This window comes from Bufo gargarizans, unplaced genomic scaffold (assembly GCF_014858855.1).
Source record: "Bufo gargarizans isolate SCDJY-AF-19 unplaced genomic scaffold, ASM1485885v1 original_scaffold_1921_pilon, whole genome shotgun sequence".
In the NCBI taxonomy this organism is placed as follows: Eukaryota; Metazoa; Chordata; class Amphibia; order Anura; family Bufonidae; genus Bufo; species Bufo gargarizans.
In genome coordinates this window covers 103,600-175,688 of record NW_025334570.1, presented here as the reverse complement: position 1 = coordinate 175,688, position 72,089 = coordinate 103,600, and positions in this window count along the sequence as shown.

The window sequence follows — 72,089 nt, the reverse complement described above, 5'->3', positions numbered from 1 at the left end:
CATTTCATGGATCAAACTCCTGTTGTGAATTTTGCTGTTAAGCTCCTTGTTGGAGAACAGCAAGTTGTGCAAAACGTACTGAAACAGTGAACAGTTGGACATGTGCATTCAGAAGTTTAGAGAAGGTCACATTAAGTTCACCTGTAAAGGTTAGAGGGCATTTTAGGTCCAACCTGAAATTTCACCCACAAGCCAAATATCCCTAACATTTTGTGAGTAATGTATACAGGGGCTTATATACAAGATATATACATATGGGCTTTAGATAAAAGGGCTTATAGACATGGCTTTTTTACAGGGGCTTATATACAAGACATATATCAGTGTTTATATACAAGGGCCTCTATACAGATGCATTTATACAGGGATGAAGCACCATAAAAAGAGAACACCAGTGTTAATGAATGGCTGTTATGTTTACATTCCCACTCCAAAGAAAATTACATTTTCTGAATACCTCTCACGGTTGAAGGTTTGTTTCAGTGTTTTCAGTCTAGAGAATCTTCTGTGAACTAAATAGCCTGGACTCCAGTCTGATACATTGTAACAGCAGGGCGGGAGAGAGATTTGGGCTGCCACTATGGAATGGCTCACAGAGGATTGGCTATAAAGGATACAACTGTAGTAAATAGTATTTGGTCTGTAAGGGGTTTTCCACTTCTGGGTGAGAACATGAAGGTTTCCTTTCACTAACAGGAAGCAGAGATCTATACAACTGTAAGGAATGAGAACAATGAGGACAGGGCAACAGACTGGAGATCAATGTAATATGAGGCCATCCTATAGGGAGGCAGGTGAAATCCCTGACCAATGGTAGCAGGGGGTTTGTTACAGTTGTATCCACTAAAGAGGTAAACAGTTTAGACTGCAGACTGATACATTGTAACAAGAGATGAGCAAATTTCATGTTATGGAATTCGTTCACGCTTCGTTTGGTGGTAAAAGCAGAATTGCGTTATGGATTCCGTTACCATGGACCATAACGCAAATCTATGATGGCATGCCTTTAGAGGCATTCCGTTATTAATTCGGTCATAATAGAAGTCTATCGGCTGCAAAACGGATCCGTCCCATTTCCGTTATGCAGGGGAGTCCTCTCCTGCATAACGGAAACAAGACGGATCCGTTATGCAGGCCATAGACTTCTATTATGACGGAATTAATAACGGAATGCCTCTAAAGGCATGCCATCATAGATTTGCGTTATGGTCCATGGTAACGGAATCCATAACGCAATTCTGCTTTTACCACCAAACGAAGCGTGAACGAATTTCAAAATATGAAATTCACTCATCTCTATTTGTAACCTTCATATAGTATCACCAGTCTTTCCCATCCACCTCCCCATAGATTTTGCTTTTCTCGAGCCCAGACTACTAGCACCAATTTTTTGCATTGCCTGCTCCATGCTCCTCTTAATAAATAGGGTGCATCTTACTCCAGTGCACTTTGGACGCCTGGCTTAATAAATTCCACCCACCTACGTGTATATAATGGGGACACTATGTAAATGGAGCTCCATTTAGGCAACGTGAGCCCACCTACCCCAACGCCACTGTATATATATATATATATATATATATATATATAATTTTATTTTATTTTCCCCTGCAGCTTTGGTACTTACTAAGTTTTACTGTGTCATAAACCTTGCATTTTCATTTCCTTCCAAAACCTACAGATTCTAAAGCCCTGGCAGCTTTATCACAAGCTAATAAACTGTAACAACACCTCAGATGGGAGGACACGCTCACATCCATCCATAACCTGCAGAACTTCTCCAGAAGCCTCCTGCAGGGGAGGGGGGGAACTAGATCCCCTGATGTTCTGTTGATAGGATCACTGCAATGCTACCTTCCTGCTGGCATCCTCTACCCCCAGGGGTGAGCCACGGCCCTAAAGTGGGTCTATCAGACTCTTCAACCTTTTTCTGTGAATATGATATTTGGAGACAGTTTTCTCAGATGTGCCTAAGGAGGTTGTGAGCAGCACATGTGTATTTACTGTAGGCTGCAAACACAACTCTGAACAGCAGGGGGCAGCATTGAACTTAATGGGAATTTTTAAGGAGAAAAATTGGTTTATTTTGTCCTTTGAAATTCAGCAAAAAAAATAAAAATCCAACATAATTTTTCACTTTTGGACTGTGAATGTGGAAATGAGAGATAAAATATAACAGGTTTAATATCCTTTTAAATGAGTGGCAGCTACTTGTGACTGTACATATTACTGGAGCGCATTATACCTGCACATATCTGATCCGGGATTTATAAATAAATCAGGAATTATTCTTAATCATTTATTCATGTCAGAAGCGTCCTCTGCCAAAAATCCTTCCATTCCATAGTAGCCTTCGGCTCTCACAGTCGTAGTTGCTGCAGCACCACTAGGAATCACAGGCAGACAAACTGCATCCGGTCTGCATCACCCACATGTAGTTGTCAGCCAGGCTACATGTCCTTACACATTGACGCAGACCCAGTAATCAGCTGCTTTCCGGGATCTCAATATAGAAACCCCTCATGTTAAAAAACTGATGATGAAATATGCCACTGCCACCGTGCATGGATGCCAGCAAGGTGACCACTGTGCACCGCTGTGGGTAAAATGCCCTGTATGTATTGTGGCCTTGCCGGGGACATATCGTTGTGATGTCACAGGTCGCCTGACAGTCTTCTGACACCTTTATAGAATCCTATACCTTGGGCCGAGTGTTGAGCATTGATTATGTAATGTGTATTGCACTGTGATTTCTGAATCATTAGTGGCATTAAAGAGTTCAGCATGAGGGTCCCACTGGCAGAATCCCCATTCAAGCTAGCACATTCCCTAGAGGTGATAATTGGAAATACGAGCACATTGTCATGAAGAATTGCAGGAGAGAGACATGGCATTAATCTGATCTGGGAGATTCTTCAGGTTCCTGTGTGTTGTTAGCTAGAAGTGGAGGTAAATGGCACTAGCCATAAAGGTGTGCCAGCTGAGGGCCAAGTTAGAGCTAGTTCACAGCTGAGCACCACAGGAGAGTTGAGGCTGGAGATAGGAGAAGCAAGAAGCTGCATAGCCTGTGATAGCAGACGAGATCTGTATAGGAAACAGGCCTGTGACCAGGACCAGCCAGCCTGCCACCAAATACACATACAGAGGAATCTGTAAGCAATACTGAGTGTCATAAAGAGAAGGAAACCGCGACTGTGGAGAGTCAGTGCGGAGTGTGCACAGGAGCCATGCATACAACTCAAGGGCCAAAAAGATCCTCTCTATAAGGCCTCATGCACACGGCCGTGTTCTACGTCCGAGAGCGGTCCATGGTAACCCGGCCGGGATTCCTGCTGACAGCAGGAGCGCACGGCGTCATTGGTTGCTATGACGCTGTGTGCTTCATGCCGCCGCTGCACTACAGTAATACACTCGTGTGATCTATGCAAGTGTATTACTGTAGTGCAGCGGCGGCATGAAGCACACAGCGTCATAGCAACCAATGACGCCGTGCGCTCCTGCTGTCAGCAGGAATCCCGGCCGGGTTACCACGGACCGCTCTCGGCTGTGGAACACGGCCGTGTGCATGAGGCCTAAGGTCTGACCCTCTTAAATACAGAGCTAGAGGTGCCTTTTATAAAGGCTTTCAACAGATTAAAACCCTAACACGGCATGAAATGGGGTTAGCCACATGAGAAAAAAGAATTGTCTTCTATAAAGTATATATAAGGTTCTGCGACATTCTAGTACACTTTGTGCATCAGTTCACCATTTTTTAAATCTCTGCTTGCTGTCAGTGAATTTGAATGCTGCTTCTACACCCATAGGGCCAGATTTATCATTAGCTCAGGTCAGAATAATAGAGTGAAAAAGTCCCAAAAAAAGTCCCAAACGCTAAAACTGCGCACAAATTTGCACTTTTTTCTGCTCTGCACTATGCTCACCAGTTTTCTGAAAGTGGGCGTGTTTTCTTATGTAAATTAATCTCTAGACAGATTTACTATTGGGACTATTTAAAAAGTCGCAAAAAAGTCGCAATTTCACTCCAGTGAGGACCATGCTTATCTTATGAGAACATGCGACTTTTTCATAAAAACGTGAGACTTTTTCGTAGAGATGTGCGATTTTTGTAAAGCTGCTTACTGACGGATAAACTGCTACCGTCAAAGCACATTTATTACAGTCTTAAAGGGCCGATCATAAATCTGACTTGGCTAAAACTGACTTTAGCCATATGTGAAAGTTGAGTCAGCTGTCAGAGTCATGATAAATCTGGCCCATAGTCTCTATATCAGTCCCCAACCTTCAGCACTCCAGCTGCTGTGAAACTATAAGGCCTCTTTCAGACGGGCGTTGCGGGAACATGCACGATTTTTCCGCGCAAGTGCAAAACATTGTAATGCGTTTTGCACGCGCGTGAGAAAAATCGGCATGTTTGGTACCCGAACTTCTTCACAGAAGTTCAGGCTTGGGATCGGTGTTCTGTAGATTGTATTATTTCCCCTTATAACATGGTTATAAGGGAAAATAATAGCATTCTGAATACAGAATGCATAGTACAATAGGGCTTGAGGGGTTAAAAAATAATAAAAAATAATGAAACTCACCTTAATCCACTTGATTGCGAGCCCGGCTTCTCTTCTGTCTTCTTTTTGCTGTGTGCAGGAAAAGGACCTGTGGTGACGTCACTCCGGTCATCACATGATCCATCACCATGGTAAAAGATCATGTGACGGACCATGTGATGACTGGAGTGACATCACCACAGGTCCTTTTCCTGCACACAGCAAAAAAGAAGACAGAAGAGAAGCCGGGCTGCGCGATCAAGTGGATTAAGGTGAGTTTTTTTTTTTTGTTTTTTTTTTTTGTTTTTTTTTTACCCCTCCAGCCCTATTGTACTATGCAGTCTGTATTCAGAATGCTATTATTTTCCCTTATAACCATGTTATAATGGAAAATAATAATGATCGGGTCTCCATCCCGATCGTCTCCTAGCAACCGTGCGTGAAAATCGCACCGCATCCGCACTTGCTTGCGGATGCTTGCGATTTTCACGCAGCCCCATTCACTTCTATGGGGCCTGCCTTGCTTGAAAAATGCAGAATATAGAACATGCTGCGATTTTCACGCAACGCACAAGTGATGCGTGAAAATCACCGCTCATGTTAACAGCCCCATAGAAATGAATGGGTCAGGATTCAGTGCGGGTGCAATGCGTTCACATCACGTATCGCATCCGCGCGGAATACTCGCCCGTGTGAAAGGGGCTTAACTCCCAGCATGCTAAATATGCTTGGCTGTTCTAACTCCCACCGAAGTGGGAGCATTCTGGGAGTTGTAGTATCTAAACAGCCGGAGGTTACTGATCCCTAGACAATCCTTTGTGAGATAAACATGCAGGACTCCAGTCTGATACACTTTACCTGCACTGATACATTGTAACAAACTATCAGCACAGGAGTAGGTTTAGTTCCTGCCGCGGGGTCCTCTGAGAATCACTTCTTACTGGGGAAACTGCAAACTGAACAAGTACATGAAAATAATGGGTTAATATAGGAAGACCATAGGGAGGCCGTGATATTGGGTCAGGCATATAGCGCCAGGATAGCGGAGCAGGTTCTTCTTCCTGTATTGTCTGTTACATGACCCAGTTACAGGTGATGGGGTTGGTGTTCTGATAACTAATCAGCTCTGCTACATTCCGTGTTTGTCATCACTTGGGTCTTTCCTCTCTTGTAGAAAGCCTACGGCCAGACCCCGGGATCACAATGATGAGCTCTCCGGGGGAACTCGTGCTATTTCTATCAGGATATTTCCAGGGAAATGATCTGTTACTGGGAAAGTTGGGTGACAGCAGATATGGCCACCACCACTGCCCTCATCTTGTTTTACCCAGACTCCTGAATGCTGACGTGCAGCATCTAGCATTAGTATGGCCTCTGTACTTCTAGAGGTTGTCACCCAGCTTTCCAAGGGTCCTGAATAGCACTTGGACTTTGCACAGATTTGCAGTGACGCATCCCCTGTCCATATCACTTCAGAGCAATGGTCTCCAGCCTGTGGCTCTCCAGCTACAGCTATCATGGCATGATGGGAGTTGTAGTTTTGCAACGGCTGGGAAGCATTGCTCTATGGCTAGACATATTTGCTATTCAGGGAAAGCTGGGTGAGCTTTAGTATCGTACATATTGATGGCCACCCAGCTTTCCTAGACCCCTAAATGACTAGTGTGCCTGTTTATATATGGTGACGCCTATTGTATTCCATAGCTGTACCTGTCTTACATTCAGGAGTATAAAAAAAAGCTGGGTGACAACCATGTTAATGTACTTATGGAGGCCACATTGGTTGTCACCCAGCTTTCCCCAGAAGCAGATGTACAGTTGTGTTCAAAATAATAGCAGTGTTTTAAAAAAGGGAATAAAGCTCAAAATCCTTCTAATAGCTTTTATTTCCATATACACAAATGCATTGGAAACACTACACATTCTATTCCAAATCAAAACATGAAGAAAAATATATCAAATTTGTGTTGTTCCTCCAATTTTTTTTAAGAAAAGTGAATATTAGACTGTTCAAAAAAATAGCAGTGTTTGTATTCTTCTTTACAAACTCAAACATTCACAATATAAACTGAGAAATGTTTGAAGATTTTGCTTTCCTTTGAAACACTAAGGCCCCTTTCACACGGGCGAGTATTCCGCGCGGGTGCAATGCGTGATGTGAACGCATTGCACCCGCACTGAATCCGGACCCATTCATTTCTATGGGGCTGTGCACATGAGCTATGATTTTCACGCATCACTTCTGCGTTGCTTGAAAATCGCAGCATGCTCTTTGTGCGTTTTTCACGCGACGCAGGCACCATAGAAGTGAATGGGGCTGCGTGAAAATTGCAAGCAAGTGCGGATGCGGTGCGATTTTCACGCATGGTTGCTAGGTGACTATCGGGATGGGGACCCCATCTGTATTATTTTCCCTTATAACATGGTTATAAGGGAAAATAATAGCATTCTGAATACAGAATGCAAAGTAAAATAGTGAAAATAGTGAAAATTAACTCACCGAGTCCACTTGATTGCGTAGTTGCGGATCTCTGTCTTCTTCTGTAATGTTGAGCTGCCGGCTAAGGACCTGTGGTGACGTCACATCACATGGTCCAATCATATGGTCCCTTTCATGACTTTTGGGTCTGTTGGATTTCCATTACTCTACTACACCTGCTAGTAAATTATTTGCCATGTAGAAATATAATTTCTACCAAAAACAGTGATTGATCAGGTTAGTGATGTCTGTAACAGAAAACCAGAGGAGCAGAATTCTTAGCACTCATCTTTTTTTAGATGCAGTCATGCAGTCCCCTGTATGAATAAATAATGGCCATCGTCTGCCCTGAATGCGTCCTAACAGGTCCGGATCAGGAGATACTATTCTCCGCACAGTGAAACTTTCCTCGTCTTTGACTCTGATACTTTTTTTCTTCTATTTGGGAGTAAGGGAAGTGCAGATTGCCAGCAGCGGTGTCTGACGCTGATGAATATTTAACCACGCCGCTAGACTGGCATCACGATGGCCGAGACTGAGATGTGCGCTGTAAAATATTAGTGTGGATCTCTGCAAACTTTACTATATCAACTTCTTATAAAAGTTTCTAGGACAGAAGACTCTGGGGACGAGGTGACCCAGATGAAGGAGGAAGACGAAATCATCCAGGGAGAAAAGAAAAACCGCAGGCAAACGGACATCGGGGAGAAACCTATCTCTTATCATATAGAGCCACGGCAGAAAACAACCCGAGGCACCTCCTGGTAGATGTACAGCTGGTAGAATATAAGCATTTACTTGTATATGCTGGTATAACCTGGGTATCTCCTGTATATAATTATATATGTACAGCTGGTATAGGTTATATATCTTCTTGTATATAGTGATATGGACCGTGCTGGTATAACCTGGGTATCTCCTGTATATAATTATATATGTATAGCTGGTATAAGTTATACATCTTCTTGTATATAGTGATATGGACCACGCTGGTATAACCTGGGCATCTCTTGTATATAATTATATACAGTCATGTGAAAAAATTAGGACACCCTTTGAAAGCATGTGTTTTTTTGTAACATTTTTAATAAAAGGTTATTTCATCTCCGTTTCAACAATACAGAGAGATTAAAGTAATCCGACTAAACAAAGAAAACTGAAGAAAAGTCTTTTCAAGATCTTCTGTAAATGTCATTCTACAAAAATGCCTATTCTAACTGAGGAAAAAGATAGGACACCCTTGCCCCTAATAGCGAGTGTTACCTCCTTTGGCTGAAATAACTGCAGTGAGACGGTTCTTGTAGCCATCTACCAGTCTTCGACATCGGTCTGAGGAAATTTTACCCCACTCCTCAATGCAGAACTTTTTCAGCTGTGAGATGTTTGAGGGGTTTCTTGCACGTACAGCCCTTTTCAAGTCACCCCACAGCATCTCAATGGGATTCAAATCTGGACTTTGACTTGGCCATTCCAGGACTCTCCATTTCTTCTTTTTCAGCCAATCTTTGGTTGATTTACTAGTATGTTTTGGGTCATTGTCATGTTGCATGGTCCAGTTCCGCTTCAGCTTTAATTTTCTAACTGATGGTCTCACATGTTCTTCAAGCACCTTCTGATACACAGTAGAATTCATCGTGGATTCTATGATGGTGAGCTGACCAGGTCCTGCTGCAGCAAAGCAGCCCCAAACCATGACACTTCCACCTCCATGCTTCACAGTTGGTATGAGGTTCTTTTCTTGGAATGCTGTGTTTGGTTTACGCCAAACATGTCCTCTGCTGTTGTGTCCAAATAATTCAATTTTGGACTCATCTGTCCAAAGAACATTATTCCAGAAGTCCTGGTCTTTGTCAACTTTATCTTTGGCAAATGTCAGTCTGGCCTCGATGTTTCTCTTGGAAAGCAAAGGTTTCCTCCTTGCACACCTCCCATGCAAGTTAAACTTGTACAGTCTCTTTCTGATTGTAGAGGCATGTACTTCTACATCAACAGTAGCCAGAGCCTGCTGTAGTTCTCGAGATGACACTTTAGGGTTTTTGGAGACCTCTTTTAGCATCTTGCGGTCTGCTCTTGGGGTGAACTTGCTGGGGCGACCAGTCCTGGGCATGTTGGCAGTTGTTTTGAAAGCCCTCCACTTGTAGACTATCTTCCGGACAGTGGAATGGCTGATTTCAAAATCTTTTGAGATCTTTTTAAATCCCTTCCCAGACTCATAGGCTGCTACAATCTTTTTTCTGAAGTCCTCTGACAGCTCTTTTGCTCTCACCATGGTGCTCACTCTCACTTCAACAGTCAGGAGCACACCAAACTAAATGTCTAAGGTTTAAATAGGGCAAGCCTCATTCAACATGCAGAGTAACGATCTACTAATTCTGTGCACCTGGTGTGATATACCTGTGTGAGATCTGAGCCAATTTAAGAGGGAATACATGTGAGGGTGTCCTATCTTTTTCCTCAGTTAGAATAGGCATTTTTGTAGAATGACATTTACAGAAGATCTTGAAAAGACTTTTCTTCAGTTTTCTTTGTTTAGTTGGATTACTTTAATCTCTCTGTATTGTTGAAACGGAGATGAAATAACCTTTTATTAAAAATGTTACAAAAAACCACATGCTTTCAAAGGGTGTCCTAATTTTTTCACATGACTGTATGTACAGCTGGTGTAAGTTATACATCTTCTTGTATATAGTGATATGGAGCGTGCTGGTATAACCTGGGCATCTCCTGTATATAATTATATATGTACAGCTGGTATAAGTTATACATCTTATTGTATATAGTGATATGAAGCATGCTGGTATAACCTGGGCATCTCTTGTATATAATTATATATGTACAGCTGGTGTAAGTTATACATCTTCTTGTATATAGTGATATGGAGCGTGCTGGTATAACCTGGGCATCTCCTGTATATAATTATATATGTACAGCTGGTATAAGTTATACATCTTATTGTATATAGTGATATGAAGCATGCTGGTATAACCTGGGCATCTCTTGTATATAATTATATATGTACAGCTGGTGTAAGTTATACATCTTCTTGTATATAGTGATATGGAACATGCTGGTATAACCTGGGCATCTCCTGTATATAATTATATATGTATAGCTGGTGTAAGTTATACATCTTCTTGTATATAGTGATATGGAGCATGCTGGTATAACCTGGGCATCTCCTGTATATAATTATATATGTATAGCTGGTATAAGTTATACATCTTCTTGTATATAGTGATATGGACCATGCTGGTATAACCTGGGCATCTCCTGTATATAATTATATATGTATAGCTGGTATAAGTTATACATCTTCTTGTATATAGTGATATGGACCATGCTGGTATAACCTGGGCATCTCCTGTATATAATTATATATGTATAGCTGGTATAAGTTATACATCTTCTTGTATATAGTGATATGGACCACGCTGGTATAACCTGGGCATCTCTTGTATATAATTATATATGTACAGCTATATAAGTTATACATCTTGTATATAGTGATATGGAGCATGCTGGTATAACCTGGGCATCTCCTGTATATAATTATATATACGGCTGGTATAAGTTATACATCTTCTTGTATATAGTGATATGGACCACGCTGGTATAACCTGGGCATCTCTTGTATATAATTATATATGTACAGCTGGTGTAAGTTATACATCTTCTTGTATATAGTGATATGGACCACGCTGGTATAACCTGGGCATCTCCTGTATATAATTATACACTCACCTAAATAATTATTAGGAACACCTGTTCTATTTCTCATTAATGCGATTATCTAGTCAACCAATCACATGGCAGTTGCCTCAATGCATGTAGGGTTGTGGTTCTGGTCAAGACAATCTCCTGAACTCCAAACTGAATGTCAGAATGGGAAAGAAAGGTGGGCTACAACAGCAGAAGACCCCACCGGGCACCACTCATCTCCACTACAAATAGGAAAAAGAGGCTACAATTTGCACGAGCTCACCAAAATTGGACTGTTGAAGACTGGAAAAATGTTGCCTGGTCTCATGAGTCTCGATTTCTGTTGAGACATTCAAATGGTAGAGTCCGAATTTGGCGTAAACAGAATGAGAACATGTATCCATCATGCCTTGTTACCACTGTGCAGGCTGGTGGTGGTGGTGTAATGATGTGGGAGATGTTTTCTGGGCACACTTTAGGCCCCTTAGTGCCAATTGGCCATCGTTTAAATGCCACGGGCTACCTGAGCATTGTTTCTGACCATGTCCATCCCTTCATGACCACCATGTACCCATCCTCTGATGGCTACTTCCAGCAGGATAATGCACCATGTCACAAAGCTCCAATCATTTCAAATTGGTTTCTTGAACATGACAATGAGTTCACTGTACTAAAATGGCCCCACGGTCACCAGATCGCAACCCAATAGAGCATCTTTGGGATGTGGTGGAACGGGAGCTTCGTGCCCTGGATGTGCATCCCTCAAATCTCCATCAACTGCAAGATGCTATCCTATCAATATGGGCCAACATTTCTAAAGAATGCTATCAGCACCTTGTGGAATCAATGCCACGTAGAATTAAGGCAGTTCTGAAGGCAAAAGGGGGTCCAACCGTATTAGTATGGTGTTCCTAATAATTCTTCAGGTGAGTGTATATGTACAGCTGCGATCAACTAATCATTGGTGTCCCCTTTAAACAAAGAGGGGGTTTGCCCAAATTGGACTGTCCCTCTAATGTGTCAGTGTACAATGTTCTCCCCTAGGATTCCGTTACTATTGACTCCCTGTAACTTGTGATAATGCACGGCTCAGAGATGAGGGATGAAGCTGCAGATCCTGTGATACAATAATTAATCTTTCTTTGTAAAGGGAATTAAAAGTAGAAAGAAAGAAACAATTTCTTTCTATTGAACAGTCACCGGTGGCAACACGAGGAGTAAATGTATTTATTGCAGGCGCTGGTGAAGGTATTACAAAAGTGAATCATGTTTAAATGTCACTCTGCCTCCACGAGTACTTGCCAGTAATACTGGGTCTTGTCACCATCCGTCTCCATCCTCAATCAGCCCGGCGCGCTGCGACAATGGCTCCTCGTAATGGTTTCACTGATGGGAATGAGGGAGTGATGTGGACTATTGATTTCAGGCAATGGGCTGATTTCTTTGTTGGATTAGATGCGCCTCTTTCACACTCCACTATTGTGAGTTAATCTGACAGGCAGAATTGCCACCTTTGCCCAGCGAGCTGTAGGTGCGTGCCCCAATCCTTCGCCCTGTCGGTGTGTGTCCTGAAATGGTTTGCTATAAATAGAGGTATACACTGGGGATCCTGCAGATCTGAGAGGCAGAGCGTCTGTCCTCATTTGGATTCCTGCCCTATACGTGTAGTTTGCTCTGTAATTTTGCCGAGCTGCTCCTGACATAGCGTTAGTGCATAGGCTGGGTAATTGAAAAGCTGCCACAAGATATCTACCTAGCCCGGAGTGAGCAGCTTAAGGGCAGGATGAATATTCATGAGGAGCTGCCAACAGGACGGTGTACCTTTAAGAGCAGTGCTACATTGTATCAGTGTGTATCACTGGAGCAATGTTTCCAACCCAGGACTCCTGGATACCCAAGGGCTCCCCAGAAGAGGTAGGAGCCTGTATGGTTGTAGGGACTCTCATCTATGAAGGGGTAAAGTTGCTGAATAATTTTAAGAAAGTGAGGAGGTGGGTGGGGGGGGGGGGGGGGGTAAAGAATTTGCTGTGGGGCCCAGTCAGTTCTAGCTACTGCTCTGGTCTGGGAACTAGATACAATTGCAACAAATACTCAGCTGTGAGAAGTATTAGGTCTGTACAGATTGTAGATGTTAAGGCCTCTTTCACATGGGCGTTGCAGGAAAATGTGCGGGTGCGTTGCGGGAACACGCGCGATTTTTCCGCGCGAGTGCAAAACATTGTAATGCGTTTTGCACTCGCGTAAGAAAAATCGCGCATGTTTGGTACCCAAACCCGAACTTCTTCACAGAAGTTCAGGCTTGGGATCGGTGTTCTGTAGATTGTATTATTTTCCCTTATAACATGGTTATAAGGGAAAATAATAGAATTCTGAATACAGAATGCACAGTACAATAGCGCTGGAGGGGTTAAAAAAATAAAAAATAATTTAACTCCCCTTAATCCACTTGTTCGCGCAGCCGGCATCTCCTTCTGTCTTCATCTGTGAGGAAAAGGACCTTTAATGACGTCACTGCGATCATCACATGGTCCGTCACATGATCCATCACCATGGTAAAAGATCATGTGATGGACCATGTGATGAGCGCAGTGACGACATCAAAGGTCCTATTCCTCAAAGAAGAAGACAGAAGAGATGCCGGAAGTGGATTAAGGTGAGTTATACTATTATTTTTTTTAACCCCTCCAGCCCTATTGTACTATGCATTCTGTATCAAGAATGCTATTATTTTCCCTTATAACCATATTATAAGGGGAAATAATACAATCTACAGAACCTTGAACCCAAACCTGAACTTCTGTAAAGAAGTTCGGGTCTGGGTACCACATTCAGTTTTTTATCACGCGCGTGCAAAACGCATTGCACCCGTGCGATAAAAACTGAACAACGGAACGCAATCGCAGTCAAAACTGACTGCAATTGGGTACCTACTCCCGCGGGTTTGCCGCAACGCATCCGGACCTTATCCGGACACGCTCGTGTGAAAGAGGCCTTAAGAAAATCCTGAAGAACAGTCAATTAGGAGACGGCTCTACAGAACATTTCTCCTCCAGCTGCTTTTCAACCATTAATAGGGTAAAATTCCTGAGACCTTCCGGAAGAGCATGTCTGCCAAATACCAAGTAACATCTCATCATCTTCATCATTAACATCGGCCGCAGCCTCTCTGGTGATTCTCAGCACGGACATCGCCCTCAGTAATCGTCATTGCAGTCTGTGCTGTATTGGACATGGGGTAACTTGGACTCCATCAGAGGGGTGATTCTGGGCGCCGACTTCACTCATAGCGCACCCATAACTATTAATGAGCAGCGAATTACCCAAAAAAGTGAGTAGACCTCAGAGCCAAGTGATCGCATCCACAGATGAGGGTTTGTTACTGCTCAGGGCAGCAGTCCTTGGTGAGTTAAGAGCATTAGTAGCCCAAATCTCTCTCCTGTCCTGATCAGTGCAGGTAATGTGTCTACGTCTGGAGTCCAGGCTATTTAGCTTGTCTAGACTGAATACAACTGTAACAAACCCTCAGCTGTGAGAAGTATTAGGTCTCTGGGGAGGGTACTACATAACGATTGCCCCTTTAGATGCAGTAGTCAATAATGACCGCAGCCTCTAAAGTCCTTGAGAAGAAGGAGGGGGTGATGCTTGCCATGACAGCTGAGGGCCTAACAATGACCGCCATGTTTGCTATCAGTGTCTGCCTATTAGGTTATGCCAAATGTGTGGCTTAAAGAGAGTCAGTCACCAAAATGTTACCTTCTGCGCCGCTTACATAACGCTGCAGCACAAATAAACACGATTTAAATGATAATTTTTTTCTTTTCTGCCGATGTTCATAAGCAGCAAAAACGCGGTTTTAATGATATGCAAATGAGGGCTCGCAAGTGCCCAGGGGTCATCCTGTTAAAGGGCCGAGATCCCATGTTTGTGCAGTTCACCACCGGGCCCAGTGATGACCACTGTGGGCATCGACATCGCTCCCAGCAGTGCGCATGCGCCAGCTAACGGCGTTCTATTACAGATAGTTGCCCAGCAGTGAACTGCGCATGCGCCAGATAACTGCATTCTACTACAGATAGTTGCCCAGCAGTAAACTGCGCATGCGCGGGATCTCCGCCAGTCAAGAGGATGATGCAAGTGGATTACATGGCGGGCCAGACGAGGGGTTAGGGAGGAGTTATGCATGCAGGAGGCAGAGGGGCATGGGCACTTGCAAGCCCTCATTTGCATATAATTAAAACCATGGTTTTGCTGCTTATGAACATCGAAAGAAGAGAACAAAGGTACTATTTAAATCATGTTTATTTGTGCTCCAGCGTTATGTAAGCGGTGCAGAAGGTGACATTTTGGTGACAGACTCCCTTTAGGTACCTTTACATCAGGCGATTATCGATTAAGTGACAAACAAATCATTTCTTGGTGTTTCAGGAGAAATGGGACTACTTAAAAGTGGCACTATTGAAGGCAACAGAAAAATGCATTAGGCTTGTCAGTAAAAGCAAAAAAAAGGAAGAGACCCCTGTGGTACTCAGCAGAAGTGGCCAAAATCATTAAAAACAAAAAGATAGCATTTAGGAATTATAAAAACAAAAAACAAAATGAGGATGACAGGCAAATTTATAAGATTAGGCAGAGAGAGGCCAAACAAGTTATAAGAGCTTCTAAAGCACAGGCAGAAGAGAAATTAGCTCAGTCAGTGAAAAAAGGCGATAAGACATTCTTCAGATACATAAATGAAAAAAGGAAACTAAAACAAGGAATTACCAAATTAAAAACTAAAGAAGGAAGGTATATGGAAGAAGATAAAGAACTAGCTGACTGCCTCAATGAATACTTCTGTTCAGTTTTTACAAAGGAAAATGAAGGAGAAGGACCTCAGTTAGGAAGGAAGACTAATTAATCTTTTGATACATGTGTCTTTACAGAGGAAGAGGTTCTAAGTCAGCTGTCTAAAATTAATACAAATAAGTCACAGGGGCCTGATGGGATACACCCAAAGCTATTAAAAGAGCTCAGCGGTGAACTAGCAAAACCATTAACAGATTTATTTAACCAATCAATGGCAACAGGAGTCGTCCCAGAAGATTGGAAATTAGCAAATGTTGTGCCCATTCACAAGAAAGGTAGTAGGGAGGAATCGGGCAACTATAGGCCAGTAAGCCTGACATCAATAGTGGGGAAATTAATGGAAACCATACTTAAGGAGAGGATTGTGGAACATCTAAAATCGCATGGATTGAAAGATGAAAAACAGCATGGGTTTACTTCAGGGAGATCATGTCAAACTAATCTTATTGATTTTTTTGATTGGGTGACTAAAATAATAGATGGCGGAGGTGCAGTAGACATCGCTTATCTAGACTGTAGTAAGGCTTTTGATACTGTCCCACATAGAAGGCTTATCAATAAAGTGCAGTCATTGGGCTTGGACTCCCATATTGTTGAATGGATTAGGCAGTGGCTGAGGGACAGACAACAGAGGGTTGTAGTCAATGGAGTATATTCAGACTATGGTCTTGTTACCAGTGGGGCACCTCAGGGATCTGTTCTGGGACCCATATTGTTTAATATCTTTATCAGCGAAATTGCAGAAGGCCTCGATGGTAAGGTGTGTCTCTTTGCTGATGACACAAAGATTTGTAACAGGGTTGATGTTCCTGGAGGGATACACCAAATGGAAAAGGACTTAGGAAAACTAGAGGAATGGTCAAAAATCTGGCAACTAAAATTTAATGTTGATAAGTGCACCTGGGGCGTAAAAACCCAAGAGCAGAATATAAAATCAGTGATACAGTCCTAACCTCTGTATCTGAGGAAAGGGATTTAGGGGTCATTATTTCAGAAGACTTAAAGGTAGGCAGACAATGTCATAGAGCAGCAGGAAATGCTAGCAGAATGCTTGGGTGTATAGGGAGAGGCATTACCAGTAGAAAGAGGGAGGCGCTCATGCCGCTCTACAGAGCACTAGTGAGACCTGATTTGGAGTATTGTGCGCAGTACTGGAGACCATATCTCTAGAAGGATATTGATACTTTGGAGAGAGTTCAGAGAAGAGCTACTAAACTGGTACATGGATTGCAGGATAAAACTTACCAGGAAAGATTAAAGGACCTTAACATGTATAGCTTGGAAGAAAGACGAGACAGAGGGGATATGATAGAAACTGCTAAATACATAAAGGGAATCAACAAGGTAAAAGAGAAGAGAATATTTAAAAGAAGAAAAACTGCTACAAGAGGACATAGTTTTAGATTAGAGGGGCAAAGGTTTAAAAGTAATATCAGGAAGTATTATATTACTGAGAGAGTAGTGGATGCATGGAATAGCCTTCCTGCAGAAGTGGTAGCTGCAAATACAGTGAAGGAGTTTAAGCATGCATGGTATAGGCATAAGGCCATCCTTCATATAAGATAGGGCCAGAGGCTATCCATAGTATTCAGTATATTGGGCAGACTAGATGGGCCAAATGGTTCTTATCTGCCGACACATTCTATGTTTCTAATGACCCTTTAGACGCACCAATTATCGTTCAAAGAATCATAATTTCGATCGCGTATTCCATCGTTTGTAAAGCAGACTGTTGCATTTACACAAAGTCAAATTTGAGTGACGTGCTTAAACACACCCACGGTGTAATTGTCAGTAATTGTGCGTGCAGTGAACGATTCCTGTTTACATGTATGAAATCGTTAATGTCCAACGATGATTTTTTTGCCCACACAAACGATTGCACCAACGAGAAATCTACCGATTGTCGGTTGTTTCTCTATTGTTTGTTACTTTTAGGCTACATTCAAATGACCGTATGTGTTTTGTGGTCTGCAAAGCACTGATCCGCAAATAATAGGGATAACGTCCTTTTGGCATCCGTATTGCATCCGTTTTTTTATTGCGGATCCATTGTACCAATGCCTATCTTTGTCCGTAAAATGGACAAGAATAGGACATGCTCTATATTTTTTGCAGGGCTACGGAATGGACATACACATGCAGACCCATTGAACTGAATGGATCCTCATCCAATCTGCAAAGAAAACGGACACGGAAACAAAATACGTTCATGTGCATGTAGCTGTTATGTGCGGAGGTCAGGCTAGCAGCACATGTGTAGTTTGTTTCGGGTTTGGATTTGAGCTGTATCCACCTCCTTCCAGGTGCACTGGGTGGGGTCGTTTGTATGAGTTTAAATTACTCCCTTTCCCAGTGTTCTGTGCGGGTTATAGCTTCTATCTTGCTCTGAGGAAGGAAGGAAGGAAGGAAGGAATTGCTGTTTCTGCTCAGCTACAGATAAGTTGGTTTTGTTTCTCTCTTGTTTTCTGTCTAGGCTGTTAGGGAGACACCTGCTCCCTCCTTGCTTGAGGAAGCAGGCTGTCTCTTTTCACCTTTTCCACTATCTTAGGGATCTTAGGGTTTCTTCAGTCTTAGGCACAGGGGCACGTTTATTCCCACCTTCAGGGTCTTAACGTGGCACAGAAGTCGTGGAAGAGTTGGTAGGGATTTGCTAGGAGGTGACCTTTATCCACAGCTTCTGGCCTAGACACTCGTTTCATGGTTTTCTGTGTTTCTATTGTATCTTGTATCCTACCCAGCGTGATAGTAGCCTTACACTGCTCAATAATCATGCAGTTTTGCATGATTTAACGATAAGTTACACAATAATCGGCTCGTGTAAAGGTACCTTTGTAAGGGTCAGCCCCTAGAAACACCAAGTTACATGACGCTGTATTGCTAGTGATAAGGTTTCACACAGACTGTAATGCCTTCCTCCAGCCACAAGAGGCCACTGTGCCTTTAAAGCAAGAAAGAAAGAAAGAAAGAAATGTTGTTGTTGATCCCAGAGGATGTAGGAGGAGTTCAAGTTCTTAGGCTGAAAGAGCAGGAGTGCTGCGACCTTGCTGAGGTGAAGAGAGAGAGACTAGCTGTTGTGAGACAGATCAACGGAGACTGTCAAGTGTGTCCGAGTTTAGTGAGGTCGTGCATATCAGAGACCAGGACAGGTTACTCCTGTCAGAGCTGAACTATGTGGATGCCTGTACCTGCAGTCCAGACAGAAGAAAAGACCGCGCTGGGACAAGCAAGTGACCAGATCAGGAGCAAGACTGCACCTGCCTGCACGTACCATACCAAAACAAGCAGCTACCTGCAGAACTGTGATTGTGCATCGCTGCTAATCTGTGGTGGGGCATAGAGCAGGAAACTTTAGTCAGTGCGTTGTATAAACGTGCCCTGGTTAGCAGGGGCAGACAGGAAAATATCAGAGGAGAGTAGCCTGCATTTTTATGTCATTGCTGTTTGGAGCGCATTTTTGTGGATGCAACTTTCAGTTATCCTTCCTGTGAATTTATGTAAACCTGTTAACCTGTTCCTGTCATTTGTCAATTGCGCCTCTGGTTTTCCGGCCGTTATATTTTGTTCTTTAATAAAGCCAGTATCTGCTTCAGCCTCCTTGTCTGCTGTACTGTACTTGAACCCTGCCCTGTGGTCTTTTCCTCTTCTGACTGCTACTGTCGCAACCAGACAGCTGAGAAGCTCTGACAGAGGCCTTTCAGAACCTCCTCCTTGAGTTTCTGTGTTGTGGTATTCAGCTCCTCCTCTCGTTAGCCTCTCTCAGCTGTCATGTGTTGGACTAATTGCTTCCCTTTAAATTCTTCCCCAGAAGGCTTTTCTTGGCGGCTTATACTACTTCCTGGAGTGTGTGTGCACGCTGACTCTGTCCTCCTGTTTGCTTCAAAGCTAAGTGTTGTACCTTTATCTGTTATTTTCTGTTTGCTGGATCCCAGGTGACCCTGACTCCCTCCGTATCTTGTGTAGGGAGCCGGTGGTCGTGTCCTCTCACTATTGTAGGGTGCTCAGGGCTTTATAGTCAAGGTTCGTGGATATGCAAACCTCCACCATTCGGATCTTTGCATAGGCTGAGCAGCCAGGGAAAGTGCCAGGTCTTCTGCAGGGGTCTCCCTTGGTTCCTTAGTTTTTGGATCCAGCGAGTCGTTTATACATGTTGCTTTGCCTTGTTTCCTGTACACCGTCCGTGACATTATAAGCCGCCCAGAAAAGCCTTCTGGGGAAGAATTTAAAGGGAAGCAATTAGTCCAACACATGACAGCTGAGAGAGGCTAACGAGAGGAGGAGCTGAATACCACAACACAGAAACTCAAGGAGGAGGTTCTGAAAGGCCTCTGTCAGAGCTTCTCAGCTGTCTGGTTGTGACACTCTGTCAGAGCTTCTCAGCTGTCTGGTTGTGACAGTAATTGCCATGGTCTTTCAGAGGGATTGAAAGATGCATTTGCCTTTCATGAGAGGCCTAGTTCTTTGGACTCTGCTATGTCTCAGGCCGTTCGTATTGACAGGCGTCTTAGAGAGAGAGGAGAGATGTCCCCTTCATGTCATACTCAGTCCCAGGACAGTGCAGCGGTCCCGTTCTGTGCGCAGGGGTCTCAGTCGCCGTCAGCCCCTTCTGAGCAGGAGCCCATGCAGCTGGGGTTGATTGCTTCTGACAATAGAAGATTCAGCCCGCATGGGAGGGTTTGTTTTTGTTGTGGAGGTATAAATCATTTGGCAAATATTTGTCCCTCTAGGAGATTCAGGCAGTTTTCTGGGAGTAATAAAGAAACAAACAGGAAAAAATCTTTTAAAAATGTTCCGTCTGTTACTATTGGCAGGGTTGAGGCGGAAATTGAAGGTTTTCCATTTGCTTATAGTTCCCGTTTTGTCCTGCCGGCTAGGGTGGCGCTAGAGAGCAAGAACATTTTTTGTGAGATTTTTGTGGATAGTGGAGCAGCGGTTAATCTCATTGATAATCAATTTGCGATAACTCATGGTTTCCAGGTGCGCACTTTGGGAAAGGATATTCCTGTTTTTGCTATCGATTCCGCTCCACTTTCTCAAAAATCATTAAAGGGCATAGTTCACAATATCCGTTTAATTGTGAGTGATGCTCATGTTGAGGATGTGTCATGTTTCGTCCTTAGCGGTTTACCCACCCCTCTGGTGTTGGGGCTGCCCTGGCTCACTAAGCATAACCCCACCATTGATTGGCAAGCGAGGCAAATAAATGGTTGGAGTGACTTTTGCAGAGAGAATTGCCTCATGACATCTGTTTCTGAGGTTGCTACTAAGACTGTACCATCTTTTCTCTCTGAATTTTCGGATGTCTTCTCTGAGAGTGGAGTTCAGGATTTGCCCCCGCACAGGGAGTACGATTGCCCTATTAATCTCATCCCAGACGCCAAGCTGCCTAAATCTCGTTTATACAATCTTTTCCAACCTGAGAGGATCGCTATGCGTGCTTATATCTCTGAGAGTCTGAGAAAGGGACACATACGACCCTCAAAGTCACCTGTTGCCGCTGGTTTTTTCTTTGTTAAGAAAAAAGATGGTTCTTTAAGACCTTGTCTGGATTTCAGGGAGCTGAACAATATCACAATTCGTGACCCTTATCCGCTTCCTCTGATCCCGGACCTATTTAACCAGGTTGTTGGGGCTAAAGTCTTTTCCAAATTAGATTTAAGAGGGGCATACAACCTGGTCAGGGTCAGAGAAGGGGACGAATGGAAGACGGCCTTCAATACCCCTGAGGGCCATTTTGAAAATTTGGTTATGCCTTTTGGTTTGATGAATGCCCCAGCCGTTTTTCAGCATTTCGTGAACAGCATTTTTTATCATTTGATGGGAAAATTTGTATTGGTGTATTTGGATGACATTTTGATTTTTTCTCCCGATTTCAAAACTCATAAGGAACATTTACGTCAGGTCTTGCTCATCCTGCGGGAGAATAAATTATATGCGAAACTGGAAAAATGTGTGTTTGCGGTTCCAGAAATTCAATTTCTGGGGTTTCTTCTCTCCGCTTCTGGTTTTTGCATGGACCCCGAGAAGGTCCGCGCTGTGCTTGAGTGGGAGCTTCCTGAGAATCAAAAGGCGCTGATGCGTTTTTTGGGCTTTGCCAATTATTACAGGAAGTTCATTTTGAATTATTCTTCTATTGTTAAACCACTCACTGATATGACCAGAAAGGGGGTAGATTTTTCTTCTTGGTCAGTAGAGGCGCGTAAGGCTTTTTCTGATATCAAGGAGAGTTTTGCTTCCGCTCCCATCTTGGTGCAACCTGATGTTTCTTTACACTTCATAGTTGAGGTTGATGCTTCTGAGGTGGGTGTGGGGGCGGTCTTGTCTCAGGGTTCCTCTCCTGCCAATTGGCGACCGTGTGCCTTTTTCTCAAGAAAACTCTCCTCCGCAGAGAGAAATTACGATGTGGGAGATAGGGAATTGTTGGCCATCAAGTTGGCTTTTGAGGAATGGCGCCATTGGCTAGAGGGAGCCAGACACCCTATTACCGTATTTACTGACCATAAAAATCTGGCCTACTTGGAGTCAGCCAAGCGTCTGAACCCGAGACAGGCCAGATGGTCGTTGTTCTTTTCTAGGTTTAATTTTGTTGTCACGTTCCGCCCTGGAGTTAAGAATGTGAAGGCAGATGCCCTGTCACGTTGTTTTCCGGGAGGCGGGAATTTTGAAGACCCGGGTCCCATTTTGGCCGAAGGTGTGGTGGTCTCTGCTCTTTTTCCTGAATTGGAGGCAGAGGTGCAGGCAGCCCAGTCAGAGGCTCCTGATCTTTGTCCTCCTGGGAGGTTGTTTGTGCCTCTCGCTTTAAGACACAAGATTTTTAAAGAACACCACGATACGGTCCTTGCTGGGCACCCGGGGGTAAGAGCCACACTGGATCTCATCGCTCGGAGATTCTGGTGGCCTGCGCTTCGTAAGTCGGTTGTTCCGTCCTTGGACACATCTGTCCATGGACTTCATAACGGACCTGCCTCGTTCCTCGGGGAAGACGGTGATTCTGGTGGTGGTGGACCGTTTTAGCAAAATGGTGCATTTCATCCCTTTTCCTGGTTTGCCCAATGCTAAGACGCTGGCGCAGGCATTTGTTGATCACATTGTCAAATTGCACGGTATTCCTTCAGACATAGTCTCTGATAGGGGCACGCAGTTTGTTTCCAGATTCTGGAAGGCTTTCTGTTCTCGCTTGGGGGTTCGGTTGTAATTCTCTTCTGCTTTCCACCCGCAGTCGAATGGCCAGACAGAGCGCGTCAATCAGAATCTGGAGACATATCTGCGCTGTTTTGTGGCGGAGAATCAAGAGGATTGGTGTTCTTTTTTGTCCCTTGCTGAGTTTGCTTTAAATAACCGTCGTCAGGAGTCCTCTCATAAGTCACCATTTTTTGGTGCATATGGGTTTCATCCACAGTTTGGGACTTTCTCGGGAGAGGGGTCTTCTGGTTTACCTGATGAGGACAGATTCTCCTCGTCTTTGTCATCTATTTGGCAAAAGATTCAAGATAATCTAAAGAGCATGAGTGAGAGATATAAGCGTGTGGCTGATAAGAGACGTGTGCTTGGTCCGGACCTGAATGTTGGTGATCTGGTGTGGTTGTCTACCAAGAATATCAAATTGAAGGTTCCCTCCTGGAAGTTGGGTCCTACGTTTATTGGGCCTTACAAAATCCTGTCTGTCATCAATCCTGTTGCCTACCGTCTTGATCTTCCTCAGACTTGGAAGATCCATAATGTTTTTCATAAGTCCTTATTGAAACCTTATGTTCAACCCATTGTACCCTCGCCTTTGCCTCCTCCTCCGATTATGGTTGATGGGAATCTTGAATTTCAGGTCTCTAGGATTGTGGATTCTCGTCTTGTCCGCGGTTCTCTTCAGTACCTTGTTCAGTGGGAGGGGTATGGTCCTGAGGAGAGGATGTGGGTCCCAGTGACGGACATTAAGGCCTCTCGTCTCATCAGGGCTTTCCATAGGTCCCATCCTGAGAAGGTGGGTTCTGAGTCTCCGGAGTCCACTCGTAGAGGGAGGGGTACTGTCACAACCAGACAGCTGAGAAGCTCTGACAGAGGCCTTTCAGAACCTCCTCCTTGAGTTTCTGTGTTGTGGTATTCAGCTCCTCCTCTCGTTAGCCTCTCTCAGCTGTCATGTGTTGGACTAATTGCTTCCCTTTAAATACTTCCTGGAGTGTGTGTGCACGCTGACTCTGTCCTCCTGTTTGCTTCAAAGCTAAGTGTTGTACCTTTATCTGTTATTTTCTGTTTGCTGGATCCCAGGTGACCCTGACTCCCTCCGTATCTTGTGTAGGGAGCCGGTGGTCGTGTCCCCTCACTATTGTAGGGTGCTCAGGGCTTTATAGTCAAGGTTCGTGGATATGCAAACCTCCACCATTCGGATCTTTGCATAGGCTGAGCAGCCAGGGAAAGTGCCAGGTCTTCTGCAGGGGTCTCCCTTGGTTCCTTAGTTTTTGGATCCAGCAAGTCGTTTATACATGTTGCTTTGCCTTGTTTCCTGTACACCGTCCGTGACAGCTACACCTTTAATAGGTTGCCTGTCGGCATTAGCCTAGCAGGCTATAATGCTGGAATACTAAGTTTTCCAAAGCATTATAAAAACAATGAAAGGATCGCAGACTCAAGTCTCCAAGGCAGATGAAATCAAAGTAACATAAAGTAAAAAAAAATTTTTTTAGCAAACAAAAACTCTCCCCCTCAAAATAAATAAATCAATACTGTACAGTACATAAGCCCTTTTTTAAGAAAAGGGAATCTGTCACCATTGACCTCCCTATTGAACTATTTGCTTAGACACACAGGGTACAACCACACGACCATGCTGTGTTCTAGTACTGCAGCGGCCTCTAATTAAACTAATGAAGACCGCACTGTTCTGTGGGTCTGTATTATTCATGGTTATATGGTAGTGAAGGTGCCGCGCAGCCATTAACAATACAGACCCACTGAACAGCGTGGTCTTCATTAGTTTAATTAGAGTCCGCTGTGGCCATTTTGACTGTGCAGTACCCGAATGCAGCACGGCCATGTGGTCATTCCCCTAGCTGTAGTTAATCTATGTAAAACGCTGTTTTTCTTTTGTTGATCCGAGGCTCCATTCCTGAGTTATAATACATTTTCCTAATATGCAAATTAGACCTTTCGTGCAATGAGGGCATCACCATTGCTATTGTTGCATCCAAGCTCCGCTCTTTTCTGTCACCAGACCCTCCCTGGCCGCTTTGATTGACAGGGCCAGGCAGTTGTAAAGCAGGGGCTGGACAGAGAAAGGAGTGGAGCTTGGATGCAACAAGAGCAAAGGTGACAGCCTCATTGCACCAAAGGTCCTAATTGCACCAAATGTATAATAAGGCTACATGCACACGAACTTTGTTTTTTTTTGCGGATAGGATGCGGACCAATTAATTTCAATGGGTCCGCAAAAAATGCGGACAGCACACAGTATGTCCGTTCGGTAGCCCCGCAAAAAAATTTGAACATGTCCTATTCTTGTCCGTTTTAGGCATTGTTACAATGGATCCGGAAAAAAAAAAAAACGGATGAAAAATAAAATAGTTATGCCTTTTGGAAGCGACAAATAAAAGAAAAATAATTAATTAATTAATTAATTACAAATCTTCTATATATATAAAGGACGTATATATGTGTCTATATATGTATCGCAATCACTCAAAAAAGAAACCATCGATTTCAACGAAGCTTGGTATACAAATCCCTTGCTACATGGAAAGAAATCTTGTGGGGGTCTCGGGTCTCTAGGACGTACCGTTCCGGAGATATTCCCAAAAAATTACCTGCTTTAGCCAATACAAGCCTGCAAGTCTTGCTCTTCTATAGACACGGTCACATGTCCCTTATCAGCCAATAGGAGCTCACAGGCCTTTAGTCTCCACATACACACAGTTTTACTCCAGTTTTCCATAACAACCCAGCTATTTTTCTTCACTGCTGTAGGTCAGCTTTAGGCTAGGGCTACATGACGACAATAAGTCGCACGACACATAGGGCTCAACTACACTGCTACATGTGTCGCGCGACATTGATGTCGCACTGTGAAGGTCAAAGTTAAGTGGATAGGCTGCTGTTGAGGTCCCATTTTAAAGTGGTGGGACACTGTGGGGGGGTCAGTGTTAAGGGGTGGTGGACTGTGGAGTTCACTGTTAAAGGGGCGGGGTGCTGTAGAGGCAGGGCCGTAATGATCGCGGTCGCAGAGGGTGCGACCATGACCCGGCCCAGCGGGGGCCCGCTGCACTCACATGTAATGGGAGCGCTCTGGTGGGGCCTGGCATGAAGTACAGTGACAATGCCAGGCCCCGTCAGAGCGCTCTTCAAACATGCACCCCAGGTGCAGAGGCAAGGGGTGGGGTGCGCGCACTCACCCAGCAGTTCTTGTCACTCCAGAGTGAAGCAGGAAGCCCTCTCTGCTCCATGCTTCACTTTTCTTCTGAGCTCCGGCGCTCCCCTTGCAGGCTGTCCATGGCGCTGCTGGCTGTGGGAGGAGCACTGAAAGCCAGCGATTCGGCCTCCAGCACAGCCAGCAGCGCGATGTGAGTGTGGAAGCACATCATCAGGGAAGAAGGTAAGTATGTGTTTTCTTTTGTTTTTTTTCATAAAGCTGCAGACTGGAGGCAAAAGGTGGGGGGGGGGGCACAACTGGAGTGAGGGGGCACAAAAATGGGCATCTTTACTGAGGGAGCACCTAATCTGCCATAACTATTTTGAGGGGGCACCTAATCTGGCATAACTACTGTGAGGGGGAACACATGTGGTCATAACAACTATGAGGGGGCACATATGAAGGCATAACTACTGTGAGGGGGCACATTACTGGGCATAACTACTGTGAGGGGGCACATAACTGGGCATAACTACTGTGAGGGGGCACATATCTTGGCATTACTACTGTGAGGGGGCACATATCTGGGCATTACTACTGTGAGGGGGCACATATCTGGACATTACTACTGTGAGGGGGCACATATCTGGGAATAACTACTGTGAGGGGGCACATACCTGGGCATAACTACTGTGACAGGAACAAAGGTGGGTATAACTCCTGTGAGGGGCCACAAGGAGGACATAACTTTTGTGAAGGGGCCACAATGTAGGCATTAGTACTGTGTGGTAGCACTTAGAGGAAATGTCCTAGAACCTAGATTAACCTGCTATACATTGGCATGGCTCAGTCTTACAGGCCAGCACAGCTCCCCCTGCTGGTGATTTCACAGGAGCAGTCACCATCCCTTCCTTATGTGATTATTCTTTTTTTCTCTATCACTACAGGGACCTTGTTCTGGATCCAGTGGACCTCACGCCAAAGCCAGCGACACCCTGGATGAGGTAGGACCAGATTTTATTAGTTAGGACTGGGTGAGTGTAGCCATGCATTGGGCTTAGTTTAAAAAAGAATTGTCACCCCTTTGTATAAACTGGGGGTGGGGGGGGGGGGCAATCCAAAGTTTGCACTGATCAGCTGTTCTACAGGAGCTTTATTGAAGTGTATGAGAGCATCGCTGCAGTAAGTAGCTCTGTCGCTGCAGTAAGTAGCTCTGTCGCTGCAGTAAGTAGCTCTGTCGCTGCAGTAAGTAGCTCTGTCGCTGCAGTAAGTAGCTCTGTCGCTGCAGTAAGTAGCTCTGTCGCTGCAGTAAGTAGCTCTGTGGCTGCAGTAAGTAGCTCTGTGGCTGCAGTAAGTAGCTCTGTGGCTGCAGTAAGTAGCTCTGTCGCTGCAGTAAGTAGCTCTGTCGCTGCAGTAAGTAGCTCTGTCGCTGCAGGAAGTAGCTCTGTCGCTGCAGGAAGTAGCTCTGTCGCTGCAGGAAGTAGCTCTGTCGCTGCAGGAAGTAGCTCTGTCGCTGCAGTAAGTAGCTCTGTCGCTGCAGTAAGTAGCTCTGTCGCTGCAGTAAGTAGCTCTGTCGCTGCAGTAAGTAGCTCTGTCTCTGCAGTAAGTAGCTCTGTCTCTGCAGTAAGTAGCTCTGTCTCTGCAGTTAGTAGCTCTGTGGCTGCAGTAAGTAGCTCTGTGGCTGCAGTAAGTAGCTCTGTGGCTGCAGTAAGTAGCTCTGTGGCTGCAGTAAGTAGCTCTGTGGCTGCAGTAAGTAGCTCTGTCGCTGCAGTAAGTAGCTCTGTCGCTGCAGTAAGTAGCTCTGTCGCTGCAGTAAGTAGCTCTGTGGCTGCAGTAAGTAGCTCTGTCTTTGCAGTTAGTAGCTCTGTGGCTGCAGTAAGTAGCTCTGTGGCTGCAGTAAGTAGCTCTGTGGCTGCAGTAAGTAGCTCTGTGGCTGCAGTAAGTAGCTCTGTGGCTGCAGTAAGTAGCTCTGTCGCTGCAGTAAGTAGCTCTGTCTCTGCAGTTAGTAGCTCTGTGGCTGCAGTAAGTAGCTCTGTGGCTGCAGTAAGTAGCTCTGTGGCTGCAGTAAGTAGCTCTGTGGCTGCAGTAAGTAGCTCTGTGGCTGCAGTAAGTAGCTCTGTGGCTGCAGTAAGTAGCTCTGTCGCTGCAGTAAGTAGCTCTGTGGCTGCAGTAAGTAGCTCTGTCTCTGCAGTAAGTAGCTCTGTCGCTGCAGTAAGTAGCTCTGTCGCTGCAGTAAGTAGCTCTGTGGCTGCAGTAAGTAGCTCTGTGGCTGCAGTAAGTAGCTCTGTGGCTGCAGTAAGTAGCTCTGTGGCTGCAGTAAGTAGCTCTGTGGCTGCAGTAAGTAGCTCTGTCGCTGCAGTAAGTAGCTCTGTCGCTGCAGTAAGTAGCTCTGTGGCTGCAGTAAGTAGCTCTGTCCACTGCACAATGGATGGCGCTGTAGTTCCGGCATGTAGCTGCTGCAGCTGATTGGTGGGGGTACGGCGTGTCAGATCTCCTCCAATCAGATAGTGGTGACCTCCTGAGGAAAGGTCATCTCTTGTAAAGGTTTGGAACCCGTTTAAAGAGGACCTCTTACTCCTGATCTGTCCTCGTAAAGAATTGTATTCCCCATTAGGGTACTTTCACACTAGCGGCAAGGAACTCCGGCAGGCTGTTCTGGCGGGTGAACAGCCTGTCGGATCTGTTCTGCCGCTAGTGCACGAGTGTCCCTGGACTACCAGTCAGCATGCGCTGCCGTGCTGCCGCCGGAACTCCACCCCCATTATAGTCAATGTAGTCTGGGGACACGCGTGGACTAGCGGCAGGACGGATCCGGAACAGCCTGCAAACTAGCCTAAAATGACCATTCTTGGCACCTGTTCTTATGACTCTGTGTTGTGCCGTTCCTTCGTTATTCTTACTAGAAGTTTATGAATGAGTTGACCACTGGGTGTTACCAGTTGGGGTGTGTCCTTACACAGCCTGACACTGACCAATCATGTAGGAAATAAGCATCCATCTCCCACTGGCAGCACTCGGCTGCAGATTCCTTAATAAACTTCTAGCAGGAATAATAGAAGAATAGCACCACATAGAGGCACAGGTGTTCCAGAATGGTTACTTCATGTGGAATATAATTATTTACTAAAACGGGGGCGTTGCTGTTACACCTAGAAGCTCAGCTCTCTCTGTGATCACACCTGCTTGGTCCTGGTAATCAAAGTGCAGAGGGTTGCAGAGAGAGCTGAGCCTCTTGGTGTAACAGCAACGCCCCCGTTGCTCCTAGAGGCTCATTTGCAAACATAAATTTTTCTCAGCAATGTGGGCACATATGAACATGGGACCAACACAGATGTCTTCAGCTGCCGAGCGCACATGTAACAGGTCAGCCGGTGTCATAGGGACAAAGCTGCTGAAGGGAACTAACATCTCTACTACCAAATTGTTTTGCATCTGCCATAAAGCAAGGCTGCTGGTAATTGCTGCAAATGACATTCATGATTTTGCAACACCAATCAGTTCAAATGTTTAATGCAAAAATTTCAGAGCCATCAAATATATATCGTCGAGTAATACAAGAAGGTAAGTATTCGCGACCCGCTCGCTGGAATGTAGGGGAACGCTTATAACTGGGAAACATAAATGATGATCCGGCCTGATTAATAAATTATCAAGAAGCTTGTGCTAAACCGCCGCTCACCCATGTAACCTCTCTTCCTTTTCCCGGTAATGGCTCCCAGCCCAGTGCATTATACATGCACAATTCTAATTTGCCGACACCTCCCCCCGACCACATGAATAACACTCTTTTATCTGGAAGCATTCGGAGACCGGCAAGAACTGTAACAAGACATTAGGCTGTAATTACACATTCTCCGTAACCTTTCTGCCTGCAGATCTGAAGGCCTGTTAGTGTTTTCTATTAGCGCCATTTATTCTGCAGCCTTTTGTGTCCCGTCTCTGAACTTTTTCTATATTTTTGTAATTCCGGGGTCTCATTAGCTCAGCCAGTCATGTACCAATATTAAAATACAGAGCAAATGCCAAACGCCGGAAGATTGCTGGACATGTCCTTTCTCCCTGGGTGATGACTGAAAGCCACAGCTACAATTTGGAGATTTTATTGTATGAAGTGGCAGAGGCCGGCAGATTTATGGCTGTAAGAGTAGGAATGAGGGATACAATTTTCAGCACACGGTTGATTGGTGCCTCTTGATGTTATTTTTTTATTGAACTCTTGGAGGAAGTGACATTTCCTGCAAGAATCTATAATATTCTATGTCGGTTATAATAGGTGTATGATTACAGTACAGCGAGGCCTGGAGGGAGGGGGAGGCCCAGCGTTTAGTCTTCTTTTTCCTGACATGAAAACACTGCATTTTCAGGCAGCCGCCACTAGAGGGAGCTTAATGCAAATAGATTATTTCAACTTCCTTTCCAGTAAAAGATAACATGTATAAATTCTTATACACTGAGCTCCCCCTAGTGGTGGCTTCAGGCAGCCTGCTTTGTACTAGAGGGGAAACAGGAGATTTATCAATGTAATTTTGCCAGTTTTCTGATGTGAGTACATTGAGAAATATGGTGTTCAGAATAAGTGACATATTTATGAAGCTCCTGTTCCACCTTTTCAGACATAGAGGTTGGACAAAGTGGGGGAGGGTGACTTTTTATAAAATTTCTTATGTCTTGTGTTGCCAGGGAGGGAACAATTGTGTGTGTGTGTATTGGGAAACCGGCTGGGGCCCATACTACATTTTTCTATGGGACTCTATGAGATGTGTGCATGCTCCTGGATGGGGGTTTAACGGACATACGTAAGTAGACCCCAAAAAATAAGGATGGATATTGTAGTTGGATTCAAACCCATAGCTGACCCCTCTGTGGCCGTGTTGCCCAAAGTACTGCAGGAGTGCTACTGTCATGGCAATAATCATTGTGTAATAAAGGGTACTGTAATTTCCTAATATAATTTGTATTTCAATTCATATTCAAGATCTCTGCTTGCTGTCTTTGGATTGGAACAACACAAGCTTCTCCAAGTCCTGTTCAGGAAATTGGTAAAGTTGTCACAAGGTATCTAGTATTTGAATAGAAACATTCTTATATCTGACTTAATACTACAGATGAGGATTTGCTACAATTGTATCCAGTTTATACACTGCTGTGTGAGCTGCACACGTCACTCACTCCTAGAGGTTTGAAACAATGTATCAGTGGAGGTAAAATATATCCGCCTGGAGCCCTGACGGTTTAGGCTTCGTTCTCCTGCACCGTTTAGGAGCAGGAAAACAGAAAGAAAGGATTGGGCACATAACTGAGCTGAACGGAACCCAAGGACCCCATAGACTATAATGGGGTCCGTTTGGTTTTCGCTCAGAAGATTTTTGAAGCGGAGACAAAAGTCCTGCATGCACTACTTTTGTCTCCGCTCCAAAATCTTCTTCTGAGCGGAAACCTAACGGAGCCCATTATAGTCTATGGGGTGCTTAGGTTCCGTTCGGCTCAGTTATGTGCTGAATCCGTCCTTTCTGTTTTCCTACCCCGAGAACGGAAAGGCTGAACGGTGATGTGAACGAAGCCTAAACTTCCAGAAGAAGATGTGTAGACTGGATACAATTGTAGCAAACCCTCAGGGGGAGAAGTATATTAGATTTGTAATGTATTTTTTCTGCTAATTTAATTAATGGCTGGCGCACAGTGTTGCAGGGAGGCAGTAGGAATTCCATTTTTCCTGTAGCTGTTCTCTATTACTACTTGCAGCATGTCGGCTCATACGAGGAGGAATCCGCTTAAAAGAAGTGGAATAGGGAATAGCTTTAAATGGCAGACCATCTCTTGTACACGTTACATTAATGCAACCCAAGTTTGCATGACTGCGACCCTTTAAGAGGTGAAATAGCCCCCAGTAGCTGCAGACAGGGTGAGCGTCCAGTGAGCCAGACCCTAAATTGCTGTTGTGTTAAACATAACATGACACCCGGGTTTCACGCTAGTGATTACATGTCAGTGGCCGTGGATTGGACATGACATGTTGACTGTTCAATGTGAGATACTCGAAGAGGAAAGATCTCTGAGGAGGTGGAATCAGCAGAGCTGCAATCCGTAAAGAGCTGCGGCGTGAAGTCAGAGGCCTGTCCTGTGCGAACACCGCTGCGGATGGTGAGATCGAAACGCCACGAGTACATGACAGGTCAGCGCCTGGAACTGGACATGGCAGATGTTCTACTTGAAACTTTCATCACCGCTGTTCACACTGGCACGTCCTGGGGCCGCAGACTTTTCAGAAACATGTCAACTACGGCCCAGGAAACGATCCTTGTATACAGGACTAGACAGAAGCTGCCATCAGTTCTGTGGCACTGGGGGTACGGCAGCATGGGCAGGTCTCTGCATGCAGTTTTAGGAGGCAAAACCAGAAGTGTATTCAAAAAAGAGAAGTCGTATCTGTCCTTCATGTTTTCTCTCCTTGCATGGTCCACTCCTGATTTTGGCTTTCAAAACTGCATCGAGAAGGAGCAAGGAAATGTGTTTCTAGGATAGATTACCTCCACAATATAAGGGAGGATGCTGCAACCTACCTCTGACGGATGCCTCCAGTGCATGCTACTACATAGACAGCATAGTGGCATGTGTCGCCTGTAGACTTCCACCTAAAACACGTATATTGCACAGTGTACTTATTTTTGCGTGATGCTTCAGTAGGCAATAGATCTGCAGACTGTGATACTCCGTACAGCTGCAAAAAAAAAGGCATAATGAAGTATACCAGTGTGAGGGTGGCCAAATAGACCCTCTGTCAGGTGAATGGGGGGGGGGGGGGGGGGGATATGACATATGCATGATCAACTTTCCTAGTGTATTTGCACTTAGTTAATACTTGTATTCCCCATGCAGTAACAGTACTTTTCTCAAAACTCTGCACTGTGCAATTCCTCGGTTATTCCTCCTGGAAATATATGAATAACTCAACACCTGAGTATTACCAGTTGGAAGGGCGTTGATGCTTTGCATGTCATCCAATCAGTGCTGACATTACCAGGCTGTACAGGGACACAGCCATCTGACCGGGGGAATGGTAACACCCAGCTGTCAATGTATTCATCAGTATTTAAGGGGAATAATAGAGGAACAGCCCAAAGCCGACCTCTAAGAAAAGTAACTTCCTAGTATTTACTAAAATGAATCGTGTCAGAAGAGGTGGCGCCACCATTTAAGTACAGAACATTCAACAGATTTGTGCTGTTGCTGTGTTTAGCATTGAGTAGATATTGATACATTGTAACAAGCCATCAGCTGTGTGAGTAAGGCCTCATGCACACGGCTGTTGTTTTGGTCTGCATCCGAGCCGCAGTTTTGGCAGCTCGGATGCGGACCCATTCACTTCAATGGGGCCGCAAAAAATGCGGACAGCACTCCCGTGTGCTGTCCGCATCCGTTGCCCCACAAAAAAAATATAACATGTCCTATTCGTGTCTGCGCTTTGCGGACACGAATAGGCAGTTATATTAAAGGCTGTCCGCGCCGTTCTGCAAATTGCAGAACGCACACAAACGCCATCCGTGTTTTGCGCGTCCACGGTTTGCGCACCGCAAAAAAACGGAACAGTCGTGTGCATGTAGCCCAAGTCTGAGTCAGAGAGGCTTTTCAGCCTTTGAATGTAAAGAGTGAATGTTTCCATTCACCAACAGCAAGCAGGAATTGTGATAATGTTGTTTAGTTGCAGAACGTTTCACCGGTACAGCTCTGCACAGCCTAGGATGTGAATATTTTCAGACTAGATATGTCTTAGACTTTTAACCCCTTCCCCACATCCAGCATACCTGTACAGAGAATGCTGGGTCTTTAAATATGCCACCTGCTCAGGGGCTGAGTGGGCAGCATTCTTGGTGGGTGACAGAAGACCGCCATAAGTAGTTTCTCTGATTGGAGACAACTCCGATCAGAGACATTTAACCCTTCAGATGCTGTGGTCAATTGCGACCACAGCTTTGGAGAAGTAATTCATGAGTAGGAGCCATTTATTTACAATGGCAGCCTGGGGCATTGTAAAGGCTCCCCAGCCTGCTATAGGAAATTTCTATTACGCCCTGCCTCAGGCAGGGCTCAATAGGAATATTGCCCTTCTACCATAGCCTGCAATATTTATTATTACCCAAGTAGATTAGAGTTGGCTGTCCATGCACTGACACCAGAGCGCAAGGGCATGTATAGAACTATACAAATAGCACCGTGTGGTGTGAAAGGCCCCTCCATCTGCCGGGCGCTCATGAATGTGAGGACTCATCGACCATGTGCTGGAACTGATAGGACTCAGTGGTTAGGGCAGCAGAAAACTGGCAACATATTCCCTTTAAGGGAAAGTATGGACGGGCTACCGCTGGTTAGCGTGAGCAGAAGTTGCGCAGGTAGGCCTAAGCCACATGTTTGCACCGCAATCTGTGAACCTTTAGTTTGTATCATTTTCTTTTCACTTCTCACATACTTGTTACTTTGTGTTAGTCAATCACATAAAATATCAATAAAATACATCATTTAGGTTTGTGGGTTTAACGTGAAAAAATTTGAAAAAGTTCAAGGGGTATGAATACTGTATCTGTGATGTCATGGTGGCTATGACTAATGTTCATGACATCACCTCGCCCTTTAGTGCAGTGTGCCCTACTACAGAGGCCATTAAAATGCCCTTGTCACCAGGCAGACCTCTTATCGTTAGTAAACACTTTAGTGAACAGAAGTCAGTGATATAGAGGTTTTAAGGTTTGGTTAATGCTGGTGCCTCTGGAGAGTTCAGGAGGGAAAGAAGGGGTCCATTATTGTTGGTTTTGGCTTTATGCCGGTGATGAACCTTACATGGGAAGACCACACAACTACTATGTGGCCCAGGAGGAGAGGGACAGTGCTATAAACTCCTTCTTCTGTTCATCCTGCATTTCCATTCAGCTGCCACTAGGGGTAGCTCATTGCAAAGAGATGGGTACAGGTTCCATTACAGTGAATGGTAACTGTATGAATTCCTATGCACTGAGCTCCCCCTAGTGGTGGCTGCTGGCAGACAGTTTTATAGTACACTGTATGAGGGAAACGGAAAAAACCGAGCTGTATGGGAAGAGCTATCTGTTGTCTGCATTGAGAATTATGGTGTTCATAAAGAGCGCCATATTTATGGCTTTTTTTTCATAACGCAGCCTGCTCTAATTGTGACTTTTTTCTATAGGATCTGAAAAAAACGTAGAAAAAATGGGTTACAAATGTAACAAAAAAAACTGTCACGCTTGTAAGGCCTCATGCACACGACCGTTGTGTGCATCCGTGGCCGTTGTGCCGTTTTCCGTTTTTTTTCGTGGACTCATTGACTTTCAATGGGTCCGTGGAAAAATCGGAAAATGCACCGTTTGGCAGCCGCATCCGTGATCCGTGTTTCCTGGCCGTGAAAAAAATAGGACCTGTCCTATTTTTTTCACGGCCAACGGTTCACAGACCTATTCAAGTCAATGGGTCCGTGAAAAATCACGGATGCACACAAGATTGTGATCCGCATCCGTGTCCGTGATCTGTGTCCGTTTTTTCCTATCATTTCAATGGCAAACTTGACTTAGATTTTTTTTTTCATTTTTCATGTCCGTGGATCCTCCAAAAATCAAGGAAGACCCACGGATCACAGACCTACGGACCCCGTTTTTGCGGACCTTAAAAAAAAACGGTCGTGTGCATGAGGCCTCAGAAACATTAGGGGAAATGCTCATGTTTTAGAAGCCAAAAGGAACAAAACAAGGAAGCATATAAGGAGTTAAACCGAAGACACGGCACACAGCTGCCGGGGGAGGGGAGCGCGAATCTGTAATCAGGACAAGCACTCATTGGAGAGTACCGCTAATTATAATTGCTCCATGTTAAGAGCGACTTGTATTATTTATCACATCAGTAAGAAATGACACGCTCCTGTGGAAAGTGATGCTATCTGCTGGGTTAACAGCCGCAGAGTGTGTGGTGGTCCCAGGGTCCTGTGTGCGGGGGGCCCAGGAGTTATACCATCTACAGATCAGCAAATAGATTATGTAGAAGCCTATTGTGTGTGGACCACAAGTACCAGCATCTCGTGCTAGACAAGTCACCATGATGTGCTACATTTTGGCAAAATGTAGCACACGCCTCTTAAATGCCAATGTACTGGTACAAGTTAGGGCAGGTAGGTGGATGAGGAGAAGCCTGATACACCCCAACTACAGTTGCCTACTGTACAAGACAGATCAGTGCTTCCCAGACATGGGATGTTCCCCTAAATTTTCCCCCAGCTTTCCCACCACTGTTCTCCCACACCGAGACTGTAGTCAACACCAATTCACCAACACTTTTTTGTGATAGCGGGTTTAACCCTTGTTCCGATTGTATAAATAAACTGACAACTGTGAGTTACCACTCTCCATGTCATGTTGAGGTGTGTCTACATGCTGACAATGCCTAATCATCGCTGAATGGGGGAGAATGGTAACACAGAGTTGTCAATGAGGCCTGGGCTACATGGAGAACTTTCCTTTTTGTGAACTAGATCTGTTTATAATAACATAAACAGAGGTAACAGCTCCGTTATCAATCCAGTGACTCACCAGTGACGTCTCCCCTGATAGTAACCATTGTCTTTTCTTCTCCATCTGGCCCACTCCACCATGACAACTTCTCCGGGTTACTGCAGAGTTTGCTTCCAAAACATCTTTAGCCCCTCGCTTCTGCAGTCATCCCCAGCCTCTATACCAACATGATAAATTCAGACCCCACACCAAACACTTCAATTAGTTCAGACCCCAGACCAGACTCCTGAAAATACTTCAGTAGGCACGCTTGAGGGTGCTTTCGCACAGATCTGATAAAAGACCATTTTAGTGTCTATATACCTGCAGCTCTGTAATAAATTTGCAACATGTAAGCAATGTACAGTATACTGACACCATTAATAGGAAGCATAATGGGGCACAGGACTGGAAATCAGTACAATGAATTGCACAGCGGGGGCTTTCCCTATGAGGGATGCTGTGACATTATTAAGATAATGGAATCCATTGTTCTTCATCCGTGTAGATAAATGGATTGTGTGTCCTTACGATCTCCGCACTGCCCTCCTCTAATAGTCACTTTATGAAGTTACACATGAAGTGGCCATTATTCCGGTAGATGGAGACGCAGTAATTGAATTGTCCGATCCACAAATAGAAGATGCTGATGGAAAAGGCGTGTTAAACACATCTGGGACGCCCGTCACCGCACCGACTAAAGGTCAGACACGAGGAGCTCGTTGTACATTTAATATGACTCCGGGCATCCGCAGTGACCCCGCATAATGAGTCCGGCACAAAATATAACATATATCAGAGCAAACACACGGATTTAAAGGTCTCTAAATGCTGCAGCAGTGATGACGTGTTTGTCGTTTCAACATGTGATCGACATAACCTAATACCAGCAGGAGATTAGAAAGGTAGGTAGGGTTCACCACTGCAGATAATACACTCCCATCTCCGCCAGACAGGGCCAGTCATCCAAAATTAAAGATTTATTAGACCCCCTTTACCGTGGCCTCCCCCTGGAGCCAGGCCACTCTGATGGGGTTACCCCTGTCTCATAGGTATCAGTCACTCTTGTAGCAGGATACAGTGCCGGGAAGTCTCTCCCTATTATAAGTTTGTAGTGTAAATTTGTGGCAACTCGACTTCGTGAGTCCACCTGCCGGCCCCTGTGGTTAGAGACACTAGGACAGTGGGATATTCTTTTAAGTCTCCATGGATGCACATGGCCCCAACTTTCCGGCCAGTATACTCTGTGGACCGTGCCAGAGGAGCCCTTACTAGGGACAGTAGATTTCCTGAGTCCAGCAGGGCCTCCGCTGGAGTGTCTCCCACTTCCACCCGGCACAAGTGGTTTAGAGTTTCTGGGGTACCTGCTGCACACAGCTTCCTGGCATATAATGAATGACGGTAGCCATAGTTAGTATCCATGGGTTCCACCTGATGTGGACAGTCAGCTCTTACATGGCCAGGCTCCTGACACCACCAGCAGACTATCGGAGCCAGGTTCGTAGGCAGTACATCCCGGGTGGGTTTTAAACTTCAGTGTTTATTCACACATAAAGCAAAAACAAAATGTAACTTTGCAGTCTTGGTGTTAGTTCACACACAATGGAAAGTCCAAATAGCAAAAATCACCTTGTTGGCAGTTCTGCCTTCAGCAGTCCATAGCACGCTTTTAGGGGGCCCGTTTCCCTTACAGACAGGTCTCAGCCCTCCAGCACGGCACAAGCCTCAGTTCTCAGCACACACACCTCCTGAGCTCCACTGTCAAACTGAGGTAATCCTCCTCCTCTGGCAGTGCTGGCTGGTTTTTAGGCCTAGCAAAACCCGGCCTGGAACATGGGGAGTAGTCACTCACCCAGCACTTTGACTACTCCCAGTAAGAGCCGTCCCGGATCAGCTATACAGCTACTGCTGCTGACACATAAAAAACGGCTCTTACTCCACCGAGGCCAGGAACCTCGGTGACAAGTACCTATCATCCACGATGATTCCTTGTACTTTTTAATATATACAGTACAGACCAAAAGTTTGGACACACCTTCTCATTTAAAGAGTTTTCTTTATTTTCATGACTATGAAAATTGTAGATTCACACTGAAGGCATCAAAACTATAAATTAACACATGTGGAATTATATACATAACAAACAAGTGTGAAACAACTGAAAATATTCGTATTCTAGGTTCTTCAAAGTAGCCACCTTTTGCTTTGATTACTGCTTTGCACACTCTTGGCATTCTCTTGATGAGCTTCAAGAGGTAGTCACCTGAAATGGTTTTCACTTCACAGGTGTGCCCTGTCAGGTTTATTAAGTGGGATTTCTTGCCTTTATAAATGGGGTTGGGACCATCAGTTGCGTTGTGGAGAAGTCAGGTGGATACACAGCTGATAGTCCTACTGAATAGACTGTTAGAATTTGTATTATGGCAAGAAAAAAGCAGCTAAGTAAAGAAAAACGAGTGGCCATCATTACTTTAAGAAATGAAGGTGAGTCAGTCCGAAAAATTGGGAAAACTTTGAAAGTGTCCCCAAGTGCAGTCACAAAAACCATCAAGCGCTACAAAGAAACTGGCTCACATGCGGACCGCCCCAGGAAAGGAAGACCAAGAGTCACCTCTGCTGCGGAGAATAAGTTCATCTGAGTCACCAGCCTCAGAAATCGCAGGTTAACAGCAGCTCAGATTAGAGACCAGGTCAATGCCACACAGAGTTCTAGCAGCAGACACATCTCTAGAACAACCGTTAAGAGGAGACTGTGTGAATCAGGCCTTCATGGTAGAATATCTGCTAGGAAACCACTGCTAAGGACAGGCAACAAGCATAAGAGACTTGTTTGGGCTAAAGAACACAAGGAATGGACATTAGACCAGTGGAAACCTGTGCTTTGGTCTGATGCGAGTCCAAATTTGAGATCTTTGGTTCCAACCACCGTGTCTTTGTGTGACGCAGAAAAGGTGAACGGATGGACTCTACATGCCTGGTTCCCACCGTGAAGCATGGAGGAGGAGGTGTGATGGTGTGGGGGTGCTTTGCTGGTGACACTGTTGGGGATTTATTCAAAATTGAATGAACCAGCATGGCTACCACAGCATCTTGCAGCGGCATGCTATTCCATCCGGTTTGCGTTTAGTTGGACCATCATTTATTTTTAAACAGGACAATGACCCCAAACACACCTCCAGGCTGTGTAAGGGCTATCTGACCATGAAGGAGAGTGATGGGGTGCTGCGCCAGATGACCTGGCCTCCAGTCACCGGACCTGAACCCAATCGAGATGGTTTGGGGTGAGCTGGACCGCAGAGTGAAGGCAAAAGGGCCAACAAGTGCTAAGCATCTCTGGGAACTCCTTCAAGACTGTTGGAAGACCATTTCTTGAAGCTTATCAAGAGAATGCCAAGAGTGTGCAAAGCAGTAATCACAGCAAAAGGTGGCTACTTTGAAGAACCTAGAATATGACATATTTTCAGTTGTTTCACACTTTTTGGTTATGTATATAATTCCACATGTGTTAATTCATAGTTTTGATGCCTTCAGTGTGAATCTACAATTTTCATAGTCATGAAAATAAAGAAAACTCTTTGAATGAGAAGGTGTGTCCAAACATTTGGTCTGTACTGTATATATACACATACACACATATACAGCAGATATATAGAGCATTCCCTCAAGATACAATATTAATTGGTTCCAGGATGACCATTGTATGTTGAAACCATTGTAACTTGAGTAAAAAAATGTTATCTAAGATAAGAGAAAATGACTATTTAAGAAAAAAAAAACAGATAACAGATAAATCTAATAAAGCTATTTTTCCTGAGAAGTGGCCTTGATTGGTTGGATCCGAGTCTGAGACATTGTATGTAGAGTCTGGTTTCAACTTACGATGGGCCAGAAAAGACCGTTGTATGTTGAAAATATTGTATCCTGAGAACATTGTATCTTGAGGGATAATAATGTGTGACTTTTTTACGCCGCAATTGTGCCGTAAAAGCATGGATAAATGTCCCCCATAGACTCGCACATCATACAGACCCCAGAGGGATACTTTTGATTTTCTGTGAAAGATCCAGCCATGCATATCTGTGTTGTGCTAATTCTTAATTTGGACACTACTATAAAAATATTTAAAAATAAATGATATCAGATCCTGATATTATATGCAGTTTTGCGCCCACCATATAACTAGGCTGTGTTCACACTCTGCGTTTAGCTGCGCGCCATATAAGAACCACACTGGTCTACATGTCTGCAATGTTTCAGGCGCACTCTGGCTGTGATGTGTCCTTAGAAACCAGATACACCCGTTCTTCACCGATATAGTACCCAGGAAAACCCCTGGGGATGGTGCCTCATGAAACGGGCGCCCCTACAGCTGTGACTGTGCTACCCTAGGCTCGAATGGGTCTGCAGTGCAAATGCACATTGTAGCCCAAGTCAATGACAGAAATGGTGCAGCCATATTTTCTAATGCCATGCAACCCTCTCAAGTTCCTGAGCCCCGTAGCTCCTACTATGGCTGTGTAATATTCCTAAAACACCCGTTATCTTTTCTCTAGAATGAGTAGGACTGTGAGGACAGGAAAAGCAATTGGATATAATAACTGCGCTGCTGGCATTTCATAGATAGATATCCGACAGAAGTGAGTGGAGTGGCCGGATAAGATTCAAACAGCAGGTGACCTAATAGACTGTATATAATGGAGCGTCACGAGGAGCGAGACTCGGAGAAACTCTGAAATGTGACCGCAGAACAACAAACAAAAATCCATTCTCCCAGTAAAGTCTTGATTTACAAGAAGGAGCCTCCGAAGTAAAGTCCTGTGCAGCCGCACGGATAACGCCACATCTCTCCATCGTCTTAATGATGTCACGACACCGTTCACTCGGCAACGCAAAGCTGTTTCGCTGAATTGGTGCCGGGGCGTGAACAGAATGTCTATGAAGCTATACAACTCTGATTGCTTTGCGCAATGTATTGAGATACATTGTTGCACCGGTGAATACAAGATGTAAATCCTTCCTCAAAGCCGCAGATGATTTACAGCAAAGCAACAAAACAGCCATAAGAATATAAACCTTCTTACAGGAAACTTCCTTCATAGACGCTGCTTGTTATTTGCACAGACCCCTGGAGTGACGCCTGTAAATTTTACTATGAGGGAACATTTTGCCAAAGAAATAAAGAAATCTACTTTTATTTTCTTGCTGTTTGAAATTCTACTTATGTCAGTTTTCGGTAAAACTGAGTGACAAGCAATATGTCAGCCATTGCTGCTTCCAAGGGGGTTGTCGCTCTTTCCTGGATGGCACATCTGCCTAGTGGGTGTCCAGTGATTTAGTACTTCAATCTCTTCAGGGGTGATTCAGGGGTGTAACAAGTAATGATCGGGCCCCATAGCAAAACTTGAAATGGGGCCCCATTTCACCATGACCTCTTGTTTAGAAAAGCTAATGATTGGTCTTCCAAATTTGCAAGGCTAAGGCACACATTGATGTCATAATACAGGGATAATGCACATAGTGATGTCACAGAACAAGGGTGCTGTACATAGAGATGTAGTAATAGTGGAATAATGCCCATGGTGAAATCACAGTACAGGGCTATGTCACAGTACAGAGATAATCAAGACAATGGTGTCCCAGTCCAGGAATAATACACACAGTGATGTCACAGTACAGAGATAATCAAGACAATGGTGTCTCAGTCCAGGAATAATACACACAGTGATGTCACAGTACAGAGATAATCAAGACAATGGTGTCTCAGTCCAGGAATAATACACACAGTGATGTCACAGTACAGAGATATTATATGTTGCACAGTCACGTCACATGAAAGAATAATGCATGTGTTATGTTACTGTACAGTAATATAGTGAGGTCACAGCCCAAGAAGAATGAAAAAATAATGCCCTGCAGAAGGGATAATGCAAGAAGAAGAAGTAACCACGAGGCTCCTTAGTAAAACTTAGAGTGGGGTTATATTACATCCACGGCACCTTTATGTGTCTTTTTCCATTATCACTAACTGCACCTTAGTTGTTGCTATGCTCATTACCCTGGTACTTATGTCTATGCAGTAATTTAGCACTTTAGTGACTGGAGTCCAATGGTTTGGTACTTCAGTCCCTGTGCCTAGTATTGTTTTTGTTGTTTTGTTGCTTCAGTCTCCGGTGTCCAATGATTTAATGAATTAGTCTCTGGTTTGTTTCTGCTGATTTGGTGCCTCAGTTCTTAATGTCCAATGGTTTGTGCTTCAGTCTCTGATATCCAGTGAATGTATTTTCAGTTCCTGGTGTCTGGTGGGTTTGTGTTTCAGTCCTTGGTGTCCATAGTATGGTGCTTCAGTCCCTGGAGTATAGTAGTTTGGTGCTTTAATCACTAGTGACATGTGGTTTGGTGCTTCAGTTCCTGGTGTCCAGTGGTTTGGTGTTTTAGTCTCTGGTCTCCTGTGAATTATTTTTTCAGCCCTCAGTGTCCAGTGGTTTATTGCTCCAGTCCCTGGTGTCTGATGGTGTGGTGTTTTAGTCCCTGGAGTCTAGTGGTTTGGTGCTTTAGTCCCTGGTATCTGGTGGTTTGGGCTTTATTTTCTGGTGTCCATTGGTTTGGTGTCTCAGTTCCTGGTGTCTAGTGGTTTGGTGCTTTACTCTCTGGTGTCCAGTGGATTTGTGCTTCAGTCTCTGTTGACCTGTGGATTAATTCTTCAGTCCTTGGTGTCCAGTGGTTTGACATTTTAGTCCCTGGTGTCCGGTGGATAAATTCTCCAGTTCCTGGTGTCCTGTGGATATATTCTTTAATCCCTGGTGTCCAATAGTTTGGTGCTTCAGTCCCTGGTGTCCAGTAGTTTGGTACTACAGTCCCTGGTGTCCAGTAGCTTGGTGCTTCAGTCCCTGGTGTCCAGTAGTTTGGTACTACAGTCCCTGGTGTCCAGTAGCTTGGTGCTTCAGTCCCTGGTGTCCAGTAGTTTGGTACTACAGTCCCTGGTGTCCAGTAGCTTGGTGCTTCAGTCCCTGGTGTCCAGTAGTTTGGTACTACAGTCCCTGGTGTCCAGTAGCTTGGTGCTTCAGTCCCTAGTGTCCAGTAGTTTGGTTCTTCAATCCATGGTGTCCAGTAGATTGGTTCTTCAATCCCTGGTGTCCAGTAGTTTGGTTCTTCATTCCCTGTCATCCAGTGGTTTTGTGTTTCACTCCGTGGTGTCCAGTAGCTTGGTGCTTTAGTCCCTGGTGTCCAGTAGTTTGGTACTACAGTCCCTGGTGTCCAGTAGCTTGGTGCTTCAGTCCCTGGTGTCCAGTAGTTTGGTTCTTCAATCCATGGTGTCCAGTAGATTGGTTCTTCAATCCCTGGTGTCCAGTAGTTTGGTTCTTCATTCCCTGTCATCCAGTGGTTTTGTGTTTCACTCCGTGGTGTCCAGTAGTTTGGTGCTTCAGTCCCAGCCTGTTCTATTGCTTGCTCTGCACCCCATTAGTGATGTCACTGAAGCCCTATGGATGGGAATTCACCAGGGCTAGGTTTCCATTAGCATGCACTAAACTTAATGTACAGGTGAAACTCGAAAAATTAGAATATCGTGTAAAGTTCATTTATTTCAGTAAGGCCTCATGCACACGGACGTTTTTTTTTGCGGTCTGCAAAAACGCTTTCCGTTGTTCCGTGATCCGTGTCCGTTTTTTCTTCCGTGGGTCTTCCTTGATTTTTGGAGGATCCACGAACATGAAAAATGAAAAAAAAATCTAAGTCAAGTTTGCCTTTAAAATGATAGGAAAAAACGGAAACGGATCACGGACGCGGATGACAATCTTGTGTGCATCCGTGATTTTTCACGGACCCATTGACTTGAATGGGTCCGTGAACCGTTGTCCGTGAAAAAAATAGGACAGGTCCTATTTTTTTGACGGACTGGAAACACGGATCACGGACGCGGATGCCAAACGGTGCATTTTCAGATTTTTCCACGGACCCATTGAAAGTCAATGGGTCCGTGGAAAAAACGGAAAACGGAACAACAGCCGCGGATGCACACAACGGTCGTGTGCATGAGGCCTAATGCAACTTAAAAGGTGAAACTAGCATATGAGACTCATTACAGGCAAAGCGAGATATTTCAAGCCTTTATTTATTATAATTTGGATGATTATGGCTCACAGCTTATGAAACCCCAAAGTCTCAATTTTGAGGTACCCTTTGCTCAGGGGGTATGGATTGATTAGCTGACTAGAGTGTGACACTTTGAGTCTAGAATATTGAACCTTTTCACAAAATTCTAATTTTAAGCTGCATTAATGCAATTCCTTTTAACTTGCATTACTGAAATAAATGGACTTTTGCACAATATTCTAATTTTTCGAGTTTCACCTGCAGAAGATAAGCCTTAACATCTGATGACAAGTAATTGTCCTCTCCATATTCTGTTCTTTCATCACTTCGCAATGTGAGCATCAGATGCAGTTAATGTGACATTGTCTGTGGCAGTCCACATCACTGGGAATGAATTGGAGATTTAATTTCCTGTGTAATAATTGGCCCAGACCATAGATCCGTCCTTAGTGCCCCTATTCAGCCTGTAAGAATGACAGGAGCAGGAGTAGCTTGTGTTCTTGTCAGCCGCTAGGAATGATCCAAGCACCATTCTCTGACCACTATGTGTCTCTTCTACCCGCATGCACGTTCATGCTTCTACTTCATGTCTTTCTTTTCAAGTCTCTTCATATCTTGTCTTTTGTTCAGTAAATCATTTTTTAAAATGTTCCTGTCTGGGAAGTATATGGTACACCCGGTGTCTGTTCTCATGCAGGTCTCCTTCTGACATAGGTAACACGACAGCACTGTACAAAGAAAGCGTATCCATTCTACAATGGAGTGCAGGATAGGAGAGAGATGTGTGCCACACTGATACATAGTAACAAACCCTCAATAGTGTGAGCAGGATATGTGTGGTTTTGAGCCTTTAGATGTATGAGACCGAGAAATTAATTGCCAAAGAGAGTAAAACTAACCCTAAAATGTTCTTCAATTATATAAATGGTAAAAAGTATAAATCTAAAGGTGTCGGCCCTTTACATAGTGATAAGGGGGGAGTCGCAGAGAGCGATGAGGAGAAAACAAAGCTGTTAAATATTTTTTTCTGCACTGTATTGACTGAAGAAAATAAACTGTCAGATGAAATGCAGAATGTAAAAGTAAATTCCCCATTAAAAGTGTCCTGTCTGACCCAGGAAGAAGTACAGCGGCGTCTTAAAAAGATTAAAATAGACAAATGGCCAGGACCAGATGGCATACACCCCTGTATCGTAAGAGAATTAAGTAATGTCATAGCCAGACCCTTATTTCTGATATTTAAGGACTCTATACTGACAGGGAGTGTTACACAGGATTGAGGCATAGCAAATGGGGTGCCAATATTCAAAAAGGGTCCAAAAACTATAGGCCGGTAAGTTTAATATCTGTTGTGGGTAAACTGTTTGAAGGTTTTCTAAGAGATGCTATCTTGGAGTACCTCAACGGAAATAAGCAAATAACGCCATATCAGCATGGCTTCATGAGGGATTGGTCATGTCAAACTAATTTAATCAGTTTCTATGAGGAGGTAAGTTATAGACTTGACAGCGGCGAATCAATGGATGTCGTATATATCCAAAGCATTTGACACTGTACCCCATAAAAGGTTAGTATATAAAATGAGAATGCTCGGACTGGGAGATAACGTCTGTATGTGGGTAAGTAACTGGCTGAGTGATAGAAAACAGAGGGTGGTTATTAATGGTACACACTCAGATTGGGTCACTCACTAGTGGAGTACTTCAGGGGTCAGTATTGGGCCCTATTCTCTTCAATATATTTATTAATAATCTTGTAGAAGGCTTGCACAGTAAAATATAATTTTTGCAGATGACACTAAACTGTGTAAAGTAATTGACACGGAAGAGGACAGTATACTGTATATATACTACAGAGGACAGTATACTGCTACAGATGGATCTGGATAGATTGGGGGCTTGGGCAGAGAAGTGGCAGATGAGGTTTAACACTGACAAATGTAAGGTTTTGCACATGGGAAGGAATAATGCAAGTCACCCGTACATACTAAATGGTAAAACACTGGGTAACATTGACATGGAAAAGGACCTAGGAATTTTAGTGACCAGCAAACTAAGCTGTAGAAACCAGTGTCAGGCAGCTGATGCCAAGGCCACTAAGATAATGGGTTGATTCAAAAGGGGCATAGATGCCTGTGATGAGAACATAGTCCTACCACTTTACAAATCACCAGTCAGACCACACACGGAGTACTGTGTACAGTTCTGGGCGCCTGTGAACAAGGCAGACATAGCAGAGCTGGAGAGGGTCCAGAGGAGGGCAACTAAAGTAATAACTGGAATGGGTGGACTACAGTACCCTGAAAGATTATCAAAATTGGTGAGTTCACTAAAAGAGTTCAAGAGGGGCCTGGATGTATTTCTGGAGTGTAATAATATTACAGGCTATAGCTACTAGCAGGGGCGTCGTTAGGTCAAAACATTCGGGGCTGGGGCCCCGAATGTTTTGTCCAGTGCCCCAAATGTTTATGCTGGTGGTGGGTATAGGCGTTGAGGTTCTGTCAGGGCCGGGAAACGCTATACTCACCTTTTCCTTCCTGGTCCTCGGTGCTCCACTGTAAAGGCTGTGCACAGTGTGAGGCCGCGCTGTGACCTCACACTGTGTGCGCCCACAGCAGACTATACAAGAGAATTACCGAGTGGTGAAGAGCGGCAGCATCCGGAGCAGGAACGGTAAGTTTATTTATTTTTTATTTGGGGGCTGATATAGGCATTGGGGGCTGAAGAGGGGCACTGGGGGCTGAAAAGAGGCTACTGGGGAGCTGATATGAGGCACTGGGGGGCTGATATGAGGCACTGGGGGCTGATATAAGGCACTGGGGGCTGATATAAGGCACTGGGGGGCTGATATAAGGCACTGGGGGCTGAAGAGGGACAATGGGGGGCTGAAGAGGGGCACTGGGGGTCTGAAAAGGGGCACTGGGGGCTGAAGAGAGGCACTGGGGGCTGAAGAGAGGGACTGGGGGCTGATATGAGGCACTCGGGGCTGATATGAGGCACTGGGGGCTGAAGAGGGGCACTGGGGGCTGATATGAGGCACTGGGGGGCTGATATGAGGCACCAGGGGGCTGATATGAGGCACCAGGGGGCTGATATGAGGCACTGGGGGCTGATATGAGGCACTAGGGGGCTGATATGAGGCACTGGGGGCTGATATGAGGCACTGGGGGGCTGATATGAGGCACTGGGGGGTGATATGAGGTACTAGGGGCTGGAGAGAGGCTGCTGGGGGGCTAAAGAGGGGGCACTGGGGGCTGATATGAGGCACTGGGGGCTGGAGAGAGGCTGCTGGGGGGCTGAAGAGGGGCACTGGGGGCTGATAGGCACTGGGGGCTGAAGAGGGGCACTGGGGGGCTGATATGAGGCACTGGGGGCTGATATGAGGCACTGGGGGCTGATATGAGGCACTGGGGGGCTGATATGAGGCACTGGGGGCTGATATGAGGCACTGGGGCTCTTATCTGACGTCTGATTGGGAGTCATTCACATTGGGGCCTGATCTGAGGTCTTATTGGGGTCTTATTAACATTGGGGGTCTTATTGGGACTGTCAGCTGAGGTCTGATTAACATTGGTGGTCTGACCTCGGGTGTAATGAAAAATATTTATTTTCTTATTGTGCCCCTCTAAAACCTAGGTGCCTCTTCTGGGCCAGAGCGTCTTATAGGACGAAAAATACGGGTAAGTTTAAAAATTATTTCTTCTCCCTTCATTATATTGATAGTGCGGGTCTGTATGTATGTATGCAGAGTGTATTTGTGTGTGTATATATATATATATATATATATATATATATACAGTCATGTGAAAAAATTAGGACACCCTTTGAAAGCATGTGGTTTTTTGTAACATTTTTAATAAAAGGTTATTTCATCTCCGTTTCAACAATACAGAGAGATTAAAGTAATCCAACTAAACAAAGAAAACTGAAGAAAAGTCTTTTCAAGATCTTCTGTAAATGTCATTCTACAAAAATGCCTATTCTAACTGAGGAAAAAGATAGGACACCCTCACATGTATTCCCTCTTAAATTGGCTCAGATCTCACACAGGTATATCACACCAGGTGCACATAATTAGTAGATCGTTACTCTGCATGTTGAATGAGGCTTGCCCTATTTAAACCTCAGACATTTAGTTTGGTGTGCTCCTGACTGTTGAAGTGAGAGTGAGCACCATGGTGAGAGCAAAAGAGCTGTCAGAGGACTTCAGAAAAAAGATTGTAGCAGCCTATGAGTCTGGGAAGGGATTTAAAAAGATCTCAAAAGATTTTGAAATCAGCCATTCCACTGTCCGGAAGATAGTCTACAAGTGGAGGGCTTTCAAAACAACTGCCAACATGCCCAGGACTGGTCGCCCCAGCAAGTTCACCCCAAGAGCAGACCGCAAGATGCTAAAAGAGGTCTCCAAAAACCCTAAAGTGTCATCTCGAGAACTACAGCAGGCTCTGGCTACTGTTGATGTAGAAGTACATGCCTCTACAATCAGAAAGAGACTGTACAAGTTTAACTTGCATGGGAGGTGTGCAAGGAGGAAACCTTTGCTTTCCAAGAGAAACATCGAGGCCAGACTGACATTTGCCAAAGATAAAGTTGACAAAGACCAGGACTTCTGGAATAATGTTCTTTGGACAGATGAGTCCAAAATTGAATTATTTGGACACAACAGCAGAGGACATGTTTGGCGTAAACCAAACACAGCATTCCAAGAAAAGAACCTCATACCAACTGTGAAGCATGGAGGTGGAAGTGTCATGGTTTGGGGCTGCTTTGCTGCAGCAGGACCTGGTCAGCTCACCATCATAGAATCCACGATGAATTCTACTGTGTATCAGAAGGTGCTTGAAGAACATGTGAGACCATCAGTTAGAAAATTAAAGCTGAAGCGGAACTGGACCATGCAACATGACAATGACCCAAAACATACTAGTAAATCAACCAAAGATTGGCTGAAAAAGAAGAAATGGAGAGTCCTGGAATGGCCAAGTCAAAGTCCAGATTTGAATCCCATTGAGATGCTGTGGGGTGACTTGAAAAGGGCTGTACGTGCAAGAAACCCCTCAAACATCTCACAGCTGAAAAAGTTCTGCATTGAGGAGTGGGGTAAAATTTCCTCAGACCGATGTCGAAGACTGGTAGATGGCTACAAGAACCGTCTCACTGCAGTTATTTCAGCCAAAGGAGGTAACACTCGCTATTAGGGGCAAGGGTGTCCTATCTTTTTCCTCAGTTAGAATAGGCATTTTTGTAGAATGACATTTACAGAAGATCTTGAAAAGACTTTTCTTCAGTTTTCTTTGTTTAGTCGGATTACTTTAATCTCTCTGTATTGTTGAAACGGAGATGAAATAACCTTTTATTAAAAATGTTACAAAAAACCACATGCTTTCAAAGGGTGTCCTAATTTTTTCACATGACTGTATATGTGTGTGTGTATATAATATATATATACACGCGCTCGCGGCGCGCGTGTGTGTGTGTGTGTGTGTGTGTGTGTGCTTTAGGGTGCACATCCTAATGCAATAGGATTTTTTGGGGCTGGTGGGATTTTTTTATTTATTAGGCTATTTCTAGCCATCTGGGCAATCCCACAGATCATCCCCCAGCCCCCCTTGTACTTGTTCCGCTACTTGTGACTGAAGTTCTGAACTCATGCCCGCGCAGCCTGCAAGTAGCGGAACAAGTACAAGGGGGGTCGATGGGTTCCAACTTCTGTGATTAGTTTATCGTTGGGGGGTTTGCTTCATTTTAAATTAGGCTGACCATAGGTTAAGATGATCTGTGGGGTTGCCCACACGGCTAGGCCCTTCACTGTAGTTAATAACCCCTTTCAGCAGTCCCCCATTCATCGAAGGGGTGACTGCTGAAAGGGGTTAATAACTACTGTGAAGGCCCCCGCTGCCGATGAGGGAGTGGCTTCATGGGGTGGGGGCGTGGCTTCACATGGGCGCGAGCCCCAGATGTCTTCAAACCCTAGCAATGCCCCTGGCTACTAGAGAGGGGTCGTTGGTCCAGGGAGTTATTCTGATTGCCTGATTGGAGTCGGGAAGAATTGTTTTTCCCCTAAAGTGGAGAAAAATGGCTTCTACCTCACAGTTTTTTGTTTTTTTTTTGCCTTCCTCTAAATCATATTGCAGTATAACAGGCTGGACTGGATGGACAGATGTCTTTTTTCAGCCTTATAGACTATGTTACACTGTATAGCGGTTGTGCTTGGTTTCACGCTCAGCCCCATTCACTTCTATGGGGCTGAGCTGCGTCTAGGCCACGTGACCAATGAATATATCTTCACATGACCTAGGAGAAGCAGAGAGAAGGCCGCGGTGCTACTGCAAGCATCGGTGCCTTCTCAAACAGCTGATCAGCAACAGTCCCGGGTGTCGGACCCCACTATCAGTATTAAAATCTCAGAAAACCCCTTTAATCTTTATTCAGTCTATCCATTGAGACCAATTAGTGCCCTAATCCTTGGTGATGATGAGTACCACTATCTGTACCCTATTCTCTAGGAGGGTAGAACCCCAGTCTCTTGTATCTAATGGTCTAGTACCCCAGTCTCCCATATCTAATGGTCTAGTATCCCAGTCTCTTGTATCTAATGGTCTAGTACCCCAGTCTCTTGTATCTAATGGTCTATACCTCAGTCTCTTGTATCTAATGGTCTATACCTCAGTCTCTTATATCTAATGGTCTAGTACACCAGTCTCTTGAATCTATTGGTCTAGTACTCCAGTCTCTTGAATCTAATGGTCTAGTACTCCAGTCTCTTGAATCTAATGGTCTATTATCCCAGTCTTTTGTATCTAATGGTCTAGTACTCCAGTCTCTTGTATATAATGGTCTAGTACTACAGTCTCTTGTATCTAATGGTCTAGTACCCCAGTCTCTTGTATATAATGGTCTAGTACTACAGTCTCTTGTATCTAATGGTCTAGTACCCCAGTCTCTTGTATCTAATGGTCTAGTACTCCAGTCTCTTGTATATAATGGTCTAGTACTACAGTCTCTTGTATCTAATGGTCTAGTACCCCAGTCTCTTTTACGTAATGGTCTAGTAGCCCAGTCATTTGTGTTCATTAGACTGGTACACCAGTGTCTTGCATCCACTCCATTAATGGCCCAGTCTCTGCTGTCTGGGGCTTTGGTACCCTGATCTGGCATTTAGCAGGTTAATACCTCAGTGCCAACCATCATAGTGCTGTCATTAGTTGTCCCCAGCTCTCACACTGAATGCCGCATACATTCTGCACTGCAGAGCCACTTTTACTGCTCCAACTGCCCTTCTTATTGTTGTTTTAACAATATGTCCATGAACAAGGAAGCTCAGGATTAGCAGCGCAGTTGCCTCTGTCAAGTGTGCTGCAACGTATGAAAATGGAGAATCAAAGTGCAAAGATGAATCTTCTGCTACAACTTCGATAAGTAACGGTGACGGTGTGTGGGGCCTTCTGGAACTTCTCATACTGTTCATATAACTCCTCGTCTTATGTCCCCCCACCTTCAGTAATAATCTAATCCCAGATTCTAGGAGGCACATCAGCTACAAGATCTATTTTCTATGCCCTCCTGAGCACACAACCCCTGCTGAGCCCTGCGTCTCGCTGCCACGCATTTCATTTGCCAGGAATTTGAGCGCCCCTTGCTCCTATTTCATCTCGGCAGGATTAAGATGGGAAATAAAGCCTTTGATTTGGAAGCACTTTGTGTATTTCTTCATTATGTAATAATTCTGCAGGGGAGTGTCACCTCCCTGCACTCTACAGAACAGCAGCTGCCGCGTTTTAATTCAATTACACTGCAAGAAAGGCTTTGATTTCCAAAGGACATTTGTTGTGGCGGCTCTGATTGTGTTCAATGCAAAGATGAGGACGATGATGATATGGTAAAGTCTGCATTAATGGAAATGTAACAGGGAGGGAGGGGGCTCTGAGCTCTGTGTGCGCCATATATTATACAGGGGCTGACGGAGCCAAGAGACCCTAAGAGGACAGTAACTGGGTGAGAGTTACATTTTTATTGGCTGGCTTCCTACAAGATAAAGCAGCCGAACACTTATCTCTCCCAATCCCCCTGTACACATGCATGCTCAGCCAAGCATGCATGTATTATAAGTGGGCGAGGGAGCAGCTGCCGGATACCTCTTTCCCCTCCAGACTCCTCCTCTTATCTCCCCAAGAACAGAAGGATTAGACATGTTAAATGATAGCCAGTCCCAGCGGGGGACCCCCTCTATACCATTCCTGTGCCAGTCACTACACTGATGTCTCCACCCTGTGCCAGTCACTGCACTGATGTCTCCACCCTGTGCCAGTCACTACACTGATGCCTCCACCCTGTGCCAGTCACTACACTGATGCCTCCACCCTGTGCCAGTCACTACACTGATGCCTCCACCCTGTGCCAGTCACTACACTGATATCTCCACCCTGTGCCAGTCACTACACTGGTGCCTCCACCCTGTGCCAGTCACTAAACTGATGCCTACACCCTGTGCCAATCACTACACTGGTGCCACCACCCTGTGCCAGTCACTACACTGGTGCCTCCACCCTGTGCCAGTCACTACACTGATGTCTCCACCCTGTGCCAGTCACTACACTGGTGCCTCCACCCTGTACCAATCACTACACTGATGCCTCCACCCTGTGCCAGTCACTTCACTGATGCCTCCACCCTGTGCCAGTCACTACACTGATGTCTCCACGCTGTGCCAGTCACTACACTGATGCCTCCACCCTGCGCCAGTCACTACACTGATGTCTCCACCCTGTGCCAGTCACTACACTGATGCCTCCACCCTTTACCAGTCAGTGCACTGATTCCTCCACCCTGTGCCAGTCACTACACTGATGCCTACTTCCTGTTCCAGTCACTACACTGATGTCTCCACCCTGTGCCAGTCACTACACTGATGTCTCCACCCTGTGCCAGTCACTATACTGATGCCTCCACCCTTTACCAGTCAGTGCACTGATTCCTCCACCCTGTGCCAGTCACTACACTGATGCCTACTTCCTGTTCCAGTCACTACACTGATGTCTCCACCCTGTGCCAGTCACTACACTGATGCCTCCACCCTGTGCCAGTCACTTCACTGATGCCTCCACCCTGTGCCAGTCACTTCACTGATGCCTCCACCCTGTGCCAGTCACTACACTGGTGCCTCCACCCTGTGCCAGTCACTACACTGATGCCTACTTCCTGTTCCAGTCACTACACTGATGCCTACTTCCTGTTCCAGTCACTACACTGATGCCTCCACCCTGTGCCAGTCACTACACTGATATCTCTACCCTGTGCCAGTCACTACACTGGTGCCTCCACCCTGTGCCAGTCACTAAACTGATGCCTACACCCTGTGCCAATCACTACACTGGTGCCACCACCCTGTGCCAGTCACTACACTGGTGCCTCCACCCTGTGCCAGTCACTGCACTGATGTCTCCACCCTGTGCCAGTCACTACACTGGTGCCTCCACCCTGTACCAATCACTACACTGATGCCTCCACCCTGTGCCAGTCACTTCACTGATGCCTCCACCCTGTGCCAGTCACTACACTGATGTCTCCACGCTGTGCCAGTCACTACACTGATGCCTCCACCCTGCACCAGTCACTACACTGATGTCTCCACCCTGTGCCAGTCACTACACTGATGCCTCCACCCTTTACCAGTCAGTGCACTGATTCCTCCACCCTGTGCCAGTCACTACACTGATGCCTACTTCCTGTTCCAGTCACTACACTGATGTCTCCACCCTGTGCCAGTCACTACACTGATGTCTCCACCCTGTGCCAGTCACTATACTGATGCCTCCACCCTTTACCAGTCAGTGCACTGATTCCTCCACCCTGTGCCAGTCACTACACTGATGCCTACTTCCTGTTCCAGTCACTACACTGATGTCTCTACCCTGTGCCAGTCACTACAATGATGCCTCCACCCTGTGCCAGTCACTTCACTGATGCCTCCACCCTGTGCCAGTCACTTCACTGATGCCTCCACCCTGTGCCAGTCACTACACTGATGCCTCCACCCTGTGCCAGTCACTACACTGATGCCTACTTCCTGTTCCAGTCACTACACTGATGCCTACTTCCTGTTCCAGTCACTACACTGATGCCTCCACCCTGTGCCAGTCACTACACTGATGTCTCCACCCTGTGCCAGTCACTACACTGATGCCTCCACCCTGTGCCAGTCACTACACTGATGTCTCCACCCTGTGCCAGTCACTACACTGGTGCCTCCACCCTGTGCCAGTCACTACACTGATGCCTCCACCCTGTGCCAGTCACTACACTGATGCCTCCACCCTGTGCCAGTCACTACACTGATGCCTCCACCCTGTGCCAGTCACTACACTGATGTCTCCACCCTGTGCCAGTCACTACACTGGTGCCTCCACCCTGTGCCAGTCACTAAACTGATGCCTACACCCTGTGCCAATCACTACACTGGTGCCACCACCCTGTGCCAGTCACTACACTGGTGCCTCCACCCTGTGCCAGTCACTACACTGATGTCTCCACCCTGTGCCAGTCACTACACTGGTGCCTCCACCCTGTACCAATCACTACACTGATGCCTCCACCCTGTGCCAGTCACTTCACTAATGCCTCCACCCTGTGCCAGTCACTACACTGATGTCTCCACGCTGTGCCAGTCACTACACTGATGCCTCCACCTTGCGCCAGTCACTACACTGATGTCTCCACCCTGTGCCAGTCACTACACTGATGCCTCCACCCTTTACCAGTCAGTGCACTGATTCCTCCACCCTGTGCCAGTCACTACACTGATGCCTACTTCCTGTTCCAGTCACTACACTGATGTCTCCACCCTGTGCCAGTCACTACACTGATGTCTCCACCCTGTGCCAGTCACTATACTGATGCCTCCACCCTTTACCAGTCAGTGCACTGATTCCTCCACCCTGTGCCAGTCACTACACTGATGCCTACTTCCTGTTCCAGTCACTACACTGATGTCTCCACCCTGTGCCAGTCACTACACTGATGCCTCCACCCTGTGCCAGTCACTTCACTGATGCCTCCACCCTGTGCCAGTCACTTCACTGATGCCTCCACCCTGTGCCAGTCACTACACTGGTGCCTCCACCCTGTGCCAGTCACTACACTGATGCCTACTTCCTGTTCCAGTCACTACACTGATGCCTACTTCCTGTTCCAGTCACTACACTGATGCCTCCACCCTGTGCCAGTCACTACACTGATATCTCTACCCTGTGCCAGTCACTACACTGGTGCCTCCACCCTGTGCCAGTCACTAAACTGATGCCTACACCCTGTGCCAATCACTACACTGGTGCCACCACCCTGTGCCAGTCACTACACTGGTGCCTCCACCCTGTGCCAGTCACTGCACTGATGTCTCCACCCTGTGCCAGTCACTACACTGGTGCCTCCACCCTGTACCAATCACTACACTGATGCCTCCACCCTGTGCCAGTCACTTCACTGATGCCTCCACCCTGTGCCAGTCACTACACTGATGTCTCCACGCTGTGCCAGTCACTACACTGATGCCTCCACCCTGCACCAGTCACTACACTGATGTCTCCACCCTGTGCCAGTCACTACACTGATGCCTCCACCCTTTACCAGTCAGTGCACTGATTCCTCCACCCTGTGCCAGTCACTACACTGATGCCTACTTCCTGTTCCAGTCACTACACTGATGTCTCCACCCTGTGCCAGTCACTACACTGATGTCTCCACCCTGTGCCAGTCACTATACTGATGCCTCCACCCTTTACCAGTCAGTGCACTGATTCCTCCACCCTGTGCCAGTCACTACACTGATGCCTACTTCCTGTTCCAGTCACTACACTGATGTCTCTACCCTGTGCCAGTCACTACAATGATGCCTCCACCCTGTGCCAGTCACTTCACTGATGCCTCCACCCTGTGCCAGTCACTTCACTGATGCCTCCACCCTGTGCCAGTCACTACACTGGTGCCTCCACCCTGTGCCAGTCACTACACTGATGCCTACTTCCTGTTCCAGTCACTACACTGATGCCTACTTCCTGTTCCAGTCACTACACTGATGCCTCCACCCTGTGCCAGTCACTACACTGATGTCTCCACCCTGTGCCAGTCACTACACTGATGCCTCCACCCTGTGCCAGTCACTACACTGATGTCTCCACCCTGTGCCAGTCACTACACTGGTGCCTCCACCCTGTGCCAGTCACTACACTGATGCCTACTTCCTGTTCCAGTCACTGCACTGATGCCTCCACCCTGTGCCAGTCACTACACTGATGCCTACTTCCTGTTCCAGTCATTACACTGATGCCTCCACCCTGTGCCAGTCACTACACTGATGTCTCCACCCTGTGCCAGTCACTACACTGGTGCCTCCACCCTGTGCCAGTCACTACACTGATGCCTACTTCCTGTTCCAGTCACTGCACTGATGCCTCCACCCTGTGCCAGTCACTACACTGATGCCTACTTCCTTTTCCAGTCACTACACTGATGCCTCCACCCTGTGCCAGTCACTACACTGATGTCTCCAACCTGTGCCAGTCACTACACTGATGCCTCCACCCTGTGCCAGTCACTACACTGATGCCTACTTCCTGTTCCAGTCACTACACTGATGTCTCCACCCTTTACCAGTCAGTGCACTGATTCCTCCACCATCTGACAGTCAAAAAGCATTTTTAGACAGGTCAACCACATTCCCTAATCTAAATCTTCTCAAATGACCCCCCATCTGCACCCAGGAGTACCCAGCACACTCCATGCACTTCATCTCTGCAGGCACTGGCTGGTGACCAGCTCATGCAGTTTTATGTGGACTACCCTATTCTGTATAAAAGCTGGTTTGATCATTGTACAGAACAAGTAATTTTTAAATGTTCACCAGTTTCCTCCTGGATTGTAAGCTCTTATGAGCAGGACCTCACTCCTATTGTTTGACTTGTTGATTAGATTTCTCTGGGTAATGTTGCATTATGTCGGACATGCCCCCTCTGACTGTACAGTGCTGCAGAATATGATGGCGCTATAAAACTGAAGGTTATTGAAGTTAATAACCTGTGATCTGATTGGTTGCCTCCTGTTCTTGCCAGTCTCTATACGTGAGTCTCATCAGGTTACATTGGGCAGGATCCTCGTAGCGCTCAATATGATATTTACAAGATGCCTCCTCTACGATTTCTCAGCGCTATCTCTGGAAATACCAGTGCTGGGCTCATCCCATGCTGTTCTTTTCTATAATGATGATGAGAATAAATTATTTTGATGTCAGCTTTTCTTCTATAAACATAAAAGAAACAGAAGAAAATAACAGAAAATAACATACTATTATAGTAATACTGCTGCTTCTCGTAATTTCACTCTACAAGACATCCTCTGTTGTCATTCTATGAACCAGATCCCATATTTAGTTTAAAAACAAACAAACTATATTTTTCTTGCTTCGTAGCGTAAATGGACTTTAGCCTGAGAAAATATGTTGTTTACCAAATAATAAATGTAATAATGTTAGCAAATTATTATTATATATATTTTTTTTACAAATTATCTTTTACTCCACAGATATTGCCATCTGAATAACACTGTAAGTACTTATCCTGTACTGACCCTGAGTAACATCCTGTATTATACTCCAGAGCTGCACTCACTATTCTGCTGGTGGAGTCACTGTGCACATACATTACTTATCCTGTACTGATCCTGAGTTACATCCTGTATTATACTCCAGAGCTGCACTCACTATTCTGCTGGTGCAGTCACTGTGTACATACATTACTTATCCTGTACTGATCCTGAGTTACATCCTGTATTATACTCCAGAGCTGCACTCACTATTCTGCTGGTGCAGTCACTGTGTACATACATTACTTATCCTGTACTGACCCTGAGTTACATCCTGTATTATACTCCAGAGCTGCACTCACTATTATGTTGGTGAAGTCACTGTGCACAACATTACGTATCCTGTACTGATCCTGTGTTACATTCTGTATTATACTCCAGAGCTGTACTTACTGTTCTGCTTGTCATCTCACTGTATAAAGGCTAAAAACTCAGGGTCAGTACAAGATAAGTTACATAAAGTATGTTTATAGTGACTCCACCAGCAGAATAGTGAGTGCAGCTCTGGAGTATAATACAGAATGTAAATCAGGATCAGTGCAGGATAAGTAGTTGTAAATAGTGATGGACGAAACATCGGCCGGGACGTTTCGCGAACTCGCGTTTGCGATCAAATGTTTGCGAACCGCACGTTCGCGGCGGGCCCCATTGACTTTAATGGCAGGCAAACCTGAAAAACCTTCAGATCATATTTGCAGCCACCAAATACTTACTAGAAGTGCACAAATAGTCCCACAACATGGACAGTGACATACCAGAGGGGGATCATTGGAAAAAATTCCCACCAAAAATATGTATTTTAATCACGGGCCATTTTTATGCGTCTTAAAGGGGAAACTCTCAAAAATGTGCCCTGCTGGAGCCACGGGAGTACAGGTCCCAAAAATTAGGCATTCACCTGACAGTAAAAACCTGTGATGATGTGGCTGGAGGTACATTAGGCAGTCACTGGATACAAATGTAACTGTCGACCAGTACAGGCCCCAAAAATTAGGCATTCACCTGACAGAAAAGTACTTGTGATGATGTGGCTAAAGGTACATTAGACGGTCACTGGATACAAATTTTACTGTCGAACAATATAGGCCCCAAAAATTGGGCATTTATCCTGACAGAAAAGGTCTTTTATGCCGCCTGTATATACATAAGACAAGGACCATTCTTTGTTCTGGGTGGTGGCATGATTAAATTCAATTACACGTGGACGTCACAGGTGTTTAATTGCTCAGAGATCCATGCCTCATTCATTTTTAGAAATGGGAAGTAGTGTCACGCCGGGGAGTGGGGGAAACCCCCCACCGAGCGGTGTCAAAGGGAAAAGGGGATCAACCAGGCCAAAAAGGAGTAATAAGGGAGCAGGTCACCTCCTACAACATCCCTAATCCTCTCCCTGACTCCTCACCGTATGAGCGGACCCCGATGGTGGGACGGCTCATACCCCGGATACCAAATATCCTGAGTCGCCCTGGAAATCCCTCACTTAGGAGCAGGGGAGAGACGACCTGTTCATCCCAGTCATGGAGGAACAGGAGTCTCTATCTGAGACCAGGCTGCAAGGAGAGGGGAACACATACAGCATATGGAGATGGCAAGTAAGCAAAACCAAAAACACACTTACCTGCCACAGACACACTAACTGGAACCCGTCCACACCAACATTAAAGGACACAGCACACACCACAAACCACACAGGAACCCAGGACTCCCATAGCTGCAATAACATGAGGCAGGGGAATGACTAATAAACATGCTGGACACCAAACACCACCAGACATGTAACACCAAACAAGAAATACTAACACCCTGAACATCACCCACTCCATACAAATAAAGACAGGAAGGAAAGGAGACACCGGGATAACTTTGAACATCTATGACCACAATGGTGGCCCTCACAGGACAGATGGTAAAAGCCAGGAACAGAGAACCAGCAGCATACACCAAGGCTGGAGGAACACTGAGCTTCAGGCATCCAGCAGAGACTAAATAGCCTAAGCAGCCACACCCACACACACATAAACCCAGTGTTCACAAAACACTAGGGAGTTAATCCTTCCAACACCAGACAGAGGAAGGAAGCCACTTAAAAGGGAAGTGCACACACAGGCAAACTAAGCCACACGTTACCACCGGCAACAGCATGCGTGGCAACCATGTCACGACAATCACCCAGAAGTCCGAGGCACTGTCACCGCATGCTCTCACAGCAATACATTGCCGTGGGCAACTGCAAGTGTGGCAACAGTGTCAGAGTGCAAACCAAAGGCCGTGACAGGTAGTCCACACTGTCGTGAGCTAGGTGAGTGCGCTTATCGGTCACGATCCCCCCTGCTGTGCTCAACGTCCTTTCGGACAGGACACTCAACGAGGGGCAAGCCAAGAGTTCCATGGCAAATTGTGCCAGCTCTGGCCACAGGTCAAGCCTGCACACCCAGTAGTCCAGGGGTTCCTTGCTTCTCAGAGCGTCCACATTGGCTGTTAACCCGATGTAGTCGGACATCTGTCGGCTGTCGATGGGTTGGCTGCAATAATGATCTCATATCCGAAGTGACCAATGCATCTTCAAACCGCCCTCTACTTGCAGGCGTGGTAGGATTGGTACCAGCATCTGTTTCGCTGTGGGTGGAAAATCCTCTGCCAGTGCCCACAACAGCAGAATGCAGCATCTCGCGCAGCAAGGCCTGGAAATGCTATATTCTGACAGCCCTCTGTGATGCTGGTAACAAGTCCGCCATTTTGTGTTGGTAGCGGGGGTCTAAGTATGTTGCCACCCAGTACTGGTCCTTGTCCTTTATGCTTTTTATACGGGGGGTCCCTCTTCAAACACTAGAGCATGAAGTCCCACATTTGCACTTAATTGGAAGCGGTGGAGCGCGCTGGCTCCTGCTCATCACCCAGGAGAACGTCGTCCTCCGTCTCCTCCCCCCCAGCCACCGACAAAACACCTGGGATCCCTGAAAAGTATAAAGTCCCCCTCAAAGACTGCTCTTCTGGCTCCTCCTCCTCCCCGCAGCCACCATCCTCCTCTGACTCCTCTTTAGACTCCTGCTGACTTGTCTCAGATGGAGTACCCCCCCTGGGAATTCATTCAGCATTGCGACTTCCTCATCTTCCAGCTCCTGCTCCTCGAAGGCTTGATCAATGACACGATGCAATGCACGCTCCAGAAAGAAGGCGTAAGGTACGATGTCACTGATGGCACCCTGGCTGCGACTGACCAGTTTGGTGATCTCTTTAAATGGCCGCAGAAGTCTGCATGCGTTGCGCATCAGCAGCCACTGGCGCGGTGAAAAGAAACCAAGCTCCCCAGAACCTTTCCTGCTGCAGAGTTGGTACAAGTAGTCATTAACAGCATGTTTCTACTTATAGAGGACCTTTCACTAGTTTAAAAACGAAAAACTAACTATGTCAGTGGGCAGAGCGGCGCCCAGGGGTCCCCCTGCACTTACTAGTATGTCTGGGCGCCGCTGTGTTCGCCCAGTATAGGCTCCGGTGTCTGCAGCTCCCTCTGTTGTACTGGGCGGAGTTTTTGTATTAGGGTTATCCCTTGCTGCAGCGCTGGCCAATCGCAGCGCGCAGCTCATAGCCTGGGAGTCCCAGGCTATGAGCTGTGCGCTGCGATTGGCCATCGCTGCAGAAAGGGACACGCCTAATACAAAAACTCCGCCCAGTACAACAGAGGGAGCTGCAGACACTGGAGCCTATACCGGGCGAACGGAGCGGCGCCCAGACATACTAGTATATGCAGGGGGACCCCTGGGCGCCGCTCTGCCCACTGATATAGTTAGTTTTTAGTTTTTAAACTAGTGAAAGGTCCTCTTTAAACAGCCTACCAAGCATATACAAGCTGGAGTTCCAGGGCGTCGGGCTGTCACAAATCAGACGTCTGACGGGCAGATGGTGTCACCGCTGAATGTGAGCAAGGCGAGCCATGGCCGTGTAAGATCTTCTAAAATGAACTGGCCTGCCATAAGACGTCCTGGACCCCGGGGTATTTGGCAACTAATCGCTGCATGACTAAATTCAGGACGTGTGCCATGCACGGCATGTGTGTCAGTTGCCCTGTTTCAGCATGCTCAGCAGATTGGCACCATTGTCGCACACCACTTTACCAACTGTCAAATTGAGCGGGGTTAGCCACTGATCGGCCTGTGACCGCAGAGCTGAAAACAGTGCAGGACCAGTGTGGCTCTTGGCTTCCAGGCACAACAGCCGCAGCACAGCATGGCAACGTCTCACCTGGCATGTCGGATGGGTTCTGGGGAGCTTGGGGGTTGCCTCGGAAGAGGCAGTAGCAGTGGAAAAGTAGGAGTCAGCCGAGGAGGAGACAGAGGTTGGAGTAGGAGGAGGAGAAGAGGCAGGCCTGCATGCAATCCGTGGCGGTAACACCAAATCCACATGGGAGCCACAGGTTACATGCTTGACGGCCGTCAGAATATTCACCCAGTGGGCAGTAAAAGTTATTTCCCTTTCCCTGCCCGTGCACTTGCCTTCTCTAAATTCCCACTTAGGCTCTGCCTTGGTGCACCTGCCCGATCCCTACCACCCATGCGGAACGGCCTGCCTCTTTCTCTGCCTGTCATTTTCAAAATGACCCTGTGCCTAAGTCCCTAGAGAAGAGCAGTATCTGTGGAAGCAGGTATATCGCAGGCCTCAATCAATATTTGGTAGAAACAGGTATATCAAACCCCTTAATCCGAATTTTGTGGAAGCAGGTATCTCGCAGGCCTCTATCAATATTTGGTGGAAGCATCTATATCAATCCCCTTAATAAATATTTGGTGGAAGCAGGTAAATCGCAGCCCTCAATCAGTATTTTGTGGAAGCAGGTATATCGCTGGCCTCAATCAGTATTTTGTGGAAGGAGGTTTATCAAACCCCTTAATCAGTATTTTGTTGAAGCAGGTATATTGCAGCCCTCAATCAGTATTTTGTGCAAGCAGGTATCTCGCAGGCCTCAATCAATATTTGGTGGAAACAGGTATATCAAACCCCTTAAAGGGTTTCTACCACTTAGGCGTCACATATTTGGCTGTCAGACACTAGCGATCCGCTAGTGTCTGCTCTGGCCAACCATCCTAATATAATTGCTTTTGGGGCGGTGGTTTGGCTAAAAAAACTACTTTTATTAATATGCTAATGAGCCTCTAGGTGCTATGAGGGCGTCATTAGCACCTAGAGGCTCCGTCTACCTTTAGAAACTGCCGCCCCCAGCGCGTCCCTCCAGCCCGCCCATCTCCTCCTGAATGCGATCCTCGTATGTATTATGCGCATGCGCAGTAAATGTCTGACAGCTTCCCTGTTCAGACATCTCCACTGCGCCTGTTCCTCGGAGCACTATGGCGTCATCGCGCAGGCGCAGTGGAGATGTCTGAGCAAGGAAGCGGTCAGACATTCACTGCGCATGCGCAGAATACATACGAGGATCGCATTCAGGAGGAGATGGGCGGGCTGGAGGGACGCGCTCGGCGGCGGCAGTTTCTGAAGGTAGACGGAGCCTCTAGGTGCTAATGACGCCCCCATAGCACCTAGAGGCTCATTAGCATAATAATAAAAGTAGTTTTTTTAGCCAAACCACCGCCCCAAAAGCAATTATATTAGGATGGTTGGCCAGAGCAGACACTAGCGGATCGCTAGTGTCTGACAGCCAAATATGTGACGCCTAAGTGGTAGAAACCCTTTAATCAGTATTTTGTGGAAGCAGGTATATCAATCGCCTTAATCAATATTTTGTGGAAGAAGGTATATCGCAGACCTCAATCAGTATTTTGTGTAAGCAGGTATATCAATCCCCTTAATCAGAATTTTGTGTAAGCAGGTATCTCGCAGGCCTCAATCAATATTTGGTGGAAGCAGGTATATCAATCCCCTTAATCAGTATTTTGTGGAAGCAGGTATATCAATCCCCTTAATCAGTATTTTGTGGAAGCAGGTATATCACAGACCTCAATAAGTATTTTGTGGAAGAAGGTATATCAATCCCCTTAATCAGTATTTTGTGGAAGCAGGTATATCGCAGCCCTCAACCAATATTTGGTGGAAGCAGGTATATCAATCCCCTTAATCAGTATTTTGTGGAAGCAGGTATATCAATCCAAAATCACAAAAATATAGTGGCAAATATGGGGGAACTGCTCAAACCCCAAACACTGTAGCGTGTTTCTCATTGGGGAAGCAGTCCCACCGCATGTGGACCGCAGCAAACGACCATCCCCAGCAAAAAATGCGTACAATGGAGGATGCAGGCGCGGTCCACATGCACCACAAAGGCATCCTACACAAAACGGAGCATTGTGTGGATGAAAATATTATTATATAGATCACAGAAAAAAAAAATGCACCAAACGGATATGCCACTGACTATACTAGCTAGTTATACAAGTAGATATAAAAAGCTGAGACTTTTGCCAATATATTCCTGTCAGGAACACATCGGAGCCCATCATGCACCACGTCACGGTCTCTCAGCATGGCAAGGGTCCTACCACTACGCTAACTATGATGTGAACACGGTCTGAAGGTGATTAAATCGAAATCCAGCTCACAGCCAAGCTTTCACACAACCGCATAGCAGGACAACTAATGCAATGTGAATAAAGCAAGACTGTAAGCCACACCCATATCAGACCGTGTGATGGAGGTTACCAGGTGCAAAAGAATGTTTAAATGCCAGGTAAAGGCACATTCAATACATCTAAAACAAAATCACAAAAATATAGTGGCAAATATGGGGGAACTGCTCAAACCCCAAACACTGTAGCTTGTTTCTCATTGGGGAAGCAGTCCCACCGCATGTGGACCGCAGCAAACGACCATCCCCAGCAAAAAATCCGTACAATGGAGAATGCCGGCGCGGTCCACATGCACCACAAAGGCATCCTACACAAAACGGAGCATTGTGCGGATGAAAATATAATTATATAAATCACAGGAAAAAAAATGTGAGTATATTGTGGAAGCAGGTACCTCGCAGACCTTAATCAATATTTTGTGGAAACAGGTATACCAAACCCTTAATTAGTATTTTGTGGAAGCAGTTATATCGCTGGCCTCAATATTTTGTTGAAGCAGGCATATCAAACCCCTTAATTTGTATTTTGTAGAAGCAGGTATCTCGCCTCAATCAGTATTTTGTGGAAGCAGGTATATTGCAGGCCTTAATCAATATTTTGTCGAAGCAGGTATATCAGACCCCCTAATCAATATTTTGTGGAAGCAGGTATCTCGCTGCATGACTAAATTCAGGACGTGTGCCATGCACGGCATGTGTGTCAGTTGCCCTGTTTCAGCATGCTCAGCAGATTGGCACCATTGTCGCACACCACTTTACCAACTGTCAAATTGAGCGGGGTTAGCCACTGATCGGCCTGTGATCGCAGAGCTGAAAACAGTGCAGGACCAGTGTGGCTCTTGGCTTCCAGGCACAACAGCCGCAGCACAGCATGGCAACGTCTCACCTGGCATGTCGGATGGGTTCTGGGGAGCTTGGGGGTTGCCTCGGAAGAGGCAGTAGCAGTGGAAAAGTAGGAGTCAGCCGAGGAGGAGACAGAGGTTGGAGTAGGAGGAGGAGAAGAGGCAGGCCTGCATGCAATCCATGGCGGTAACACCAAATCCACATGGGAGCCACAGGTTACATGCTTGACGGCCGTCAGAATATTCACCCAGTGGGCAGTAAAAGTTATTTCCCTTTCCCTGCCCGTGCACTTGCCTTCTCTAAATTCCCACTTAGGCTCTGCCTTGGTGCACCTGCCCGATCCCTACCACCCATGCGGAACGGCCTGCCTCTTTCTCTGCCTGTCATTTTCAAAATGACCCTGTGCCTAAGTCCCTAGAGAAGAGCAGTATCTGTGGAAGCAGGTATATCGCAGGCCTCAATCAATATTTGGTAGAAACAGGTATATCAAACCCCTTAATCCGAATTTTGTGGAAGCAGGTATCTCGCAGGCCTCTATCAATATTTGGTGGAAGCATCTATATCAATCCCCTTAATAAATATTTGGTGGAAGCAGGTAAATCGCAGCCCTCAATCAGTATTTTGTGGAAGCAGGTATATCGCTGGCCTCAATCAGTATTTTGTGGAAGGAGGTTTATCAAACCCCTTAATCAGTATTTTGTTGAAGCAGGTATATTGCAGCCCTCAATCAGTATTTTGTGCAAGCAGGTATCTCGCAGGCCTCAATCAATATTTGGTGGAAACAGGTATATCAAACCCCATAATCAGTATTTTGTGGAAGCAGGTATATCAATCGCCTTAATCAATATTTTGTGGAAGAAGGTATATCGCAGACCTCAATCAGTATTTTGTGTAAGCAGGTATAACAATCCCCTTAATCAGAATTTTGTGTAAGCAGGTATCTCGCAGACCTCAATCAATATTTGGTGGAAGCAGGTATATCAATCCCCTTAATCAGTATTTTGTGGAAGAAGGTATATCAATCCCCTTAATCAGTATTTTGTAGAAGCAGGTATATCACAGACCTCAATCAATATTTGGTGGAAGCATCTATATTAATCCCCTTAAATCAATATTTGGTGGAAGCAGGTATATCGCAGACCTCAATCAGTATTTTGTGTAAGCAGGTATATCAATCCCCTTAATCAGAATTTTGTGGAAGAAGGTATATCAATCCCCTTAATCAGTATTTTGTAGAAGCAGGTATCTCGCAGGCCTTAATCAATATTTGGTGGAAGCAGGTATGTCAATCCCCTTAATCTGTATTTTGTGGAAGCAGGTATATCAATCCCCTTAATCAGTATTTTGTGGAAGCAGGTATATCGCAGACCTCAATAAGTATTTTGTGGAAGAAGGTATATCAGACCCCTTAATCAATATTTTGTGGAAGCAGGTATCTCGCAGGCCTCTAATCAATATTTGGTGGAATCAGGTATATTAATCCCCTTAATCAGTATTTTGTGGAAGCAGGTATTTCGCAAGCCTCAATCAATATTTGGTGGAAACAGTTATATCAAACCCCTTAATCAGAATTTTGTGGAAGCAGGTGTATCGCAGGCCTCAATTAATATTTTGAGGAAGCAGGTATATCAAACCCCTTAATCTGTATTTTGTGGAAGCAGGCATCTCGCAGGCCTCAATCAATATTTGGTAGAGGCAGGTATATCAATCCCCTTAATCAGTATTTTGTGGAAGCAGGTATATCGCAGGCCTTAATCAGCATTTTGTGGAAGCAGTTATATCGCAGCCCTCAATCAGTATTTTGTGGAAGCAGTTATATCGCAGCCCTCAATCAGTATTTTGTGGAAGCAGTTATATCGCAGCCCTCAATCAGTATTTTGTGGAAGCAGTTATATCGCAGCCCTCAATCAGTATTTTGTGGAAGCAGGTATATCGCAGCCCTCAATCAGTATTTTGTGGAAGCAGGTATATCGCAGCCCTCAATCAGTATTTTGTGGAAGCAGGTATCTTGCAGGCCTCAATCACAATTTGGTGGAAGCAGGTATATCAATCCCCTTAATCAGTATTTTGTGGAAGCAGGTATATTGCAGGCCTCAATCAATATTTGGTGGAAGCAGGTATATTGCAGGCCTCAATCAATATTTGGTGGAAGCAGGAATATCAAACCCCTTAATCAGTATTTTGTGGAAGCAGGTATATCACACCCCTCAATTATTATTTTTTGCCACAACAGTTATATCACACCACCCTGTTTATTTGGGGCAACAGGTATATCACAGCCCTCAATCAGTATTTTGTGGAAGGAGGTATATCACACCCCTCAATCAGTTTTTTGGGGGCAACAGGTATATCACACCTGTTGCAATTATTTGTTCCAATAGCGTTTGTCCCTCTGTATAGCTGCGGTATCGCAGCAGAACCGCACACAACTGCTGCACAATACAAATGCACTATAATATACTTTCTATATTAGAAAGTATATTATAAGTATATCACACCCCTCAGTATATCATACCTATCGATAGCTCACCTACTATATACCAGTCTTTAAAAGGACTTTTGTGGCCCTAACAGCCTGTCCCTGCTCCACAAAGCAACCTCTCCCTACACTGGCAAAACACAGAATGTAAAATGGATGCCAGATCGGGTTATGTGATAGGGTGAGGGTGTGTCCATGTGCTTAAACGTCTTAATTGGCTGATGGATGTGTCATGAGTCAAAGTTCGGTGCAATGCAAAATAATATGGCGCTGGCGGACATCACCATATGTTCGGCGAATCGCGAACAAGCAAAGTTCACCGTGAAACGACCGCTGGGCGAACCGCAAGGCCATCTCTAGTTGTAAAGTGTGTACGCAGTGACTTCACCAGCAGAATAGTGAGTGCAGCTCTGGAGTATAATACAGGATATAACTAAGGATCAGTACAGAGTAAGTAATGTATGTACACAGTGACTCCACCAGCAGAATAGTGAGTGCAGCTCTGGAGTATCACTACATACTGATGCAGCACTTTGATATGTTAGGTAAACCCTCACACGTCGCTGTGTCCTTGGTGTTAGCAGTTTGTTCCGGATAGGGTTTATATCAGTATTTACAGTAATGGACACGCTCCAGCTGGTTTTATGCTTCGCAGCACTGCGCCATTGTTCTTCCTTCCTCTCTAGCTTATCGGTTTGGATCATTTTATAATTTTGATATCTTTTTGCTTCTGTTTGCTTTTTATCTCCACATCCAGGCGCATAGATGATGATAAAGGACGGACACATGAGCTGGAGCACTCCGCCATCAAATGCATGAGAGGAATTCTGTACTGCTACATGCGGCAGGCAGATAAGGTAAGCGAAGGCGCCAACCAGCCCGGAGAATCGGAGCCTGACGTCCCCTTTGTAGAACTTCTTTCTAGTTTTATCTGTTTCTGACAGATCTGAATGAGATCCAGTGTTGCAGCTGTTATAGTGGTCACCCAGCTTTCCCAGAGTCCTGAGTGGAAGGCGTTCTGTATCCAGTATATGGCATATTTATTATACTCACTTATATGGCACTGACATATTCCACAGCGCTGTACAGACTTTGGCATCGCCTGCTATCCCCAGTGGAGCTCACAATGTAACTTCCCTATCAGTGATTCCACCAGCAGAATAGTGAGTGCAGCTCTGGAGTATAATATAGGATGTAACTCAGGATCAGTACAGAATAAGTAATGTAATGTGTAGCAGCGGCTGCCGTGCGCCGATGTCCCCCTGCTTGCCGACCTGAGCGCCATACTCAGCTATGATTCTTCTGTCCACCGCTGCAGTCCCGGACTCTGCCACCTGTACGTGCTGTGGTGCTGAGGATCCCGCTCCATGGGTTCCATTCAGCCCTGGCCACAGCATGCTTGTTGCTGGTGTCTGGTGCCACTGCCCTAAGGGCGGAGCGCATCACTCCCTGGGCTGTGTGGGTTAGGTCAGGTGACTTCGCTGACCAACCCTGGCTCTCCTGCAGGTATTTAAAGGGATTCTGTCAGGCTATAGAGATACGGACATGCACGGCTAGATCGCCGCTAGCATGTCCGCAATATACCGGTCCTATAGGGCTGTGTGCTTTTATTTTCTTTAAAAAAGGATTTTAGAGATATGTAAATTAGTCTTGTAGGTGCCCAAGGGGCTGTATGAACCTTCCTGGTGCCCAGCCACGCGCGCCTGTGAAGGAGCCCAGCACCGCCTATGTCCTCCGAATCTCCTCCTTTCGTCACCGATAGATTGGCATAATCTCGCGATGCGCATGCGCAGTGCCGGTACAGTGCTCCTTCCCTGTGCTGGCATCAGCCTCAGGGAAGGAACTGCGCATGTGCGAGCTCGCGCATCGCGAGATTACGGCAATCTATCGGTGACGAAAGGAGGAGATTCGGAGGACATAGACGGTGCTGGGCTCTTTCACAGGCGGGCGTGGCTGGGCACCAGGAAGGTTCGTACAGCCCCTTGGGCACCGTACAAGACTAATTTACATATCTCTAAAATCCTTTTTTAAAGAAAATAAAAGCACACGGCCCTATAGGACAGATATATTGTGGACATGCTAGCGGCGATCTAGCCGTGCATGTCCATATCTCTATAGCCTAAAACTTGGTGACAGAATCCCTTTAAGTGGCCCAGCCCTCTTCTTGGATGCCTCAGAGTCAAGGTCCTAGTCTGTTGCTAAAGAGCTTGATAACCACTTGTGTTCCTGACCTGTACTTTGTTCCTGGACTCCGCTTTTCGTCTGATCCCTGCCTGCTTGCTTTGTCTCTCCCATTGCCGACCCGGATTGTCTGACCTTGCTCCTGTGCCGCCTGCCCTGACCCTTTGCTCCTCCTGACTATATCTCTGCCTCATCCTCTGGTTCCTGTCTTGTTTCTCCTGGTAACGACCCTGCCTGGCTTACTACGTGTCTGGTTTACGCTCCAGAGTAGCCCCTGGCAACTACTGACGGTCAAGCCTATCCTCACCATCTGAGGCTCTAGTGACATCCGGGTAGTTACGCCCCTCTGGAGTATTGCTAGTCAGTGGCACAGTGGGTTTACATCCACTGATCCGTGACATAATGTATGTACACAGTGACTTCACCAGCAGAACAGTGAGTGCAGCTCTGGTGTATAATGCAGGCTGTAATGCATGGGCAATATATGTTAGGTAACATCATGTTTTATGAAAATGACAACTTTCTGTGCAGGTAAATTCTATATATAAGATAATGATCAAAGGTGAACATTCACTATTATTAACATTGCACTTTTATGCAGAAGGGGGGGGGGGGGCACAGCTGCACTTTGCACTTCATGGGTTAATCATTGTTAAGACCACCAAATAGCCGCTTCCATGCATTTACCCTCACGTGTAGAGAGCCGCAGAGCTGCACCCGTGTGAGCAATTACTAAGATATCATTTGATTACATTGTCAATGTAATAGCATTGGGCAATTGGATGCAATTATATCTAAACTGCATACAGTTCTGAAAAAAGGCAAACAGTGCTTTATGTGAGCAGAGACGTACCTCTGACAAGTAACATAATTATCTAGTCCTTTTCATTATAAATCACATAGTCTTGGAACAAAGGGAGCTGCATATCTCGACAGCAGAACAAAAGCCCCCGAGAAGAAGACATTGTTCATTTTTCAGTGCACAACAAAGAAGAATCAGAAATGCTATTGATAACACATAGCCGTCTTTATCATTTCCTTGGCAGAGCGCGATGAGGGGGGACCCCCTAGTAGGGTCATTTTCACACTTGAATTGTGTCTGACGCAGGTTTCTGTAAACCACGTATCTCTATAAGTAAGAGGAAAATGTGTCTGATCATGGATACAAGATAAAATCCCATGTACTGCTGTCTGGAGAATATTTGATTTTGTTACATTTCATTTACTAGCTAAACACGTAGGGATGCAGCGAGAGCAACCGGGCGATGCTACAGTGCATGGGCGCAGCAAGGCTTCCCAGCTATGGGGGGGATATAAGCTGTGTTTCTAGCTTACACTTTTTCCAGTTTTCTAAATGCAGCCTGCAGTGTAAAGAATAGAAGATATCAGTTTCCCATAACTTCAACCCTGTAATGTTACGTCTTTTTATAATTGTGTTCTTTTAATATTTTTATGAAAAAACTCTTCATGCAAAACTTCACACTTGTTATACAGTTCAGATGTGGCTATATAGTATGTCCACCCCTGTGTGCTATTTTACTGAGCGTGTGTTATCCATGAAAGATATTAGACATTCTGTAAATGCAATACATCTTCTGTTCTGATCCTGAGTTACATCCTGTGTTATACTCCAGAGCTGCACTCACTATTCTGCTGGTGCAGTCACTGTGTACATACATTACTTATCCTGTACTGATCCTGAGATACAACCTGTATTATACTCCAGAGCTGCACTCACTATTCTGCTGATGCAGTCACTGTGTATATACATTACATTACTTATCCTGTACTGATCCTGGGATACAGCCTGTGTTATACTCCAGAGCTGCACTCACTATTCTGCTGG